Below are 72,089 nucleotides of genomic sequence, written 5' to 3' on the forward strand. Positions count from 1 at the left end.
CACAGTGTGCTGGTATAGATAGTCACAGTGTGCTGGTACAGATTGACACAGCATGCTGGTACAGATAGACACAGTGTGCTGGTACAGATAGTCACATTGTGCAGGTACAGATAGTCACAGTATGCTGGTACAGATAGAAACAGTGTGCTGCTAAAGATTGTCACAGTGTTCTGGTACAGATAGTCACAGTGTGCTGGTACAGTTAGATACAGTGTGCTGGTACAGATAGTCACATTTGCTTGTACAGATAGGCACAGTGTGCTGGTACAAATAGTCACAGTGTGCTGGTACAAATAGTCAAAGTGTGCTGGTACAGAGAGTCACAGTGAGCTGGTACATAAGGTCAAGGTGTGCTGGTACAGATAGTCACAGTTTGCTGGTACAGATGGTCACAGTTTGCTGGTACAGATAGTCACAGTGTGCTGGTACAGATAGTCACAGTGTGCTAGTACAGATAGACACAGTGTGCTGGTACAGATAGACATATGGTGCTGGTACAGATAGTCACAGAGTGCTGGTACCGATAGTCACAGTGCTCTGGTACAGATAGTCACAGTGTGCTGCTACAGATAGTTACAGTGTGCTGGTAAAGATATACACAGTGTGCTGGTACAGATGGTCACAGTGTGCTGGTACAGATAGACACAGTGGGCTGGTACAGATAGTCACTGCGTGCTGGTACAGATAGTCACAGTGTGCTGGTACAGATAGTCAAAGTTTGCTGGTAGAGTAGACACAGTGTGCTTGTACAGATAGACACAGTGTGCTGGTACAGATGGTCACAGTGTGCTGGTACAGATAGACACAGTGTGCTGGTACAGATGGTCACCGTGTGTTGGAACAGATGGTCACAGTGTGCTGGTAAAAATAGTCACAGTGTGCTGGTACGATATTCACAGTGTGCTGGTACAGATAGTCACAGTGTGCTGGTACAGATAGTCACCGTGTGCTGGTACAGATGGTCACAGTGTGCAGGTACTGATGGTCACAGTGTGCTGGTAAAGAAAGCCACAGTGTGCTGGTACAGATATTCACAGTGTACTGGTACAAATAGTCACTGTGTGCAGGTACAGATAGTCACAGTGTGCTGGTACTAATAGTCAAAGTGTGCTGGTACAGATGGTCACAGTGTGCTGGTACAGATAAACACAGTGTGCTGGTACAGATAGACACAGTGTGCTGGTACAGATGGTCACAGTGTGCTGGTACAGATAGTCACATTATGCAGGTACAGATAGAAACAGTGTGCTGCTACAGATAGTCTGATTGTGCTGGTACAGGTAGTCACACTGTGCTGGTACAGATAGACACGATGTGTTGGTACAGATAGTCACAGTGTGCTGGTACAGTTAGACACTGTGTGCTGGTACAGATAGACACAGTGTGCTGGTACAGATTGTCACACTGTGCTGCTACAGAAAGTCACAGTGTGCTGGTACAGATTGTCACAGTGTGCTGGTAAAGATAGACACAGTGTGCTGGTGCAGTTAGTCACAGTGTGCTGGTACAGAATGACACAGTTTTCTGGTACAGATAGTCACAGTGTGCTGGTACTGATAGACACAGTGTGCTGTTACAGATAGACACAGTGTGCTGGTACAGATGGTCACAGTTTGCTTGTACAGATAGACACAGTGTGCTGGTACAGATAGACACTGTGTGCTGGTACAGATGGTCATAGTTTGCGGGTACAGTTAGTCACAGTGCGCTGGTACAGGTAGTTACAGTGTGCTGGTACAGATAGTCACAGTTTGCTGGTACAGATGGTCACAGTGTGCTGGTACAGATAGACACAGTGTGCTGGTACAGAGAGTCACAGTGTGCTAGTACTGATATTCACAGTGTGATGGTACAGATAGTCACAGTGTGCTGGTACATATGGTCACAATGTGCTGGTACAGATAGTCACAGTGTGCTGCTACAGAAGGTCACAGTGTGCTGGTACAGATAGTGACAGCGTGCTGGGACAGATAGTCACAGTGTGCTGGTACAGATAGTCACAGTCTGCTGGTACAGATAGACACAGTGTGCTGGTACAGATAGTCACAGTGTGCTGGTACAGATAGTCACAGTGTGCTCGTACAGATAGACAAAGTGTGGAGGTAAAGATGGTCACAGTGAGCTGGTACATATGGGCGAGGTGTGCTGGTACAGATAGTCACATTGTGCTGTTGCAGGTGGTCACAGTGCGCTGGTTCAGATGGTCACAGTGTACGGGTACAGATAAACGCAGTGTGCTGGTACAGATGTTCACCGTGACCTGGTACATATTGGCAAGGTGTGCTTGTACAGATAGTCACAGTGTGCTGGTACAGATGGTCACAGTGTGCTGGTACACATAGTCACAGTGTGCTGGTACAGATGGTCACAGTGTGCTGGTACAGATAGACACATTGTGCTGGTACAGATAGTCACACTGTGCTGGTACGGATGGTAACAGTGTGCCGATACTGATAGACACCGTGTCCTGGTACAGATAGTCACATTGTGCTGGTAGAGATGGTCACAGTGTGCGGGTAATGATAGTCACAGTGTGCTGGTACAGATAGTCACAGTGTGCTGGTACAGATATTCACAGTTTGCTGGTACAGATAGACACTGTCTGTTGGTACAGATGGTCACAGTGTACTGGTACAGCTACTCACAGTGTGCTGGTGCAGATAGTTACAGTGTGCTGGTACAGATAGACACAGTGTGCTGGTACAAATAGTCACAGTGTGCTGGTACAGATAGAAACATTGTCCTGGTACAGATAGACACAGTGTGCTGGTACAGATGGTCAAAGTGTGCTGGTACAGATAGTCACAGTGTGCCGGTACAGATTGTCACAGTGTGTTGCTACAGATAGTCACAGTGTGCTGGTACAGATAGACACAGTGTGCTGGTACAGATGGTCACAGAGTGCTGGTACAGATGGTCACAGTGTGCTGGTAAAAATAGTCACAGTGTGCTGGTACAGATATTCACAGTGTGCTGGTACAGATAGTCACAGTGTGCTGGTACAGATAGTCACAGAGTGCTGGTACAGATGGTCACAGTGTGCTGGTACAGATGGTCGCAGTATGCTGATAAAGAAAGTCACAGTGTGCTGGTACAGATATTCACAGTGTGCTGGTACAGATAGTCACAGTTTGCTGGTACAGATAGTCACAGTGTGCTGGTACAAATAGTCACAGTGTGCTGGTACAGATGGTCACAGTGTGCTGGTACAGATAAACACAGTGTGCTGGTACATGTAGACACAGTGTGCTGGTACAGATAGTCAATGAGTGCTGGTAGCGATAGTCACAGTGCGCTGGTACAGATAGTCACAGTGCGCTGGCACAGATAGTTACAGTTTGCTGGTACAGATAAAAACAGTGTGCTGGTACAGAGATTCACACTGTTCTGGTACAGATAGTCACAGTGTGCTGGTACAGATAGTCACAGTGTGCTGGTACAGATAGTAACAGTGTGCTGGTACAGATAGACACAGCATGCTGGTACAGATAGATACAGTGTGCTGCTACAGATAGTCACAGTGTGCTGGTACAGATGGTCAAAGTGTGCTGGTACAGATAGACACAGTGTGCTGGTACAGATAGTCACAGTTTGCTGGTACAGACAGTAACAGTGCGCTGGTACAGATAGTCACAGTGCGCTGGTACAGATAGTCAAAGTGTGCTGGTACAGATAGACACAGTGTGCTGGTACAGATAGTCACAGTTTGCTGGTACAGACAGTAACAGTGCGCTGGTACAGATAGTCACAGTGCGCTGGTACAGATAGTCACTGTGCACTGGTACAGATAGACACTGTGTGCTGGTTCAGATGGTCACAGTGTGTTGGTACATATAGTCACAATGTGCTGGTACAGATAGTGACAGTGTGCTGGTACAGATAGACACAATGTGCTGGTACAGATAGACACAGTGTGCTGGTACAGATAGTCACATTGTGCTGGTACAGATAGTCACATTATGCAGGTACAGATAGAAACAGTGTGCTGGTGCAGTTAGTCACAGTGTGCTGGTACAGATTGTCACAGTGTGCTGGTAAAGATAGACACAGTGTGCTGGTGCAGTTAGTCACAGTGTGCTGGTACAGAATGACACAGTTTTCTGGTACAGATAGTCACAGTGTGCTGGTACTGATAGACACAGTGTGCTGTTACAGATAGACACAGTGTGCTGGTACAGATGGTCACAGTTTGCTTGTACAGATAGACACAGTGTGCTGGTACAGACAGTAACAGTGCGCTGGTACAGTTAGACACTGTGTGCTGGTACAGATGGTCATAGTTTGCGGGTACAGTTAGTCACAGTGCGCTGGTACAGGTAGTTACAGTGTGCTGGTACAGATAGTCACAGTTTGCTGGTACAGATGGTCACAGTGTGCTGGTACAGATAGACACAGTGTGCTGGTACAGAGAGTCACAGTGTGCTAGTACTGATATTCACAGTGTGATGGTACAGATAGTCACAGTGTGCTGGTACATATGGTCACAATGTGCTGGTACAGATAGTCACAGTGTGCTGCTACAGAAAGTCACAGTGTGCTGGTACAGATAGTGACAGCGTGCTGGTACAGATAGTCACAGTGTGCTGGTACAGATAGTCACAGTCTGCTGGTACAGATAGACACAGTGTGCTGGTACAGATAGTCACAGTGTGCTGGTACAGATAGTCACAGTGTGCTCGTACAGATAGACAAAGTGTGGAGGTAAAGATGGTCACAGTGAGCTGGTACATATGGGCGAGGTGTGCTGGTACAGATAGTCACATTGTGCTGTTGCAGGTGGTCACAGTGCGCTGGTTCAGATGGTCACAGTGTATGGGTACAGATAAACGCAGTGTGCTGGTACAGATGGTCACCGTGACCTGGTACATATTGGCAAGGTGTGCTTGTACAGATAGTCACAGTGTGCTGGTACAGATGGTCACAGTGTGCTGGTACACATAGTCACAGTGTGCTGGTACAGATGGTCACAGTGTGCTGGTACAGATAGACACATTGTGCTGGTACAGATAGTCACACTGTGCTGGTACGGATGGTAACAGTGTGCCGATACTGATAGACACCGTGTCCTGGTACAGATAGTCACATTGTGCTGGTAGAGATGGTCACAGTGTGCGGGTAATGATAGTCACAGTGTGCTGGTACAGATAGTCACAGTGTGCTGGTACAGATAGACACTGTCTGTTGGTACAGATGGTCACAGTGTACTGGTACAGATACTCACAGTGTGCTGGTGCAGATAGTTACAGTGTGCGGGAACATATAGTGACCGTGTGCTGGTACAAATAGTCACAGTGTGCTGGTACAGATAGTCACAGTGTGCAGGTATTGATGGTCACAGTGTGCTGGTCCAGATGGTCACAGTGTGCTGGTACAGATGGTCACAGACTTCTGGTACAGATAGTCACAGTGCGGTGTTTCAGATAGACACAGTGTGCTGGTACAGAGAGTCACACTGTGCTGTTACAGATAGTCACAGTGTGCTGGTACTGATAGTCACAGAGTGCTGGTACAGATAGACACAGTGTGCTGGTACAGATTGTCACAGTGTGCTGGTACAGATAGACACATTGTGCTGGTACAGATAGTCACTGTGTGCTGGTACAGATAGTCACAGTGTGCTGGTAGAGATAGTCACAGCGTGCTGGTAGAGATAGACCCAGTGTGCTGGTACAGATAGACACAATGTGCTGGTACAGATGTTTACAGTGTGCTGTTACAGATGGACAAAGTGTGCTGGTACAGATAGTCACAATGTGCTGGTACAGAGAAACACTGTGTGCTGGTACAGATAGTCACAGTTTGCTGGTGCAGATAGTCACAGTATGCTGGTACAGATGGTCACAGTGCGCTGGTACAGATATTCACAGTGTGCTGGTACAGATGGTCACAGTGTGCTGGTACAGATATTCACAGTGTGCTGGTACAGATATTCACAGTGTGCTGGTACAGATAGACACAGCGTGCTGGTACAGATAGACACAGTGTGCTGGTACAGATAGTCACAGTATGCTGGAACAGATAGTCAATGAGTGCTGGTACCGATAGTCAAAGTGCGCTGGTACAGATAGTCACACTGCGCTGGTAAAGATAGTTAGAGTGTGCTGGTACAGAGATTCACACTGTGCTTGTACAGATAGTCACAGTGTGCTGGTACTGATAGTCACATTGTGCTGGTACAGAAAGACACAGTGTGCTCGTACAGATAGTCACAGTGTGCTGGTACAGATATTCTCAGCGTGCTGGTACAAATAGTCACAGAGTGCTGGTACAGATAGTCACAGTGTGCTGGTACAGATAGAAACAGTCTGCTGCTAAAGATAGTCACAGTGTGCTGGTACAGATAGACACAGTGTGCTGGTGCATATAGTCACAGTGTGCTGGTACAGATAGACACAGTGTGCTGGTACAGATAGACACAGTGTGCTGGTACAGATGGTCAAAGTGCGCTGGTACAGATAGTCACAGTGTGCCGGTACAGATTGTCACAGTGTGCTGCTACAGATAGTCACAGAGTGCTGGTACAGATAATCACTGTGTGCTGGTACAGATAGACACAGTGTGCTGGTACAGATAGTCACAGTGTGCTGGTACAGATTGTCACAGTGGGCTGGTACAGATATTCACAGTGTGCTGGTACAGATAGTCACAGTGTGCTGGTAAAGATAGACACAGTGTGCTGGTGCAGTTAGTCACAGTATGCTGGTACAGAATGACACAGTGTGCTGGTACAGATAGTCACAGTGTGCTGGTACTGATAGACTCAGTGCGCTGTTACAGATAGACACAGTGTGCTGGTACAGATGGTCACAGTGTGCTGGTACAGATAGACACAGTGTGCTGGTACAGACAGTAACAGTGCGCTGGAACAGAGAGTCACAGTGCGCTGGTACAGATAGTCACTGTGCACTGGAACAGATAGACACTGTGTGCTGGTTCAGATGGTCACAGTGTGCTGGTACATATAGTCACAGTGTGCTTGTACAGATAGTGACAGTGTGCTGGTACAGATAGACACAATGTGCTGGTACAGATAGACACAGTGTGCTGGTACAGATAGTCACATTGTGCTGGTACAGATAGTCACATTATGCAGGTACAGAAAGAAGCAGTTTGCTGCTACAGATAGTCTGATTGTGCTGGTACAGGTAGACACACTGTGCTGGTACAGATATTCACAGTTGCTGGTACAGATAGACACAGTGTATTGGTACAGATAGTCACAGTGTGCTGGTACAGATAGACAGAGTGTGCAGGTACAGATGGTCACAGTGAGCTGGTACATATGGGCAAGGTGTGCTGGTACAGACAGTCACAGTGTGCTGGTACAGATGGTCACAGTGTGCTAGTACAGATAGTCACAGTGTGCTGGTACAAATAGTCACAATCTGCTGGTACTGATAGTCACAGTGTGCTGGTACAGATAGACACAGTGTGCTGGTACAGATAGACACAGTGTGCTGGTACAGATAGAGACAGTGTTCGTTTACAGATAGTCACAGTTTGCTGGTACATATAAACACAGTGTGCTGGTACAGATAGACACTGTGTGCTGGTACAGATGGTCACAGCGTGCTGGTACAGATAGTCACAGAGTGCTGGTACCGATACTCACAGTGCGCTGGTACAGATCGTCTCAGTGTGCTGGTAGAGATTGTTACATTGTGCTGGAACAGATAGACACAGTTTGCTGGTACAGAGAGTCACACTGTGCTGGTACAGATAGTCACAGTGTGCTGGTACTGATAGTCAAAGTGTGCTGGTACACATAGAAAGAGTGTTATGGTACAGACGGTCACAGTGTGCTGGTTCAGATAAACACAGTGGGCTGGTACAGATAGTCACTGTGTGCTGGTACAGATATAACAGTGTGCTGGTACAGATAATCACAGTGTGCTGATACAGATAGACACAGTGTGCTGGTACAGATAGTCACAGTGCGCTGGTACAGATAGCCACAGTGTGCTGGTATAGATAGTCACAGTGTGCTGGTACAGATTGACACAGCATGCTGGTACAGATAGACACAGTGTGCTGGTACAGATAGTCACATTGTGCAGGTACAGATAGTCACAGTATGCTGGTACAGATAGAAACAGTGTGCTGCTAAAGATTGTCACAGTGTTCTGGTACAGATAGTCACAGTGTGCTGGTACAGTTAGATACAGTGTGCTGGTACAGATAGTCACATTTGCTTGTACAGATAGGCACAGTGTGCTGGTACAAATAGTCACAGTGTGCTGGTACAAATAGTCAAAGTGTGCTGGTACAGAGAGTCACAGTGAGCTGGTACATAAGGTCAAGGTGTGCTGGTACAGATAGTCACAGTTTGCTGGTACAGATGGTCACAGTTTGCTGGTACAGATAGTCACAGTGTGCTGGTACAGATAGTCACAGTGTGCTAGTACAGATAGACACAGTGTGCTGGTACAGATAGACATATTGTGCTGGTACAGATAGTCACAGAGTGCTGGTACCGATAGTCACAGTGCTCTGGTACAGATAGTCACAGTGTGCTGCTACAGATAGTTACAGTGTGCTGGTAAAGATATACACAGTGTCCTGGTACAGATGGTCACAGTGTGCTGGTACAGATAGACACAGTGGGCTGGTACAGATAGTCACTGTGTGCTGGTACAGATAGTCACAGTGTGCTGGTACAGATAGTCACAGTTTGCTGGTAGAGTAGACACAGTGTGCTGGTACAGATAGACACAGTGTGCTGGTACAGATGGTCACAGTGTGCTGGTACAGATAGACACAGTGTGCTGGTACAGATGGTCACCGTGTGTTGGAACAGATGGTCACAGTGTGCTGGTAAAAATAGTCACAGTGTGCTGGTACGATATTCACAGTGTGCTGGTACAGATAGTCACAGTGTGCTGGTACAGATAGTCACCGTGTGCTGGTACAGATGGTCACAGTGTGCAGGTACTGATGGTCACAGTGTGCTGGTAAAGAAAGCCACAGTGTGCTGGTACAGATATTCACAGTGTACTGGTACAAATAGTCACTGTGTGCAGGTACAGATAGTCACAGTGTGCTGGTACTAATAGTCAAAGTGTGCTGGTACAGATGGTCACAGTGTGCTGGTACAGATAAACACAGTGTGCTGGTACAGATAGACACAGTGTGCTGGTACAGATGGTCACAGTGTGCTGGTACAGATAGTCAATGAGTGCTGGTGCCGATAGTCACAGTGTGCTGGTACAGATAGTCACAGTGTGCTGGTACAGATAGAAACAGTCTGCTGCTAAAGATAGTCACAGTGTGCTGGTACAGATAGACACAGTGTGCTGGTACATATAGTCACAGTGTGCTGGTACAGATAGACACAGTGTGCTGCTACAGATAGACACAGTGTGCTGGTACAGATAGTCACTGTGTGCTGGTACAGATAGTCACAGTGCTCTGGTACAGATAGTCAAAGTGTGCTGGTACAGATAGACACAGTGTGCTGGTACAGAGTTTCACACTGTTCTGGTACAACTAGTCACAGTGTGCTGGTACTGATAGTCACATTGTGCTTGTACAGAAAGACACAGTGTGCTCGTACAGATAGTCACAGTGCGCTGGTACAGATAGTTACAGTGTGCTGCTACAGATAGACACAGTGTGCTGGTACAGATAGTCACTGTGTGCTGGTACAGATAGTCACAGTGTGTTGGTACAGATAGTCACAGTGTGCTGCTACAGATAGTAACAGTTTGCTGGTACAGATAGACACAGCATGCTGGTACAGATAGACACAGTGTGCTGGTAAAGAAAGTCACAGTGTGCTGGTACAGATAGTCACAGTGTGCTGGTACAGATAGTCACAGTGTGCTGGTACAAAGAGTCACAGTGTGCTGGTACAGATGGTCACAGTGTGCTGGTACAGATAAACACAGTGTGCTGTTACAGATAGACACAGTGTGCTGGTACAGATAGTCAATGAGTGATGGTAGCGATAGTCACAGTGCGCTGGTACAGATAGTCACAGTGCGCTGTTAAAGATAGTTACAGTTTGCTGGTACAGATAAACACAGTGTGCTGGTACAGAGATTCACACTGTGCTGGTACAGATAGTCACAGTGTGCTGGTACTGATAGTCAAATTGTGCTGGTACAGATAGATACAGTGTGCTCGTACAGATAGTCACAGTGCGCTGGTACAGATAGTTACAGTATGCTGGTACAGATGGTCACAGTGTGTTGCTACAGATAGACACAGTGTGCTGGTACAGATAGTCACTGTGTGCTGGTACAGATAGTCACAGTGTGTTGGTACAGATAGTCACAGTGTGCTGGTACAGATAGTAACAGTGTGCTGGTACAGATAGACACAGCATGCTGGTACAGATAGACACAGCGTGCTGGTACAGATAGTCGCATTGTGCTGGTACAGAGAGTCACAGTAAGCTGGTTCAGATAGATACAGTGTGCTGCTACAGATAGTCACAGTGTGCTGGTACAGATGGTCAAAGTGTGCTGGTACAGATAGACACAGTGTGCTGGTACAGATGGTCAAAGTGTGCTGGTACAGATAGACACAGTGTGCTGGTACAGATGGTCAAAGTGTGCTGGTACAGATAGACACAGTGTGCTGGTACAGATAAACACAGTGTGCTGGTACAGATAGACACAGTGTGCTGGTACATATAGTCACAGTGTGCTGGTACAGATAGACACAGTGTGCTGGTACAGATAGACACAGTGTGCTGGTACATATAGTCACAGTGTGCTGGTACAGATAGACACAGTGTGCTGGTACAGATAGACACAGTGTGCTGGTACAGATGGACAAAGTGTGCTGGTAGAGATAGTCACAGTGTGCTGGGACAGATGGTCACAGTGTGCTGCTACAGATAGACACAGTTTGCTGGTACAGATAGTCACTGTGTGCTGGCACATATAGTCACAGTGTGTTGTTAAAGATAGTCACAGTGTGCTGGTAAAGATAGTAACAATTTGCTGGTACAGATAGAGAAACAGCATTCTGGTACAGATAGACACAGATTGCTGGTGCTGATAGTCACATTGTGCTGGTACAGATAGTCACAATAAGCTGGTACAGATAGATACAGTGTGCTGCTACAGATAGACACAGTGTGCTGTTAAAGATAGTCACAGTTGCTGGTACAGATAGTCACAGTGTATTGGTACAGATAGTCACAGTGTGCTGGTACAGGTAGACACAGTGTGCAGGTACTGATGGTCACAGTGAGCTAGTACATATGGGCAAGGTGTGCTGGTACAGACATTCACAGTGTGCTGGTACAGATGGTCACAGTGTGCTGGTACAGATAGTCACAGTGTGCTGGTACAGATAGTCACAATGTGCTGGTACTGATAGTCACAGTGTGCTGGTACAGATAGACACAGTGCGCTGGTACAGATAGACACAGTGTGCGGGTACAGATAGTCACAGTGTGCTGGTACAGATAGTCACAGTGTGCTGTTACAGATAGTCACAGTTGCTGGTACAGATAGTCACAGTGTATTGGTACAGATAGACACAGTGTGCAGGTACAGATGGTCACAGTGAGCTGGTACATATGGGCAAGGTGTGCTGGTACAGACAGTCACAGTGTGCTGGTACAGATGGTCACAGTGTGCTGGTACAGATAGTCACAGTGTGCTGGTACAAATAGTCACAATGTGCTGGTACTGATAGTCACAGTGTGCTGGTACAGATAGACACAGTGCGCTTGTACAGATAGACACAGTGTGCTGCTACAGATAGAGACAGTGTTCTGATACAGATAGTCACAGTTTGCTGGTACATATAAACACAGTGTGCTGGTACAGATAGACACTGTGTGCTGGTACAGATGGTCACAGCGTGCTGGGACAGATAGTCACAGAGTGCTGGTACCAATAGTCACAGTGCGCTCGTGCAGATAGTCTCAGTGTGCTGGTAGAGATTGTTACATTGTGCTGGTACAGATAGACACAGTTTGCTGGTACAGAGAGTCACACTGTGCTGGTACAGATAGTCACATTGTGCTGGTACTGATAGTCAAAGTGTGCTGGTACACATAGAAAGAGTGTTATGGTACAGACGGTCACAGTGTGCTGGTTCAGATAGACACAGTGGGCTGGTACAGATAGTCACTGTGTGCTGGTACAGATATAACAGTGTGCTGGTACAGATAATCACAGTGTGCTGATACAGATAGACACAGTGTGCTGGTACAGATAGTCACAGTGCGCTGGTACAGATAGCCACAGTGTGCTGGTATAGATAGTCACAGTGTGCTGGTACAGATTGACACAGCATGCTGGTACAGATAGACACAGTGTGCTGGTACAGATAGTCACATTGTGCAGGTACAGATAGTCACAGTATGCTGGTACAGATAGAAACAGTGTGCTGCTAAAGATTGTCACAGTGTTCTGGTACAGATAGTCACAGTGTGCTGGTACAGTTAGATACAGTGTGCTGGTACAGATAGTCACATTTGCTTGTACAGATAGGCACAGTGTGCTGGTACAAATAGTCACAGTGTGCTGGTACAAATAGTCACAGTGTGCTGGTACAGAGAGTCACAGTGAGCTGGTACATAAGGTCAAGGTGTGCTGGTACAGATAGTCACAGTTTGCTGGTACAGATGGTCACAGTTTGCTGGTACAGATAGTCACAGTGTGCTGGTACAGATAGTCACAGTGTGCTAGTACAGATAGACACAGTGTGCTGGTACAGATAGACATAGTGTGCTGGTACAGATAGTCACAGAGTGCTGGTACCGATAGTCACAGTGCTCTGGTACAGATAGTCACAGTGTGCTGCTACAGATAGTTACAGTGTGCTGGTAAAGATTTACACAGTGTGCTGGTACAGATGGTCACAGTGTGCTGGTACAGATAGACACAGTGGGCTGGTACAGATAGTCACTGTGTGCTGGTACAGATAGTCACAGTGTGCTGGTACAGATAGTCACAGTTTGCTGGTAGAGTAGACACAGTGTGCTGGTACAGATAGACACAGTGTGCTGGTACAGATGGTCACAGTGTGCTGGTACAGATAGACACAGTGTGCTGGTACAGATGGTCACCGTGTGTTGGAACAGATGGTCACAGTGTGCTGGTAAAAATAGTCACAGTGTGCTGGTACGATATTCACAGTGTGCTGGTACAGATAGTCACAGTGTGCTGGTACAGATAGTCACCGTGTGCTGGTACAGATGGTCACAGTGTGCAGGTACTGATGGTCACAGTGTGCTGGTAAAGAAAGCCACAGTGTGCTGGTACAGATATTCACAGTGTACTGGTACAAATAGTCACTGTGTGCAGGAACCGATAGTCACAGTGTGCTGGTACTAATAGTCACAGTGTGCTGGTACAGATGGTCACAGTGTGCTGGTACAGATAAACACAGTGTGCTGGTACAGATAGACACAGTGTGCTGGTACAAATGGTCACAGTGTGCTGGTACAGATAGTCAATGAGTGCTGCTACCGATAGTCACAGTGCGCTGGTACAGATCGTCACAGTGCGCTGGTACAGATAGTTAGAGTGTGCTGGTACAGATAGACACAGTGTGCTGGTACAGAGATTCACACTGTGCTGGTACAGATAGTCACAGTGTGCTGGTACTGATAGTCAAATTGTGCTGGTACAGATAGATACAGTGTGCTCGTACAGATAGTCACAGTGCGCTGGTACAGATAGTTACAGTATGCTGGTACAGATGGTCACAGTGTGTTGCTACAGATAGACACAGTGTGCTGGTACAGATAGTCACTGTGTGCTGGTACAGATAGTCACAGTGTGTTGGTACAGATAGTCACAGTGTGCTGGTACAGATAGTAACAGTGTGCTGGTACAGACAGACACAGCATGCTGGTACAGATAGACACAGCGTGCTGGTACAGATAGTCGCATTGTGCTGGTACAGAGAGTCACAGTAAGCTGGTTCAGATAGATACAGTGTGCTGCTACAGATAGTCACAGTGTCCTGGTACAGATGGTCAAAGTGTGCTGGTACAGATAGACACAGTGTGCTGGTACAGATGGTCAAAGTGTGCTGGTACAGATAGACACAGTGTGCTGGTACAGATGGTCAAAGTGTGCTGGTACAGATAGACACAGTGTGCTGGTACAGATAGACACAGTGTGCTGGTACAGATAGACACAGTGTGCTGGTACATATAGTCACAGTGTGCTGGTACAGATAGACACAGTGTGCTGGTACAGATAGACACAGTGTGCTGGTACATATAGTCACAGTCTGCTGGTACAGATAGACACAGTGTGCTGGTACAGATAGACACAGTGTGCTGGTACAGATGGACAAAGTGTGCTGGTACAGATAGTCACAGTGTGCTGGGACAGATGGTCACAGTGTGCTGCTACAGATAGACACAGTTTGCTGGTACAGATAGTCACTGTGTGCTGGCACATATAGTCACAGTGTGTTGTTAAAGATAGTCACAGTGTGCTGGTAAAGATAGTAACAGTTTGCTGGTACAGATAGAGAAACAGCATTCTGGTACAGATAGACACAGATTGCTGGTGCTGATAGTCACATTGTGCTGGTACAGATAGTCACAATAAGCTGGTACAGATAGATACAGTGTGCTGCTACAGATAGACACAGTGTGCTGTTAAAGATAGTCACAGTTGCTGGTACAGATAGTCACAGTGTATTGGTACAGATAGTCACAGTGTGCTGGTACAGGTAGACACAGTGTGCAGGTACTGATGGTCACAGTGAGCTAGTACATATGGGCAAGGTGTGCTGGTACAGACATTCACAGTGTGCTGGTACAGATGGTCACAGTGTGCTGGTACAGATAGTCACAGTGTGCTGGTACAGATAGTCACAATGTGCTGGTACTGATAGTCACAGTGTGCTGGTACAGATAGACACAGTGCGCTGGTACAGATAGACACAGTGTGCGGGTACAGATAGTCACAGTGTGCTGGTACAGATAGTCACAGTGTGCTGTTACAGATAGTCACAGTTGCTGGTACAGATAGTCACAGTGTATTGGTACAGATAGACACAGTGTGCAGGTACAGATGGTCACAGTGAGCTGGTACATATGGGCAAGGTGTGCTGGTACAGACAGTCACAGTGTGCTGGTACAGATGGTCACAGTGTGCTGGTACAGATAGTCACAGTGTGCTGGTACAAATAGTCACAATGTGCTGGTACTGATAGTCACAGTGTGCTGGTACAGATAGACACAGTGCGCTTGTACAGATAGACACAGTGTGCTGCTACAGATAGAGACAGTGTTCTGATACAGATAGTCACAGTTTGCTGGTACATATAAACACAGTGTGCTGGTACAGATAGACACTGTGTGCTGGTACAGATGGTCACAGCGTGCTGGGACAGATAGTCACAGAGTGCTGGTACCAATAGTCACAGTGCGCTCGTGCAGATAGTCTCAGTGTGCTGGTAGAGATTGTTACATTGTGCTGGTACAGATAGACACAGTTTGCTGGTACAGAGAGTCACACTGTGCTGGTACAGATAGTCACATTGTGCTGGTACTGATAGTCAAAGTGTGCTGGTACACATAGAAAGAGTGTTATGGTACAGACGGTCACAGTGTGCTGGTTCAGATAGACACAGTGGGCTGGTACAGATAGTCACTGTGTGCTGGTACAGATATAACAGTGTGTTGGTACAGATAATCACAGTGTGCTGATACAGATAGACACAGTGTGCTGGTACAGATAGTCACAGTGCGCTGGTACAGATAGCCACAGTGTGCTGGTATAGATAGTCACAGTGTGCTGGTACAGATTGACACAGCATGCTGGTACAGATAGACACAGTGTGCTGGTACAGATAGTCACATTGTGCAGGTACAGATAGTCACAGTATGCTGGTACAGATAGAAACAGTGTGCTGCTAAAGATTGTCACAATGTTCTGGTACAGATAGTCACAGTGTGCTGGTACAGTTAGATACAGTGTGCTGGTACAGATAGTCACATTTGCTTGTACAGATAGGCACAGTGTGCTGGTACAAATAGTCACAGTGTGCTGGTACAAATAGTCACAGTGTGCTGGTACAGAGAGTCACAGTGAGCTGGTACATAAGGTCAAGGTGTGCTGGTACAGATAGTCACAGTTTGCTGGTACAGATGGTCACAGTTTGCTGGTACAGATAGTCACAGTGTGCTGGTACAGATAGTCACAGTGTGCTAGTACAGATAGACACAGTGTGCTGGTACAGATAGACATAGTGTGCTGGTACAGATAGTCACAGAGTGCTGGTACCGATAGTCACAGTGCTCTGGTACAGATAGTCACAGTGTGCTGCTACAGATAGTTACAGTGTGCTGGTAAAGATTTACACAGTGTGCTGGTACAGATGGTCACAGTGTGCTGGTACAGATAGACACAGTGGGCTGGTACAGATAGTCACTGTGTGCTGGTACAGATAGTCACAGTGTGCTGGTACAGATAGTCACAGTTTGCTGGTAGAGTAGACACAGTGTGCTGGTACAGATAGACACAGTGTGCTGGTACAGATGGTCACAGTGTGCTGGTACAGATAGACACAGTGTGCTGGTACAGATGGTCACCGTGTGTTGGAACAGATGGTCACAGTGTGCTGGTAAAAATAGTCACAGTGTGCTGGTACGATATTCACAGTGTGCTGGTACAGATAGTCACAGTGTGCTGGTACAGATAGTCACCGTGTGCTGGTACAGATGGTCACAGTGTGCAGGTACTGATGGTCACAGTGTGCTGGTAAAGAAAGCCACAGTGTGCTGGTACAGATATTCACAGTGTACTGGTACAAATAGTCACTGTGTGCAGGAACCGATAGTCACAGTGTGCTGGTACTAATAGTCACAGTGTGCTGGTACAGATGGTCACAGTGTGCTGGTACAGATAAACACAGTGTGCTGGTACAGATAGACACAGTGTGCTGGTACAAATGGTCACAGTGTGCTGGTACAGATAGTCAATGAGTGCTGCTACCGATAGTCACAGTGCGCTGGTACAGATAGTCACAGTGCGCTGGTACAGATAGTTAGAGTGTGCTGGTACAGATAGACACAGTGTGCTGGTACAGAGATTCACACTGTGCTGGTACAGAAAGTCACCGTGTGCTGGTACAGATAGTTACAGTGTGCTGGTACAGATAGACAAAATGTGCTGGTACAGATAGTCACTGTGTTCTGGTACAGACAGTTACAGTGTGTTGGTACAGATAGTCACAGTGTGCTGGTACAGATTGTAACAGTTTGCTGGTACAGATAGACACAGCATGCTGGTACAGATAGACACAGCGTGCTGCTGCAAATAGTCACATTGTGCTGGTACAGATAGTCACAGTAAGCTGGTACAGATAGATACAGTGTGCTGCTACAGATAGTCACAGTTGCTGGTACAGATAGACACAGTGTGCTGGTACAGAGAGTCACAGTGTGCTGTTACAGAGAGTCACAGTTGCTGGTACCGATAGACACAGTGTGCGGGTACAGATAGTCACAGTGTGCTGGTACAGATAGACACAGTGTGCTGTTACAGATAGTCACAGTTGCTGGTACAGATAGTCACAGTGTATTGGTACAGATAGTCACAGTGTTCTGATACAGATAGACACAGTGTGCAGGTACAGATGGTCACAGTGAGCTTGTACATATGGGCAGCGTGTGCTGGTACAGACAGTCACAGTGTGCTGGTACAGATGGTCACAGTGTGCTGGTACAGATAGTCACAGTGTGCTGGTACAAATAGTCACAATGTGCTGGTACTGATAGTCACAGTGTGCTGGTACAGATAGACACAGTGTGCTGGTACAGATTGACACAGTGTGCTGGTACAGATAGACACAGTGTTCTAGTACAGATAGTAACAGTGTGCAGGTACATATAAACACAGTGTGCTGGTACAGATAGACACTTTGTGCTGGTACAGATAGACACAGTTTGCTGGTACAGAGAGTCACACTGTGCTGGTACAGATAGACACAGTGTGCTGGTACTGATAGTCAAAGTGTGCTGGTACAGATAGACACAGTGTGCTGGTACAGATGGTCACAGTGTGCTGGTACAGAAAGACACAGTGGGCTGGTAGAGATAGTCACTGTGTGCTGGTAAAGATATTCACAGTGTGCTGGTACAGATAGTCACAGTGTGCTGGTACAGATAGTCACAGTGTGCTGGTACAGATAGTCACAATGTGCTGGTACTGATAGTCACAGTGTGCTGGTACAGATAGACACAGTGCGCTGGTACAGATAGACACAGTGTGCGGGTACAGATAGTCACAGTGTGCTGGTACAGATAGTCACAGTGTGCTGTTACAGATAGTCACAGTTGCTGGTACAGATAGTCACAGTGTATTGGTACAGATAGACACAGTGTGCAGGTACAGATGGTCACAGTGAGCTGGTACATATGGGCAAGGTGTGCTGGTACAGACAGTCACAGTGTGCTGGTACAGATGGTCACAGTGTGCTGGTACAGATAGTCACAGTGTGCTGGTACAAATAGTCACAATGTGCTGGTACTGATAGTCACAGTGTGCTGGTACAGATAGACACAGTGCGCTTGTACAGATAGACACAGTGTGCTGCTACAGATAGAGACAGTGTTCTGATACAGATAGTCACAGTTTGCTGGTACATATAAACACAGTGTGCTGGTACAGATAGACACTGTGTGCTGGTACAGATGGTCACAGCGTGCTGGGACAGATAGTCACAGAGTGCTGGTACCAATAGTCACAGTGCGCTCGTGCAGATAGTCTCAGTGTGCTGGTAGAGATTGTTACATTGTGCTGGTACAGATAGACACAGTTTGCTGGTACAGAGAGTCACACTGTGCTGGTACAGATAGTCACATTGTGCTGGTACTGATAGTCAAAGTGTGCTGGTACACATAGAAAGAGTGTTATGGTACAGACGGTCACAGTGTGCTGGTTCAGATAGACACAGTGGGCTGGTACAGATAGTCACTGTGTGCTGGTACAGATATAACAGTGTGTTGGTACAGATAATCACAGTGTGCTGATACAGATAGACACAGTGTGCTGGTACAGATAGTCACAGTGCGCTGGTACAGATAGCCACAGTGTGCTGGTATAGATAGTCACAGTGTGCTGGTACAGATTGACACAGCATGCTGGTACAGATAGACACAGTGTGCTGGTACAGATAGTCACATTGTGCAGGTACAGATAGTCACAGTATGCTGGTACAGATAGAAACAGTGTGCTGCTAAAGATTGTCACAATGTTCTGGTACAGATAGTCACAGTGTGCTGGTACAGTTAGATACAGTGTGCTGGTACAGATAGTCACATTTGCTTGTACAGATAGGCACAGTGTGCTGGTACAAATAGTCACAGTGTGCTGGTACAAATAGTCACAGTGTGCTGGTACAGAGAGTCACAGTGAGCTGGTACATAAGGTCAAGGTGTGCTGGTACAGATAGTCACAGTTTGCTGGTACAGATGGTCACAGTTTGCTGGTACAGATAGTCACAGTGTGCTGGTACAGATAGTCACAGTGTGCTAGTACAGATAGACACAGTGTGCTGGTACAGATAGACATAGTGTGCTGGTACAGATAGTCACAGAGTGCTGGTACCGATAGTCACAGTGCTCTGGTACAGATAGTCACAGTGTGCTGCTACAGATAGTTACAGTGTGCTGGTAAAGATTTACACAGTGTGCTGGTACAGATGGTCACAGTGTGCTGGTACAGATAGACACAGTGGGCTGGTACAGATAGTCACTGTGTGCTGGTACAGATAGTCACAGTGTGCTGGTACAGATAGTCACAGTTTGCTGGTAGAGTAGACACAGTGTGCTGGTACAGATAGACACAGTGTGCTGGTACAGATGGTCACAGTGTGCTGGTACAGATAGACACAGTGTGCTGGTACAGATGGTCACCGTGTGTTGGAACAGATGGTCACAGTGTGCTGGTAAAAATAGTCACAGTGTGCTGGTACGATATTCACAGTGTGCTGGTACAGATAGTCACAGTGTGCTGGTACAGATAGTCACCGTGTGCTGGTACAGATGGTCACAGTGTGCAGGTACTGATGGTCACAGTGTGCTGGTAAAGAAAGCCACAGTGTGCTGGTACAGATATTCACAGTGTACTGGTACAAATAGTCACTGTGTGCAGGAACCGATAGTCACAGTGTGCTGGTACTAATAGTCACAGTGTGCTGGTACAGATGGTCACAGTGTGCTGGTACAGATAAACACAGTGTGCTGGTACAGATAGACACAGTGTGCTGGTACAAATGGTCACAGTGTGCTGGTACAGATAGTCAATGAGTGCTGCTACCGATAGTCACAGTGCGCTGGTACAGATAGTCACAGTGCGCTGGTACAGATAGTTAGAGTGTGCTGGTACAGATAGACACAGTGTGCTGGTACAGAGATTCACACTGTGCTGGTACAGAAAGTCACCGTGTGCTGGTACAGATAGTTACAGTGTGCTGGTACAGATAGACAAAATGTGCTGGTACAGATAGTCACTGTGTTCTGGTACAGACAGTTACAGTGTGTTGGTACAGATAGTCACAGTGTGCTGGTACAGATTGTAACAGTTTGCTGGTACAGATAGACACAGCATGCTGGTACAGATAGACACAGCGTGCTGCTGCAAATAGTCACATTGTGCTGGTACAGATAGTCACAGTAAGCTGGTACAGATAGATACAGTGTGCTGCTACAGATAGTCACAGTTGCTGGTACAGATAGACACAGTGTGCTGGTACAGAGAGTCACAGTGTGCTGTTACAGATAGTCACAGTTGCTGGTACCGATAGACACAGTGTGCGGGTACAGATAGTCACAGTGTGCTGGTACAGATAGACACAGTGTGCTGTTACAGATAGTCACAGTTGCTGGTACAGATAGTCACAGTGTATTGGTACAGATAGTCACAGTGTTCTGATACAGATAGACACAGTGTGCAGGTACAGATGGTCACAGTGAGCTTGTACATATGGGCAGCGTGTGCTGGTACAGACAGTCACAGTGTGCTGGTACAGATGGTCACAGTGTGCTGGTACAGATAGTCACAGTGTGCTGGTACAAATAGTCACAATGTGCTGGTACTGATAGTCACAGTGTGCTGGTACAGATAGACACAGTGTGCTGGTACAGATTGACACAGTGTGCTGGTACAGATAGACACAGTGTTCTAGTACAGATAGTAACAGTGTGCAGGTACATATAAACACAGTGTGCTGGTACAGATAGACACTTTGTGCTGGTACAGATAGACACAGTTTGCTGGTACAGAGAGTCACACTGTGCTGGTACAGATAGACACAGTGTGCTGGTACTGATAGTCAAAGTGTGCTGGTACAGATAGACACAGTGTGCTGGTACAGATGGTCACAGTGTGCTGGTACAGAAAGACACAGTGGGCTGGTAGAGATAGTCACTGTGTGCTGGTAAAGATATTCACAGTGTGCTGGTACAGATAGTCACAGTGTGCTGGTAGAGATAGACACAGTGTGCTGGTACAGATAGACACAGTGTGCTGGTACAGATGGTCACAGTGTGCAGGTACAGATAGACAAAGTGTGCTGGTACAGATAATCACAGTGTGCTGATACAGATAGACACAGTGTGCTGGTACAGATAGTCACAGTGCGCTGGTACAGAGATACACTGTGTGCTGGTACAGATGGTCACAGTTTCCAGGTACAGATAGTCACAGTGTGCTGGTATAGATAGTCACAGTGTGCTGGTACAGATAGACACAGCGTGCTGGTACAGATAGACAGAGTGTGCTGGTACAGATAGTCACATTGTGCTGGTACAGATAGTCACAGTATGTTGGTAGAGATAGATACAGTGTTCTTTTAAAGATAGTCACAGTGTTCTGGTACAGATTGTCACAGTGTGCTGGTACAGTTAGACACAGTGTGCTGGTACAGATAGTCACATTTGCTGGTACAAATAGTCACTGTGTGATTGTACAAATAGTCAGAGTGTGCTGGTATAGATAGTCACAGTGAGCGGGGACATAAGGGCAAGGTGTGCTGGTACAGATAGTCACAGTTTGCTGGTACAGATGGTCACAGTTTGCTGGTACAGATAGTCACATTGTGCTGGTACAGATAGTCACAGTGTGCTAGTACAGATAGACACAGTGTGCTCGTACAGATAGACATAGTGTGCTGGTACAGATAGTCACAGTGTGCTGGTACAGATAAACACAGTGTGCTGGTACAGATGGACACAGTGTGCTGGTACAGATGGTCACAGCGTGCTGGTACAGATAGTCACAGAGTGCTGGTCCGATAGTCACAGTGCTCTGGTACAGATAGTCACAGTGTGCTGGTACAGATAGTTACAGTGTGCTGGTACAGATATAAACAGTGTGCTGGTACAGATGGTCACAGTGTGCTGGTACAGATAGACACAGTGGGCTGGTACAGATAGTTACTGTGTGCTGGTACAGATAGTCACAGTGTGCTGGTACAGATAGTCACAGTGTGCTGGTACAGCTAGACACTGTGTGCTGGTACAGATGGTCACAGTGTTCAGGTACAGATAGTCACAGTGTGCTGGTATAGATAGTCACAGTGTGCTGGTACAGATAGACACAGCGTGAGGGTACAGATAGTCACATTGTGCTGGTACAGATAGTCACATTGTGCTGGTACAGATAGTCACAGTATGCTGGTACAGATAGAAACAATGTGTTGCTAAAGATAGTCACAGTGTTCTGGTACAGATAGTAACAGTCTGCTGGTACAGTTAGACACAGTGTGCTGGTACAGATAGTCACAGTTGCAGGTACAGATAATCACAGTGTGCTGGTACAAATAGTCACAGTGTGCTGGTACAGATAGTCACAGTGAGCTGGTACATATGGGCATGGTGTGCTGGTACAGATAGTCACAGTTTGCTGGTACAGATGGTCACAGTTTGCTGGTACAGATAGTCACAGTGTGCTGGTACAGATAGTCACAGTGTGCTTGTACAGATAGTCACAGTGTGCTAGCACAGATAGACACAGTGTGCTGGTACAGATAGACATAGTGTGCTGGTACAGATAGTCACAGTGTGCTGGTACAGATAAACACAGTGTGCTGGCACAGATAGACACAGTGTGCTGGTACATATGGTCACAGCGTCATGGTACAGATAGTCACAGAGTGCTGGTACCGATAGTGACAGTGCTCTGGTACAGTTAGTCACAGTGAGCTGGAACAGATAGTTACAGTGTGCTGGTACAGATAGACACAGTGTGCTGGTACAGTGAGTCGCACTGTGCTGGTAAGATAGTCACAGTGTGATTGTACTGAAAGTCACAGTGTGCTGGTACAGATAGACGCAGTGTGCTGGAACAGATGGTCACAGTGTGCTGGTACAGATAGACACAGTGCGCTGGTACAGATAGTCACTGTGTGCTGGTACACATAGTTACAGTGTGCTGGTACAGATAGTCACATTGTGCTGGTAGAAATAGACACAGTGTGCTGGTACAGATAGACACAGTGTGCTGGTACATATGGTTACAGTGTGCTGGAACAGATAGACAAAGTGTGCTGGTACAGATAGACACAGTGTGCTGGTAGAGTAAGACATATTGTGCTGGTACAGGTAGTCACAGTGTGCTCGTACAGATAGACACTGAGTGCTGGTTCAGATGGTCACAGTGTGCAGGTACAGATGTCACAGAGTGCTGGTACAGATAGTCACAGTGTGCTGGTACAGATAGTCACAGTGTGCTGGTACAGATAGACACAGTGTGCTGGTGCAGATAGACACAGTGGGCTGGTTCAGATAGTCACTGTGTGCTGGTTGAGATAGACACAGTGTGCTGGTACAGATAGACACAGTGTGCTGGTACAGATGGTCACAGTGTGCTGGTACTGATAGACAAAGTGTGCTGGTACAGATAATCACAGTGTGCTGATACAGATAGACACAGTGTGCTGGTACAGATAGTCACAGTGCGCTGGTACAGATAGACACTGTGTGCTGGTACATATGGTCACAGTTTTCAGTTACAGATAGTCAAAGTGTGCTGGTATAGATAGTCACAGTGTGCTGGTACAGATAGACACAGCGTGCTGGTACAGATAGACACAGTGTGCTGGTACAGATAGTCACATTGTGCTGGTACAGATAGTCACAGTATGCTGGTTCAGATAGAAACAGTGTGCTGCTAAAGATAGTCGCAGTGTTCTGGTAGAGATTGTCACAGTGTGCTGGTACAGTTAGACACAGTGTGCTGGTACAGATAGTCACAGTTGCTGGTACAGATAGTCACAGTGTGCTGGTACAAATAGTCACAGTGTGCTGGTACAAATAGTCACAGTGTGCTGGTACAGATAGTCACAGTAAGCTGGTACATAAGGGCAAGGTGTGCTGGTACAGATAGTCACAGTTTGCTGGAACAGATGGTCACAGTTTGCTGGTACAGATAGTCACAGTGTGCTGGTACAGATAGTCACAGTGTGCTAGTACAGATAGACACAGTGTGCTGGTAAACATAGACATAGTGTGCTGGTACAGATAGTCACAGAGTGCTGGTACCGATAGTCACAGTGTTCTGGTACAGATAGTCTCAGTGTGCTGCTACAGATAGTTACAGTGTGCTGGTAAAGATATACACAGTGTGCTGGTACAGATGGTCACAGTCTGCTGGTACAGATAGACACAGTGGGCTGGTACAGATAGTCACTGTGTGCTGGTACAGATAGTCACAGTGTGCTGGTACAGAGAGTCACAGTTTGCTGGTAGAGATAGACACAGTGTGCTGGTACAGATAGACACAGTGTGCTGGTACAGATGGTCACAGTGTGCTGGTACAGATAGACACAGTGTGCTGGTACATATAGTCACAGTGTGCTGGTACAGATAGACACAGTGTGCTGCTACAGATAGACACAGTGTGCTGGTACAGGTAGTCACTGTGTGCTGGTACAGATAGTCACAGTGCTCTGGTACAGATAGTCAAAGTGTGCTGGTACAGATAGACACAGTGTGCTGGTACAGAGTTTCACACTGTGCTGGTAAAAATAGTCACAGTGTGCTGGTACTGATAGTCACATTGTGCTGGTTCAGAAAGACACAGTGTGCTCGTACAGATAGTCACAGTGCGCTGGTACAGATAGTTACAGTGTGCTGCTACAGATAGACACAGTGTGCTGGTACAGATAGTCACAGTGTGCTGATACAGATAGTCACAGTGTGTTGGTACAGATAGTCACAGTGTGCTGCTACAGATAGTAACAGTTTGCTGGTACAGATAGACACAGCATGCTGTTACAGATAGACACAGTGTGCTGGTAAAGAAAGTCACAGTGTGCTGGTACAGATAGTCACAGTGTGCTGGTACAGATAGTCACAGTGTGCTGGGACAAATAGTCACAGTGTGCTGGTACAGATGGTCACAGTGTGCTGGTAAAGATAAACACAGTATGCTGGTACAGATAGACACAGTGTGCTGGTACAGATAGTCACAGTGCGCTGGTACAGATAGTTACAGTTTGCTGTTACAGATAGTTACAGTGTGCTGGTACAGGGATTCACACTGTGCTGGTTCAGATAGTCACAGTGTGCTGGTACTGATAGTCAAATTGTGCTGGTACAGATAGATACAGTGTCCTCGTACAGATAGTCACAGTGCGCTGGTACAGATAGTTACAGTATGCTGGTACAGATGGTCACAGTGTGCTGCTACAGATAGACACAGTGTGCTGGTACAGATATTCACTGTGTGCTGGTACAGATAGTCACAGTGTGTTGGTACAGATAGTCACAGTGTGCTGGTACAGATAGTAACAGTGTGCTGGTACAGATAGACAAAGCATGCTGGTACAGATAGACACAGCGTGCTGGTACAGATAGTCACATTGTGCTGGTACAGAGAGTCAAAGTAAGCTGGTTCAGATAGATACAGTGTGCTGCTACAGATAGTCACAGTGTGCTGGTACAGATGGTCAAAGTGTGCTGGTACAGATAGACACAGTGTGCTGGTATAGATAGTCACAGTGTGCAGGTACAGATAGACACAGTGTGCTGGTACAGATGGTCAAAGTGTGCTGGTACAGATAGACACAGTGTGCTGGTACAGATAGACACAGTGTGCTGGTACATATAGTCACAGTGTGCTGGTACAGATAGACACAGTGTGCTGGTACAGATAGACACAGTGTGCTGGTACATATAGTCACAGTGTGCTGGTACAGATAGACACAGTGTGCTGGTACAGAAAGACACAGTGTGCTGTTACAGATGGACAAAGTGCGCTGGTACAGACAGTCACAGTGTGCTGGGACAGTTGGTCACAGTGTGCTGCTACAGATAGACACAGTTTGCTGGTACAGATAGTCACTGTGTGCTGGTATATATAGTCACAGTGTGTTGTTAAAGATAGTCACAGTGTGCTGGTACAGATAGTAACAGTTTGCTGGTACAGATAGATAAACAGCATTCTGGTACAGATAGACACAGAGTGCTGGTGCTGATAGTCACATTGTGCTGGTACAGATCGTCACAATAAGCTGGTACAGATAGATACAGTGTGCTGCTACAGATAGACACAGTGTGCTGTTAAAGATAGTCACAGTTGCTGGTACAGATAGTCACAGTGTATTGGTACAGATAGTCACAGTGTGCTAGTACAGATAGACACAGTGTGCAGGTACAGATGGTCACAGTGAGCAAGTACATATGGGCAAGGTGTGCTGGTACAGACATTCACAGTGTGCTGGTACAGATGGTCACAGTGTGCTGGTACAGATAGTCACAGTGTGCTGGTACAGATAGTCACAATGTGCTGGTACTGATAGTCACAGTGTGCTGGTACAGATAGACACAGTGCGCTGGTACAGATAGACACAGTGTGCGGGTACAGATAGTCACAGTGTGCTGGTACAGATAGACACAGTGTGCTGTTACAGATAGTCACAGTAGCTGGTACAGATAGTCACAGTGTATTGGAACAGATAGTCACAGTGTGCTGGTACAGAGAGACACAGTGTGCAGGTACAGATGGTCACAGTGAGCTGGACATATGGGCAAGGTGTGCTGGTACAGACAGTCACAGTGTGCTGGTACAGATGGTCACAGTGTGCTGGTACAGATAGTCACAGCGTGCTGGTACAAATAGTCACAATGTGCTGGTACTGATAGTCACAGTGTGCTGGTACCGATAGTCACAGTGCGCTCGTGCAGATAGTATCAGTGTGCTGGTAGAGATTGTTACATTGTGCTGGTACAGATAGAGACAGTGTTCTGATACAGATAGTCACAGTTTGCTGCTACATATAAACACAGTGTGCTGGTACAGATAGACACTGTGTGCTGGTACAGATGGTCACAGCGTGCTGGGACAGATAGTCACAGAGTGCTGGTACCGATAGTCACAGTGCGCTCGTGCAGATAGTATCAGTGTGCTGGTAGAGATTGTTACATTGTGCTGGTACAGATAGACACAGTTTGCTGGTACAGAGAGTCACACTGTGCTGGTACAGATAGTCACAGTGTGCTGGTACTGATAGTCCAAGTGTGCTGGTACACATAGAAAGAGTGTTATGGTACAGACGGTCACAGTGTGCTGGTACAGATAGACACAGTGGGCTGGTACAGATTGTCACTGTGTGCTGGTACAGATATAACAGTGTGCTGGTACAGATAATCACAGTGTGCTGATACAGATAGTCACAGTGTGCTGGTACAGCTAGACACTGTGTGCTGGTACAGATGGTCACACTGTTCAGGTACAGATAGTCACAGTGTGCTGGTATAGATAGTCACAGTGTGCTGGTACAGATAGACACAGCGTGAGGGTACAGATAGTCACATTGTGCTGGTACAGATAGTCACATTGTGCTGGTACAGATAGTCACAGTATGCTGGTACAGATAGAAACAATGTGTTGCTAAAGATAGTCACAGTGTTCTGGTACAGATAGTAACAGTCTGCTGGTACAGTTAGACACAGTGTGCTGGTACAGATAGTCACAGTTGCAGGTACAGATAATCACAGTGTGCTGGTACAAATAGTCACAGTGTGCTGGTACAGATAGTCACAGTGAGCTGGTACATATGGGCATGGTGTGCTGGTACAGATAGTCACAGTTTGCTGGTACAGATGGTCACAGTTTGCTGGTACAGATAGTCACAGTGTGCTGGTACAGATAGTCACAGTGTGCTTGTACAGATAGTCACAGTGTGCTAGCACAGATAGACACAGTGTGCTGGTACAGATAGACATAGTGTGCTGGTACAGATAGTCACAGTGTGCTGGTACAGATAAACACAGTGTGCTGGCACAGATAGACACAGTGTGCTGGTACATATGGTCACAGCGTCATGGTACAGATAGTCACAGAGTGCTGGTACCGATAGTGACAGTGCTCTGGTACAGTTAGTCACAGTGAGCTGGAACAGATAGTTACAGTGTGCTGGTACAGATAGACACAGTGTGCTGGTACAGTGAGTCGCACTGTGCTGGTAAGATAGTCACAGTGTGATTGTACTGAAAGTCACAGTGTGCTGGTACAGATAGACGCAGTGTGCTGGAACAGATGGTCACAGTGTGCTGGTACAGATAGACACAGTGCGCTGGTACAGATAGTCACTGTGTGCTGGTACACATAGTTACAGTGTGCTGGTACAGATAGTCACATTGTGCTGGTAGAAATAGACACAGTGTGCTGGTACAGATAGACACAGTGTGCTGGTACATATGGTTACAGTGTGCTGGAACAGATAGACAAAGTGTGCTGGTACAGATAGACACAGTGTGCTGGTAGAGTAAGACATATTGTGCTGGTACAGGTAGTCACAGTGTGCTCGTACAGATAGGCACTGAGTGCTGGTTCAGATGGTCACAGTGTGCAGGTACAGATGTCACAGAGTGCTGGTACAGATAGTCACAGTGTGCTGGTACAGATAGTCACAGTGTGCTGGTACAGATAGACACAGTGTGCTGGTGCAGATAGACACAGTGGGCTGATTCAGATAGTCACTGTGTGCTGGTTGAGATAGACACAGTGTGCTGGTACAGATAGACACAGTGTGCTGGTACAGATGGTCACAGTGTGCTGGTACTGATAGACAAAGTGTGCTGGTACAGATAATCACAGTGTGCTGATACAGATAGACACAGTGTGCTGTTACAGATGGACAAAGTGCGCTGGTACAGACAGTCACAGTGTGCTGGGACAGTTGGTCACAGTGTGCTGCTACAGATAGACACAGTTTGCTGGTACAGATAGTCACTGTGTGCTGGTATATATAGTCACAGTGTGTTGTTAAAGATAGTCACAGTGTGCTGGTACAGATAGTAACAGTTTGCTGGTACAGATAGATAAACAGCATTCTGGTACAGATAGACACAGAGTGCTGGTGCTGATAGTCACATTGTGCTGGTACAGATAGTCACAATAAGCTGGTACAGATAGATACAGTGTGCTGCTACAGATAGACACAGTGTGCTGTTAAAGATAGTCACAGTTGCTGGTACAGATAGTCACAGTGTATTGGTACAGATAGTCACAGTGTGCTAGTACAGATAGACACAGTGTGCAGGTACAGATGGTCACAGTGAGCAAGTACATATGGGCAAGGTGTGCTGGTACAGACATTCACAGTGTGCTGGTACAGATGGTCACAGTGTGCTGGTACAGATAGTCACAGTGTGCTGGTACAGATAGTCACAATGTGCTGGTACTGATAGTCACAGTGTGCTGGTACAGATAGACACAGTGCGCTGGTACAGATAGACACAGTGTGCGGGTACAGATAGTCACAGTGTGCTGGTACAGATAGACACAGTGTGCTGTTACAGATAGTCACAGTAGCTGGTACAGATAGTCACAGTGTATTGGAACAGATAGTCACAGTGTGCTGGTACAGAGAGACACAGTGTGCAGGTACAGATGGTCACAGTGAGCTGGACATATGGGCAAGGTGTGCTGGTACAGACAGTCACAGTGTGCTGGTACAGATGGTCACAGTGTGCTGGTACAGATAGTCACAGCGTGCTGGTACAAATAGTCACAATGTGCTGGTACTGATAGTCACAGTGTGCTGGTACCGATAGTCACAGTGCGCTCGTGCAGATAGTATCAGTGTGCTGGTAGAGATTGTTACATTGTGCTGGTACAGATAGAGACAGTGTTCTGATACAGATAGTCACAGTTTGCTGCTACATATAAACACAGTGTGCTGGTACAGATAGACACTGTGTGCTGGTACAGATGGTCACAGCGTGCTGGGACAGATAGTCACAGAGTGCTGGTACCGATAGTCACAGTGCGCTCGTGCAGATAGTATCAGTGTGCTGGTAGAGATTGTTACATTGTGCTGGTACAGATAGACACAGTTTGCTGGTACAGAGAGTCACACTGTGCTGGTACAGATAGTCACAGTGTGCTGGTACTGATAGTCCAAGTGTGCTGGTACACATAGAAAGAGTGTTATGGTACAGACGGTCACAGTGTGCTGGTACAGATAGACACAGTGGGCTGGTACAGATTGTCACTGTGTGCTGGTACAGATATAACAGTGTGCTGGTACAGATAATCACAGTGTGCTGATACAGATAGTCACAGTGTGCTGGTACAGCTAGACACTGTGTGCTGGTACAGATGGTCACACTGTTCAGGTACAGATAGTCACAGTGTGCTGGTATAGATAGTCACAGTGTGCTGGTACAGATAGACACAGCGTGAGGGTACAGATAGTCACATTGTGCTGGTACAGATAGTCACATTGTGCTGGTACAGATAGTCACAGTATGCTGGTACAGATAGAAACAATGTGTTGCTAAAGATAGTCACAGTGTTCTGGTACAGATAGTAACAGTCTGCTGGTACAGTTAGACACAGTGTGCTGGTACAGATAGTCACAGTTGCAGGTACAGATAATCACAGTGTGCTGGTACAAATAGTCACAGTGTGCTGGTACAGATAGTCACAGTGAGCTGGTACATATGGGCATGGTGTGCTGGTACAGATAGTCACAGTTTGCTGGTACAGATGGTCACAGTTTGCTGGTACAGATAGTCACAGTGTGCTGGTACAGATAGTCACAGTGTGCTTGTACAGATAGTCACAGTGTGCTAGCACAGATAGACACAGTGTGCTGGTACAGATAGACATAGTGTGCTGGTACAGATAGTCACAGTGTGCTGGTACAGATAAACACAGTGTGCTGGCACAGATAGACACAGTGTGCTGGTACATATGGTCACAGCGTCATGGTACAGATAGTCACAGAGTGCTGGTACCGATAGTGACAGTGCTCTGGTACAGTTAGTCACAGTGAGCTGGAACAGATAGTTACAGTGTGCTGGTACAGATAGACACAGTGTGCTGGTACAGTGAGTCGCACTGTGCTGGTAAGATAGTCACAGTGTGATTGTACTGAAAGTCACAGTGTGCTGGTACAGATAGACGCAGTGTGCTGGAACAGATGGTCACAGTGTGCTGGTACAGATAGACACAGTGCGCTGGTACAGATAGTCACTGTGTGCTGGTACACATAGTTACAGTGTGCTGGTACAGATAGTCACATTGTGCTGGTAGAAATAGACACAGTGTGCTGGTACAGATAGACACAGTGTGCTGGTACATATGGTTACAGTGTGCTGGAACAGATAGACAAAGTGTGCTGGTACAGATAGACACAGTGTGCTGGTAGAGTAAGACATATTGTGCTGGTACAGGTAGTCACAGTGTGCTCGTACAGATAGGCACTGAGTGCTGGTTCAGATGGTCACAGTGTGCAGGTACAGATGTCACAGAGTGCTGGTACAGATAGTCACAGTGTGCTGGTACAGATAGTCACAGTGTGCTGGTACAGATAGACACAGTGTGCTGGTGCAGATAGACACAGTGGGCTGATTCAGATAGTCACTGTGTGCTGGTTGAGATAGACACAGTGTGCTGGTACAGATAGACACAGTGTGCTGGTACAGATGGTCACAGTGTGCTGGTACTGATAGACAAAGTGTGCTGGTACAGATAATCACAGTGTGCTGATACAGATAGACACAGTGTGCTGGTACAGATAGTCACAGTGCGCTGGTACAGATAGACACTGTGTGCTGGTACATATGGTCACAGTTTTCAGTTACAGATAGTCACAGTGTGCTGGTATAGATAGTCACAGTGTGCTGGTACAGATAGACACAGCGTGCTGGTACAGATAGACACAGTGTGCTGGTACAGATAGTCACATTGTGCTGGTACAGATAGTCACAGTATGCTGGTTCAGATAGAAACAGTGTGCTGCAAAAGATAGTCGCAGTGTTCTGGTACAGATAGTCACAGTGTGCTGGTACAGTTAGACACAGTGTGCTGGTACAGATAGTCACAGTTGCTGGTACAGATAGTCACAGTGTGCTGGTACAAATAGTCACAGTGTGCTGGTACAAATAGTCACAGTGTGCTGGTACAGATAGTCACAGTAAGCTGGTACATAAGGGCAAGGTGTGCTGGGACAGATAGTCACAGTTTGCTGGAACAGATGGTCACAGTTTGCTGGTACAGATAGTCACAGTGTGCTGGTAAATATAGACATAGTGTGCTGGTACAGATAGTCACAGAGTGCTGGTAACGATAGTCACAGTGTTCTGGTACAGATAGTCTCAGTGTGCTGCTACAGATAGTTACAGTGTGCTGGTAAAGATATACACAGTGTGCTGGTACAGATGGTCACAGTCTGCTGGTACAGATAGACACAGTGGGCTGGTACAGATAGTCACTGTGTGCTGGTACAGATAGTCACAGTGTGCTGGTACAGAGAGTCACAGTTTGCTGGTAGAGATAGACACAGTGTGCTGGTACAGATAGACACAGTGTGCTGGTACAGATGGTCACAGTGTGCTGGTACAGATAGACACAGTGTGCTGGTACATATAGTCACAGTGTGCTGGTACAGATAGACACAGTGTGCTGCTACAGATAGACACAGTGTGCTGGTACAGGTAGTCACTGTGTGCTGGTACAGATAGTCACAGTGCTCTGGTACAGATAGTCAAAGTGTGCTGGTACAGATAGACACAGTGTGCTGGTACAGAGTTTCACACTGTGCTGGTAAAAATAGTCACAGTGTGCTGGAACTGATAGTCACATTGTGCTGGTTCAGAAAGACACAGTGTGCTCGTACAGATAGTCACAGTGCGCTGGTACAGATAGTTACAGTGTGCTGCTACAGATAGACACAGTGTGCTGGTACAGATAGTCACAGCGTGCTGATACAGATAGTCACAGTGTGTTGGTACAGATAGTCACAGTGTGCTGCTACAGATAGTAACAGTTTGCTGGTACAGATAGACACAGCATGCTGTTACAGATAGACACAGTGTGCTGGTAAAGAAAGTCACAGTGTGCTGGTACAGATAGTCACAGTGTGCTGGTACAGATAGTCACAGTGTGCTGGGACAAATAGTCACAGTGTGCTGGTACAGATGGTCACAGTGTGCTGGTAAAGATAAACACAGTATGCTGGTACAGATAGACACAGTGTGCTGGTACAGATAGTCACGGTGCGCTGGTACAGATAGTTACAGTTTGCTGTTACAGATAGTTACAGTGTGCTGGTACAGGGATTCACACTGTGCTGGTACAGATAGTAACAGTGTGCTGGTACTGATAGTCAAATTGTGCTGGTACAGATAGATACAGTGTCCTCGTACAGATAGTCACAGTGCGCTGGTACAGATAGTTACAGTATGCTGGTACAGATGGTCACAGTGTGCTGCTACAGATAGACACAGTGTGCTGGTACAGATATTCACTGTGTGCTGGTACAGATAGTCACAGTGTGTTGGTACAGATAGTCACAGTGTGCTGGTACAGATAGTAACAGTGTGCTGGTACAGATAGACAAAGCATGCTGGTACAGATAGACACAGCGTGCTGGTACAGATAGTCGCATTGTGCTGGTACAGAGAGTCACAGTAAGCTGGTTCAGATAGATACAGTGTGCTGCTACAGATAGTCACAGTGTGCTGGTACAGATGGTCAAAGAGTGCTGGTACAGATAGACACAGTGTGCTGGTATAGATAGTCACAGTGTGCTGGTACAGATAGACACAGTGTGCTGGTACAGATGGTCAAAGTGTGCTGGTACAGATAGACACAGTGTGCTGGTACAGATAGACACAGTGTGCTGGTACATATAGTCACAGTGTGCTGGTACAGATAGACACAGTGTGCTGGTACAGATAGACACAGTGTGCTGGTACATATAGTCACAGTGTGCTGGTACAGATAGACACAGTGTGCTGGTACAGAAAGACACAGTGTGCTGTTACAGATGGACAAAGTGCGCTGGTACAGACAGTCACAGTGTGCTGGGACAGTTGGTCACAGTGTGCTGCTACAGATAGACACAGTTTGCTGGTACAGATAGTCACTGTGTGCTGGTATATATAGTCACAGTGTGTTGTTAAAGATAGTCACAGTGTGCTGGTACAGATAGTAACAGTTTGCTGGTACAGATAGATAAACAGCATTCTGGTACAGATAGACACAGAGTGCTGGTGCTGATAGTCACATTGTGCTGGTACAGATAGTCACAATAAGCTGGTACAGATAGATACAGTGTGCTGCTACAGATAGACACAGTGTGCTGTTAAAGATAGTCACAGTTGCTGGTACAGATAGTCACAGTGTATTGGTACAGATAGTCACAGTGTGCTAGTACAGATAGACACAGTGTGCAGGTACAGATGGTCACAGTGAGCAAGTACATATGGGCAAGGTGTGCTGGTACAGACATTCACAGTGTGCTGGTACAGATGGTCACAGTGTGCTGGTACAGATAGTCACAGTGTGCTGGTACAGATAGTCACAATGTGCTGGTACTGATAGTCACAGTGTGCTGGTACAGATAGACACAGTGCGCTGGTACAGATAGACACAGTGTGCGGGTACAGATAGTCACAGTGTGCTGGTACAGATAGACACAGTGTGCTGTTACAGATAGTCACAGTTGCTGGTACAGATAGTCACAGTGTATTGGTACAGATAGTCACAGTGTGCTGGTACAGATAGACACAGTGTGCAGGTACAGATGGTCACAGTGAGCTGGACATATGGGCAAGGTGTGCTGGTACAGACAGTCACAGTGTGCTGGTACAGATGGTCACAGTGTGCTGGTACAGATAGTCACAGCGTGCTGGTACAAATGGTCACAATGTGCTGGTACTGATAGTCACAGTGTGCTGGTACCGATAGTCACAGTGCGCTCGTGCAGATAGTATCAGTGTGCTGGTAGAGATTGTTACATTGTGCTGGTACAGATAGAGACAGTGTTCTGATACAGATAGTCACAGTTTGCTGCTACATATAAACACAGTGTGCTGGTACAGATAGACACTGTGTGCTGGTACAGATGGTCACAGCGTGCTGGGACAGATAGTCACAGAGTGCTGGTACCGATAGTCACAGTGCGCTCGTGCAGATAGTATCAGTGTGCTGGTAGAGATTGTTACATTGTGCTGGTACAGATAGACACAGTTTGCTGGTACAGAGAGTCACACTGTGCTGGTACAGATAGTCACAGTGTGCTGGTACTGATAGTCCAAGTGTGCTGGTACACATAGAAAGAGTGTTATGGTACAGACGGTCACAGTGTGCTTGTACAGATAGACACAGTGCGCTGGTACAGATTGTCACTGTGTGCTGGTACAGATATAACAGTGTGCTGGTACAGATAATCACAGTGTGCTGATACAGATAGACACAGTGTGCTGGTACAGATAGTCACAGTGCGCTGGTACAGATAGACACTGTGTGCTGGTACAGATGGTCACAGTTTTCAGTTACAGATAGCCACAGTGTGCTGGTATAGATAGTCACAGTGTGCTGGTACAGATTGACACAGCATGCTGGTACAGATAGACACAGTGTGCTGGTGCAGATAGTCACATTGTGCAGGTACAGATAGTCACAGTATGCTGGTACAGATAGAAACAGTGTGCTGCTAAAGATTGTCACAGTGTTCTGGTACAGATAGTCACAGTGTGCTGGTACAGTTAGATACAGTGTGCTGGTACAGATAGTCACATTTGCTGGTACAGATAGTCACAGTGTGCTGGTACAAATAGTCACAGTGTGCTGGTACAAATAGTCACACTGTGCTGGTACAGATAGTCACAGTGAGCTGGTACATAAGGTCAAGGTGTGCTGGTACAGATAGTCACAGTTTGCTAGTACAGGTGGTCACAGTTTGCTGGTACAGATAGTCACAGTGTGCTGGTACAGATAGTCACAGTGTGCTAGTACAGATAGACACAGTGTGCTGGTACAGATAGACATAGTGTGCTGGTACAGATAGTCACAGAGTGCTGGTACCGATAGTCACAGTGCTCTGGTACAGATAGTCACAGTGTGCTGGTACAGATAGTTACAGTGTGCTGGTAAAGATATACACAGTGTGCTGGTACAGATGGTCACAGTGTGCTGGTACAGATAGACACAGTGGGCTGGTACAGATAGTCACTGTGTGCTGGTACAGATAGTCACAGTGTGCTGGTACAGATAGTCACAGTTTGCTGGTAGAGTAGACACAGTGTGCTGGTACAGATAGACACAGTGTGCTGGTACTGATGGTCACAGTGTGCTGGTACAGATAGACACAGTGTGCTGGTACAGATGGTCACCGTGTGTTGGTACAGATGGTCACAGTGTGCTGGTAAAAATAGTCACAGTGTGCTGGTACGATATTCACAGTGTGCTGGTACAGATAGTCACAGTGTGCTGGTACAGATAGTCACCGTGTGCTGGTACAGATGGTCACAGTGTGCAGGTACTGATGGTCACAGTGTGCTGGTAATGAAAGCCACAGTGTGCTGGTACAGATCTTCACAGTGTACTGGTACAAATAGTCACTGTGTTCAGGTACCGATAGTCACAGTGTGCTGGTACTAATAGTCACAGTGTGCTGGTACAGATAAACACAGTGTGCTGGTACAGATAGACACATTGTGCTGGTACAAATGGTCACAGTGTGCTGGTACAGATAGTCAATGAGTGCTGGTACCGATAGTCACAGTGCGCTGGTACAGATAGTCACAGTGCGCTGGTACAGATAGTTAGAGTGTGCTGGTACAGATAGACACAGTGTGCTGGTACAGAGATTCACACTGTGCTGGTACAGTTAGTCACCGTGTGCTGGTACAGATAGTTACAGTGTGCTGGTACAGATAGACACAGTGTGCTGGTACAGAAAGTCACTTTGTGCTGGTACAGATAGTTACAGTGTGTTGGTACAGATAGACACAGTGTGCTGGTACAGATTGTAACAGTTTGCTGGTACAGATAGACACAGCATGCTGGTACGGATAGACACAGCGTGCTGGTGCAAATAGTCACATTGTGCTGGTACAGATACTCACAGTAAGCTGGTCCAGATAGATACAGTGTGCTGCTACAGATAGTCACAGTTGCTGGTACAGATAGACACAGTGTGCTGGTACAGAGAGTCACAGTGTGCTGTTACAGATAGTCACAGTTGCTGGTACCGATAGACACAGTGTGCGGGTACAGATAGTCACAGTGTGCTGGTACAGATAGACACAGTGTGCTGATACAGATAGTCACATTTGCTGGTACAGATAGTCACAGTGTATTGGTACAGATAGTCACAGTGTGCTGGTACAGATAGACACAGTGTGCAGGTACAGATGGTCACAGTGAGCTGGTCCAAATAGTCACAATGTGCTGGTACTGATAGTCACAGTGTGCTGGTACAGATAGACACAGTGTGCTGGTACAGATTGACACAGTGTTCTAGTACAGATAGTAACAGTGTGCTGGTACATATAAACACAGTGTGCTGGTACAGATAGACACATTGTGCTGGTACAGATAGACACAGTTTGCTGGTACTGATAGTCAAAGTGTGCTGGTACAGATAGACACAGTGTGCTGGTACAGATGGTCACAGTGTGCTGGTACAGAAAGACACAGTGGGCTGGTAGAGATAGTCACTGTGTGCTGGTAAAGATATTCACAGTGTACTGGTACAGATAGTCACAGTGTGCTGGTAGAGATAGACACAGTGTGCTGGTACAGATAGACACAGTGTGCTGGTACAGATGGTCACAGTGTGCAGGTACAGATAGACAAAGTGTGCTGGTACAGATAATCACAGTGTTCTGATACAGATAGACACAGTGTGCTGGTACAGATAGTCACAGTGCGCTGGTACAGATATACACTGTGTGCTGGTACAGATGGTCACAGTTTTCAGGTACAGATAGTCACAGTGTGCTGGTATAGATAGTCACAGTGTGCTGGTACAGATAGACACAGCGTGCTGGTACAGATAGACAGAGTGTGCTGGTACAGATAGTCACATTGTGCTGGTACAGATAGTCACAGTATGTTGGTAGAGATAGAAACAGTGTTCTTTTAAAGATAGTCACAGTGTTCTGGAACAGATTGTCACAGTGTGCTGGTACAGTTAGACACAGTGTGCTGGTACCGATAGTCACATTTGCTGGTACAGATAGTCACAGTGTGCTGGTACAAATAGTCACTGTGTGATTGTACAAATAGTCACAGTGTGCTGGTACAGATAGTCACAGTGAGCTGGTACATAAGGGCAAGGTGTGCTGGTACAGATAGTCACAGTTTGCTGGTACAGATGGTCACAGTTTGCTGGTACAGATATTCACATTGTGCTGGTACAGATAGTCACAGTGTGCTAGTACAGATAGACACAGTGTGCTGGTACAGATAGACATAGTGTGCTGGTACAGATAGTCACAGTGTGCTGGTACAGATAAACACAGTGTGCTGGTACAGATGGACACAGTGTGCTGGTACAGATGGTCACAGCGTGCTGGTACAGATAGTCACAGAGTGCTGGTCCGATAGTCACAGTGCTCTGGTACAGATAGTCACAGTGTGCTGGTACAGATAGTTACAGTGTGCTGGTACAGATATACACAGTGTGCTGGTACAGATGGTCACAGTGTGCTGGTACAGATAGACACAGTGGGCTGGTACAGATAGTTACTGTGTGCAGGTACAGATAGTCACAGTGTGCTGGTACAGATAGTCACAGTGTGCTGGTACAGCTAGACACTGTGTGCTGGTACAGATGGTCACAGTGTTCAGGTACAGATAGTCATAGTGTGCTGGTATAGATAGTCACAGTGTGCTGGTACAGATAGACACAGCGTGAGTGTACAGATAGTCACATTGTGCTGGTACAGATAGTCACATTGTGCTGGTACAGATAGTCACAGTATGCTGGTACAGATAGAAACAATGTGTTGCTAAAGATAGTCACAGTGTTCTGGTACAGATAGTAACAGTCTGCTGGTACAGTTAGACACAGTGTGCTGGTACAGATAGTCACAGTTGCAGGTACAGATAATCACAGTGTGCTGGTACAAATAGTCACAGTGTGCTGGTACAGATAGTCACAGAGTGCTGGTACCGATAGTCACAGTGCTCTGGTACAGATAGTCACAGTGTGCTGCTACAGATAGTTACAGTGTGCTGGTAAAGATATACACAGTGTGCTGGTACAGATGGTCACAGTGTGCTGGTACAGATAGACACAGTGGGCTGGTACAGATAGTCACTGTGTGCTGGTACAGATAGTCACAGTGTGCTGGTACAGATAGTCACAGTTTGCTAATAGAGTAGACACAGTGTGCTGGTACAGATAGACACAGTGTGCTGGTACAGATGGTCACAGTGTGCTGGTACAGATAGACACAGTGTGCTGGTACAGATGGTCACCGTGTGTTGGTACAGATGGTCACAGTGTGCTGGTAAAAATAGTCACAGTGTGCTGGTACGATATTCACAGTGTGCTGGTACAGATAGTCACAGTGTGCTGGTACAGATAGTCACCGTGTGCTGGTACAGATGGTCACAGTGTGCAGGTACTGATGGTCACAGTGTGCTGGTAAAGAAAGCCACAGTGTGCTGGTACAGATATTCACAGTGCACTGGTACAAATAGTCACTGTGTTCAGGAACCGATAGTCACAGTGTGCTGGTACTAATAGTCACAGTGTGCTGGTACAGATGGTCACAGTGTGCTGGTACAGATAAACACAGTGTGCTGGTACAGATAGACACATTGTGCTGGTACAAATGGTCACAGTGTGCTGGTACAGATAGTCAATGAGTGCTGGTACCGATAGTCACAGTGCGCTGGTACAGATAGTCACAGTGCGCTGGTACAGATAGTTAGAGTGTGCTGGTACAGATAGACACAGTGTGCTGGTACAGAGATTCACACTGTGCTGGTACAGATAGTCACCGTGTGCTGGTACAGATAGTTACAGTGTGCTGGTACAGATAGACACAGTGTGCTGGTACAGAAAGTCACTTTGTGCTGGTACAGATAGTTACAGTGTGTTGGTACAGATAGACACAGTGTGCTGGTACAGATTGTAACAGTTTGCTGGTACAGTTAGACACAGCATGCTGGTACGGATAGACACAGCGTGCTGGTGCAAATAGTCACATTGTGCTGGTACAGATAGTCACAGTAAGCTGGTACAGATAGATACAGTGTGCTGCTACAGATAGTCACAGTTGCTGGTACAGATAGACACAGTGTGCTGGTACAGAGAGTCACAGTGTGCTGTTACAGATAGTCACAGTGTGCTGGTGCAGATAGACACAGTGTGCTGATACAGATAGTCACAGTTGCTGGTACAGATAGTCACAGTGTATTGGTACAGATAGTCACAGTGTGCTGGTACAGATAGACACAGTGTGCAGGTACAGATGGTCACAGTGAGCTGGTCCAAATAGTCACAATGTGCTGGTACTGATAGTCACAGTGTGCTGGTACAGATAGACACAGTGTGCTGGTACAGATTGACACAGTGTGCTGGTACAGATAGACACAGTATTCTAGTACAGATAGTAACAGTGTGCTGGTACATATAAACACAGTGTGCTGGTACAGATAGACACATTGTGCTGGTACAGATAGACACAGTTTGATGGTACAGAGAGTCACACTGTGCTGGTACAGATAGTCACAGTGTGCTGGTACTGATAGTCAAAGTGTGCTGGTACAGATAGACACAGTGTGCTGGTACAGATGGTCACAGTGTGCTGGTACAGAAAGACACAGTGGGCTGGTAGAGATAGTCACTGTGTGCTGGTAAAGATATTCACAGTGTGCTGGTACAGATAGTCACAGTGCGCTGGTAGAGATAGACACAGTGTGCTGGTACAGATAGACACAGTGTGCTGGTACAGATGGTCACAGTGTGCAGGTACAGATAGACAAAGTGTGCTGGTACAGATAATCACAGTGTTCTGATTCAGATAGACACAGTGTGCTGGTACAGATAGTCACAGTGCGCTGGTACAGATATACACTGTGTGCTGGTACAGATGGTCACAGTTTTCAGGTACAGATAGTCACAGTGTGCTGGTATAGATAGTCACAGTGTGCTGGTACAGATAGACACAGCGTGCTGGTACAGATAGACAGAGTGTGCTGGTACAGATAGTCACATTGTGCTGGTACAGATAGTCACAGTATGTTGGTAGAGATAGAAACAGTGTTCTTTTAAAGATAGTCACAGTGTTCTGGAACAGATTGTCACAGTGTGCTGGTACAGTTAGACACAGTGTGCTGGTACCGATAGTCACATTTGCTGGTACAGATAATCACAGTGTGGTGGTACAAATAGTCACTGTGTGATTGTACAAATAGTCACAGTGTGCTGGTACAGATAGTCACAGTGAGCTGGTACATAAGGGCAAGGTGTGCTGGTACAGATAGTCACAGTTTGCTGGTACAGATGGTCACAGTTTGCTGGTACAGATAGTCACATTGTGCTGGTACAGATAGTCACAGTGTGCTAGTACAGATAGACACAGTGTGCTGGTACAGATAGACATAGTGTGCTGGTACAGTTAGTCACAGTGTGCTGGTACAGATAAACACAGTGTGCTGGTACAGATGGACACAGTGTGCTGGTACAGATGGTCACAGCGTGCTGGTACAGATAGTCACAGAGTGCTGGTCCGATAGTCACAGTGCTCTGGTACAGATAGTCACAGTGTGCTGGTACAGATAGTTACAGTGTGCTGGTACAGATATACACAGTGTGCTGGTACAGATGGTCACAGTGTGCTGGTACAGATAGACACAGTGGGCTGGTACAGATAGTTACTGTGTGCTGGTACAGATAGTCACAGTGTGCTGGTACAGATAGTCACAGTGTGCTGGTACAGCTAGACACTGTGTGCTGGTACATATGGTCACAGTGTTCAGGTACAGATAGTCACAGTGTGCTGGTATAGATAGTCACAGTGTGCTGGTACAGATAGACACAGCGTGAGTGTACAGATAGTCACATTGTGCTGGTACACATAGTCACATTGTGCTGGTACAGATAGTCACAGTATGTTGGTACAGATAGAAACAATGGGTTGCTAAAGATAGTCACAGTGTTCTGGTACAGATAGTAACAGTCTGCTGGTACAGTTAGACACAGTGTGCTGGTACAGATAGTCACAGTTGCAGGTACAGATAATCACAGTGTGCTGGTACAAATAGTCACAGTGTGCTGGTACAGATAGTCACAGTGAGCTGGTACATATGGGCAAGGTGTGCTGGTACAGATAGTCACAGTTTGCTGGTACAGATGGTCACAGTTTGCTGGTACAGATAGTCACAGTGTGCTGGTACAGATAGTCACAGTGTGCTGGTACAGATAGTCAATGAGTGCTGGTACCGATAGTCACAGTGCGCTGGTACAGATAGTCACAGTGCGCTGGTACAGATAGTTAGAGTGTGCTGGTACAGATAGACACAGTGTGCTGGTACAGAGATAACACTGTGCTGGTACAGATAGTCACCGTGTGCTGGTACAGATAGTTACAGTGTGCTGGTACAGATAGACACAGTGTGCTGGTACAGAAAGTCACTTTGTGCTGGTACAGATAGTTACAGTGTGTTGGTACAGATAGACACAGTGTGCTGGTACAGATTGTAACAGTTTGCTGGTACAGATAGACACAGCATGCTGGTACGGATAGACACAGCGTGCTGGTGCAAATAGTCACATTGTGCTGGTACAGATAGTCACAGTAAGCTGGTACAGATAGATACAGTGTGCTGCTACAGATAGTCACAGTTGCTGGTACAGATAGACACAGTGTGCTGGTACAGAGAGTCACAGTGTGCTGTTACAGATAGTCACAGTTGCTGGTACCGATAGACACAGTGTGCGGGTACAGATAGTCACAGTGTGCTGGTGCAGATAGACACAGTGTGCTGATACAGATAGTCACAGTTGCTGGTACAGATAGTCACCGTGTATTGGTACAGATAGTCACAGTGTGCTGGTACAGATAGACACAGTGTGCAGGTACAGATGGTCACAGTGAGCTGGTCCAAATAGTCACAATGTGCTGGTACTGATAGTCACAGTGTGCTGGTACAGATAGACACAGTGTGCTGGTACATTTTGACACAGTGTGCTGGTACAGATAGACACAGTATTCTAGTACAGATAGTAACAGTGTGCTGGTACATATAAACACAGTGTGCTGGTACAGATAGACACATTGTGCTGGTACAGATAGACACAGTTTGATGGTACAGAGAGTCACACTGTGCTGGTACAGATAGTCACAGTGTGCTGGTACTGATAGTCAAAGTGTGCTGGTACAGATAGACACAGTGTGCTGGTACAGATGGTCACAGTGTGCTGGTACAGAAAGACACAGTGGGCTGGTAGAGATAGTCACTGTGTGCTGGTAAAGATATTCACAGTGTGCTGGTACTGGTAATCAAAGTGTGCTGGTACAAATAGACACAGTGTGCTGGTACAGATGGTCACAGTGTGCTGGTACAGATAGACACAGTGTGCTGGTACAGATAGTCAATGTGTGCGGTACAGATATTCACAGTGTGCTGGTACAGATAGTCACAGTGTGCTGGTAGAGATAGACACAATGTGCTGGTACAGATAGGCACAGTGTGCTGGTACAGATTGTCACAGTTTTCAGGTACAGATAGTCACAGTGTGCTGGTATAGATAGTGACAGTGTGCTGGTACATTAAGAAACAGCGTGCTGGTACAGAGAGACACAGTGTGCTGGTACAGATAGTCACATTGTGCTGGTGCAGATAGTCACAGTATGCTGGTACAGATAGAAACAGTGTGCTGCTAAAGATAGTCACAGTGTTCTGGTACAGATAGTCACAGTGTGCTGGTACAGTTAGACACATTGTGCTGGTACAGATAGACAAAGTTTGCTGGTACAAATGGTCACAGTGCGCTGGTACAGATGGTCACAGTGTGCTGGTACAGATAGTCACATTGAGCTGGTACATTTGGGCAAGCTGTGCTGGTACAGATAGTCACAGTTTGCTGGTACAGATGGTCACAGTTTGCTGGTACAGATAGTCACAGTGTGCTGGTACAGATAGACATAGTGTGCTGGTACAGATAGTCACAGTGTGCTGGTACAGATAAACAAAGTGTGCTGGTACAGATGGACACAGTGTGCTGGTACAGATGGTCACAGCATGCTGGTACAGATAGTCACAGAGTGCTTGTACCGATAGTCACAGTGCTCTGGTACAGATAGTCACTGTGTGCTGGTACAGATAGTTACAGTGTGCTGGTACAGATATACACAGTGTGCTGGTACAGATGGTCACAGTGTGCTGGTGCAGATAGACACAGTGTGCTGGTACAGATAGTCACAGTGTTCTGGTAGAGATAGACACAGTCTGCTGGTACAGATAGACACAGTGTGCTGGTACAGATGGTCACAGTTTGCTGGTACAGATAGACAAAGTGTGCTGGTACAGATAATCACAGTGTGCTGATACAGATAGACATAGTGTGCTGGTACAGATAGTCACAGTGCGCTGGTACAGCTAGACATTGTGTGCTGGTACAGATGGTCACAGTGTTCAGGTACAGATAGTCACAGTGTGCTGGTATAGATAGTCACAGTGTGCTGGTACAGATAGGCACAGCGTGCTGGTACAGAGAGTCACAGTGTGCTGGTACAGATAGTCACACTGTGCTGGTACAGATGGTCACAGTGTGCTGGTACAGATAGACACAGTGTGCTGGTACAGATAGTCACTGTGTGCTGGTACACATAGTCACAGTGTGCTGGTACAGATAGACACATTGTGCTGGTAGAAATAGACACAGTGTGCTGGTCCAGATAGACACAGTGTGCTGGTACATATGGATACAGTGTGCTGGTACAGATAGACAAAGTGCGCTGGTACAGATAGACACAGTGTGCTGGTAGAGTTAGACATAGTGTGCTGGTACAGGTAGTCACAGTGTGCTCGTACAGATAGACACTGTGTGCTGGTTCAGATGGTCACAGTGTGCTGGTACAGATGTCACAGAGTGCTGGTACAGATAGTCACAGTGTGCTGGTACAGATAGTCACAGTGTGCTGGTACAGATAGACACAGTGTGCTGATGCAGATAGACACAGTGGGCTGGTACAGATAGTCATTGTGTGCTGGTACAGATATTCACAGTGTGCTGGTACATATAGTCACAGTGTGCTGGTAGAGATAGACACAGTGTGCTGGTAGAGATAGACACAGTGTGCTGGTACAGATAGACACAGTGCGCTGGTACAGATGGTAACAGTGTGCTGGTACAGATAGACAAAGTGTGCTGGTACAGAGAATCACAGTGTGCTGATACGGATAGACACAGTGTGCTGGTACAGATTGTCACAGTGCGCTGGTACAGATAGACACTGTGTGCTGGTACAGATGGTCACAGTTTTCAGTTACTGATAGTCAAAGTGCGCTGGTATAGATAGTCACAGTGTGCTGGTACAGATTGACACATCGTGCTGGTACAGATAGACACAGTGTGCTGGTACAGATAGTCATATTGTGCTGGTACTGATAGTCACAGTATGCTGGTACAGATAGAAACAGTGTGCTGCTAAAGATAGTCACAGTGTTCTGGTACAGATAGTCACAGTGTGCTGGTACAGTTAGACACAGTGTGCTGGTACAGATAGTCACAGTTGCTGGTACAGATAGTCACAGTGTGCTGGTACAAATAGTCACAGTGTGCTGGTACAAATAGTCACAGTGTGCTGGTACAAATAGTCACAGTGTGCTGGTACAGATAGTCACAGTGAGCTGGTACAAAAGGGCAAGGTGTGCTGGTACAGATAGTCACAGTTTGCTGGTACAGATGGTCACAGTTTGCTGGTACAGATAGTCACAGTGTGCTGGTACAGATAGTCACAGTGTGCTAGTACAGATAGACACAGTGTGCTGCTACAGATAGACATAGTGTGCTTGTGCAGATAGTCACAGAGTGCTGGTACCGATAGTCACAGTGCTCTTGTACAGATAGTCACAGTCTGCTGCTACAGATAGTTACGGTGTGCTGGTAAAGATATACACAGTGTGCTGGTACAGATAGTCACAATGTGCTGGTACAGATAGACACAGTGGGCTGGTACAGATAGTCACTGTGTGCTGGTACAGATAATCACAGTGTGCTGGTACAGATAGTCACAGTATGCTGGTAGAGATAGACACAGTGTGCTGGTACAGATAGACACATTGTGCTGGTACAGATGGTCACAGTGTGCTGGTACAGATAGACACAGTGTGCTGGTACAGATGGTCACAGTGTGTTGGTACAGATGGTCACAGTGTGCTGTTACAAATAGTCACAGTGTGCTGGTACAGATATTCACAGTGTGCTGGTACAGATAGTCACAGTGTGCTGGTACAGATAGTCACCGTGTGCTGGTACAGATGGTCACAGTGTGCTGGTACTGATGGTCACAGTGTGCTGTTACAGATAGTCACAGTTGCTGGTACAGATAGTCACAGTGTATTGGTACAGATAGTCACAGTGTGCTGGTACAAATAGTCACAATGTGCTGGTACTGATAGTCACAGTGTGCTGGTACAGATAGACACAGTGTGCTGGTACAGATAGACACAGTGTGATGGTAAAGATAGACACAGTGTTCTGGTACAGATAGTCACAGTGTGCTGGTACATATAAACACAGTGTGCTGGTACAGATAGACACTGTGTGCTGGTACAGATAGACACAGTGTGCTGGTAGAGTTAGACATAGTGTGCTGGTACAGGTAGTCACAGTGTGCTCGTACAGATAGACACTGTGTGCTGGTTCAGATGGTCACAGTGTGCTGGTACAGATGTCACAGAGTGCTGGTACAGATAGTCACAGTGTGCTGGTACAGATAGTCACAGTGTGCTGGTACAGATAGACACAGTGTGCTGGTACAGATATTCACAGTGTGCTGGTACAAATAGTCACAGTGTGCTGGTACAGATATTCACAGTGTGCTGGTACAGATAGTCACAGTGTGCTGGTACAGATAGTCACCGTGTGCTGGTACAGATGGTCACAGTGTGCTGGTACTGATGGTCACAGTGTGCTGTTACAGATAGTCACAGTTGCTGGTACAGATAGTCACAGTGTATTGGTACAGATAGTCACAGTGTGCTGGTACAAATAGTCACAATGTGCTGGTACTGATAGTCACAGTGTGCTGTTACAGATAGACACAGTGTGCTGGTACAGATAGACACAGTGAGATGGTAAAGATAGACACAGTGTTCTGGTACAGATTGTCACAGTGTGCTGGTACATATAAACAAAGTGTGCTGGTACAGATAGACACTGTGTGCTGGTACAGATGGTAACAGCGTGGTGGTACAGAGAGTCACAGAGTGCTGGTACTGATAGTCACAGTGCGCTGGTACAGATAGTCACAGTGTGCTGGTACTGGTAATCAAAGTGTGCTGGTACAAATAGACACAGTGTGCTGGTACAGATGGTCACAGTGTGCTGGTACAGATAGACACAGTGTGCTGGTACAGATAGTCAATGTGTGCGGTACAGATATTCACAGTGTGCTGGTACAGATAGTCACAGTGTGCTGGTAGAGATAGACACAGTGTGCTGGTACAGATAGGCACAGTGTGCTGGTACAGATAGACACAGTGCGCTGGTACAGATGGTAACAGTGTGCTGGTACAGATAGACAAAGTGTGCTGGTACAGAGAATCACAGTGTGCTGATACGGATAGACACAGTGTGCTGGTACAGATTGTCACAGTGCGCTGGTACAGATAGACACTGTGTGCTGGTACAGATGGTCACAGTTTTCAGTTACTGATAGTCAAAGTGTGCTGGTATAGATAGTCACAGTGTGCTGGTACAGATTGACACATCGTGCTGGTACAGATAGACACAGTGTGCTGGTACAGATAGTCATATTGTGCTGGTACTGATAGTCACAGTATGCTGGTACAGATAGAAACAGTGTGCTGCTAAAGATAGTCACAGTGTTCTGGTACAGATAGTCACAGTGTGCTGGTACAGTTAGACACAGTGTGCTGGTACAGATAGTCACAGTTGCTGGTACAGATAGTCACAGTGTGCTGGTACAAATAGTCACAGTGTGCTGGTACAAATAGTCACAGTGTGCTGGTACAAATAGTCACAGTGTGCTGGTACAGATAGTCACAGTGAGCTGGTACAAAAGGGCAAGGTGTGCTGGTACAGATAGTCACAGTTTGCTGGTACAGATGGTCACAGTTTGCTGGTACAGATAGTCACAGTGTGCTGGTACAGATAGTCACAGTGTGCTAGTACAGATAGACACAGTGTGCTGCTACAGATAGACATAGTGTGCTTGTGCAGATAGTCACAGAGTGCTGGTACCGATAGTCACAGTGCTCTTGTACAGATAGTCACAGTCTGCTGCTACAGATAGTTACGGTGTGCTGGTAAAGATATACACAGTGTGCTGGTACAGATAGTCACAATGTGCTGGTACAGATAGACACAGTGGGCTGGTACAGATAGTCACTGTGTGCTGGTACAGATAATCACAGTGTGCTGGTACAGATAGTCACAGTATGCTGGTAGAGATAGACACAGTGTGCTGGTACAGATAGACACATTGTGCTGGTACAGATGGTCACAGTGTGCTGGTACAGATAGACACAGTGTGCTGGTACAGATGGTCACAGTGTGTTGGTACAGATGGTCACAGTGTGCTGGTACAAATAGTCACAGTGTGCTGGTACAGATATTCACAGTGTGCTGGTACAGATAGTCACAGTGTGCTGGTACAGATAGTCACCGTGTGCTGGTACAGATGGTCACAGTGTGCTGGTACTGATGGTCACAGTGTGCTGTTACAGATAGTCACAGTTGCTGGTACAGATAGTCACAGTGTATTGGTACAGATAGTCACAGTGTGCTGGTACAAATAGTCACAATGTGCTGGTACTGATAGTCACAGTGTGCTGGTACAGATAGACACAGTGTGCTGGTACAGATAGACACAGTGTGATGGTAAAGATAGACACAGTGTTCTGGTACAGATAGTCACAGTGTGCTGGTACATATAAACACAGTGTGCTGGTACAGATAGACACTGTGTGCTGGTACAGATAGACACAGTGTGCTGGTAGAGTTAGACATAGTGTGCTGGTACAGGTAGTCACAGTGTGCTCGTACAGATAGACACTGTGTGCTGGTTCAGATGGTCACAGTGTGCTGGTACAGATGTCACAGAGTGCTGGTACAGATAGTCACAGTGTGCTGGTACAGATAGTCACAGTGTGCTGGTACAGATAGACACAGTGTGCTGGTACAGATATTCACAGTGTGCTGGTACAAATAGTCACAGTGTGCTGGTACAGATATTCACAGTGTGCTGGTACAGATAGTCACAGTGTGCTGGTACAGATAGTCACCGTGTGCTGGTACAGATGGTCACAGTGTGCTGGTACTGATGGTCACAGTGTGCTGTTACAGATAGTCACAGTTGCTGGTACAGATAGTCACAGTGTATTGGTACAGATAGTCACAGTGTGCTGGTACAAATAGTCACAATGTGCTGGTACTGATAGTCACAGTGTGCTGTTACAGATAGACACAGTGTGCTGGTACAGATAGACACAGTGAGATGGTAAAGATAGACACAGTGTTCTGGTACAGATTGTCACAGTGTGCTGGTACATATAAACAAAGTGTGCTGGTACAGATAGACACTGTGTGCTGGTACAGATGGTAACAGCGTGGTGGTACAGAGAGTCACAGAGTGCTGGTACTGATAGTCACAGTGCGCTGGTACAGATAGTCACAGTGTGCTGGTACTGGTAATCAAAGTGTGCTGGTACAAATAGACACAGTGTGCTGGTACAGATGGTCACAGTGTGCTGGTACAGATAGACACAGTGTGCTGGTACAGATAGTCAATGTGTGCGGTACAGATATTCACAGTGTGCTGGTACAGATAGTCACAGTGTGCTGGTAGAGATAGACACAGTGTGCTGGTACAGATAGGCACAGTGTGCTGGTACAGATAGTCACAGTGTGTTGGTACAGATAGTCACAGTGTGCTGGTATAGATAGTGACAGTGTGCTGGTACATTAAGAAACAGCGTGCTGGTACAGAGAGACACAGTGTGCTGGTACAGATAGTCACATTGTGCTGGTGCAGATAGTCACAGTATGCTGGTACAGATAGAAACAGTGTGCTGCTAAAGATAGTCACAGTGTTCTGGTACAGATAGTCACAGTGTGCTGGTACAGTTAGACACATTGTGCTGGTACAGATAGACAAAGTTTGCTGGTACAAATGGTCACAGTGCGCTGGTACAGATGGTCACAGTGTGCTGGTACAGATAGTCACATTGAGCTGGTACATTTGGGCAAGCTGTGCTGGTACAGATAGTCACAGTTTGCTGGTACAGATGGTCACAGTTTGCTGGTACAGATAGTCACAGTGTGCTGGTACAGATAGACATAGTGTGCTGGAACAGATAGTCACAGTGTGCTGGTACAGATAAATAAAGTGTGCTGGTACAGATGGACACAGTGTGCTGGTACAGATGGTCACAGCATGCTGGTACAGATAGTCACAGAGTGCTTGTACCGATAGTCACAGTGCTCTGGTACAGATAGTCACTGTGTGCTGGTACAGATAGTTACAGTGTGCTGGTACAGATATACACAGTGTGCTGGTACAGATGGTCACAGTGTGCTGGTGCAGATAGACACAGTGTGCTGGTACAGATAGTCACAGTGTTCTGGTAGAGATAGACACAGTCTGCTGGTACAGATAGACACAGTGTGCTGGTACAGATGGTCACAGTTTGCTGGTACAGATAGACAAAGTGTGCTGGTACAGATAATCACAGTGTGCTGATACAGATAGACATAGTGTGCTGGTACAGATAGTCACAGTGCGCTGGTACAGCTAGACACTGTGTGCTGGTACAGATGGTCACAGTGTTCAGGTACAGATAGTCACAGTGTGCTGGTATAGATAGTCACAGTGTGCTGGTACAGATAGGCACAGCGTGCTGGTACAGAGAGTCACAGTGTGCTGGTACAGATAGTCACACTGTGCTGGTACAGATAGTCACAGTATGCTGGTACAGATAGAAACAATGTGTTGCTAAAGATAGTCACAGTGTTCTGGTACAGATAGTAACAGTCTGCTGGTACAGTTAGACACATTGTGCTGGTACAGATAGTCACAGTTGCAGGTACAGATAATCAAAGTGTGCTGGTAGAAATAGTCACAGTGTGCTGGTACAGATAGTCACATTGAGCTGGTACATTTGGGCAAGCTGTGCTGGTACAGATAGTCACAGTTTGCTGGTACAGATGGTCACAGTTTGCTGGTACAGATAGTCACAGTGTGCTGGTACAGATAGTCACAGTGTGCTGGTACAGATAGTCACAGTGTGCTGGTACAGATAGTCACCGTGTGCTGGTACAGATGGTCACAGTGTGCTGGTACTGATGGTCACAGTGTGCTGTTACAGATAGTCACAGTTGCTGGTACAGATAGTCACAGTGTATTGGTACAGATAGTCACAGTGTGCTGGTACAAATAGTCACAATGTGCTGGTACTGATAGTCACAGTGTGCTGGTACAGATAGACACAGTGTGCTGGTACAGATAGACACAGTGTGATGGTAAAGATAGACACAGTGTTCTGGTACAGATAGTCACAGTGTGCTGGTACATATAAACAAAGTGTGCTGGTACAGATAGACACTGTGTGCTGGTACAGATGGTAACAGCGTGCTGGTACAGAGAGTCACAGAGTGCTGGTACTGATAGTCACAGTGCGCTGGTACAGATAGTCACAGTGTGCTGGTACTGGTAATCAAAGTGTGCTGGTACAAATAGACACAGTGTGCTGGTACAGATGGTCACAGTGTGCTGGTACAGATAGACACAGTGTGCTGGTACAGATAGTCAATGTGTGCGGTACAGATATTCACAGTGTGCTGGTACAGATAGTCACAGTGTGCTGGTAGAGATAGACACAGTGTGCTGGTACAGATAGACACAGTGTGCTGGTACAGATAGACACAGTGTGCTGGTACAGATTGTCACAGTTTTCAGGTACAGATAGTCACAGTGTGCTGGTAGAGATAGTGACAGTGTGCTGGTACATTAAGAAACAGCGTGCTGGTACAGAGAGACACAGTGTGCTGGTACAGATAGTCACATTGTGCTGGTGCAGATAGTCACAGTATGCTGGTACAGATAGAAACAGTGTGCTGCTAAAGATAGTCACAGTGTTCTGGTACAGATAGTCACAGTGTGCTGGTACAGTTAGACACATTGTGCTGGTACAGATAGACAAAGTTTGCTGGTACAAATGGTCACAGTGCGCTGGTACAGATGGTCACAGTGTGCTGGTACAGATAGTCACATTGAGCTGGTACATTTGGGCAAGCTGTGCTGGTACAGATAGTCACAGTTTGCTGGTACAGATAGTCACAGTGTGCTGGTACAGATAGACATAGTGTGCTGGTACAGATAGTCACAGTGTGCTGGTACAGATAAACAAAGTGTGCTGGTACAGATGGACACAGTGTGCTGGTACAGATGGTCACAGCATGCTGGTACAGATAGTCACAGAGTGCTTGTACCGATAGTCACAGTGCTCTGGTACAGATAGTCACTGTGTGCTGGTACAGATAGTTACAGTGTGCTGGTACAGATATACACAGTGTGCTGGTACAGATGGTCACAGTGTGCTGGTGCAGATAGACACAGTCTGCTGGTACAGATAGACACAGTGTGCTGGTACAGATGGTTACAGTTTGCTGGTACAGATAGACAAAGTGTGCTGGTACAGATAATCACAGTGTGCTGATACAGATAGACATAGTGTGCTGGTACAGATAGTCACAGTGCGCTGGTACAGCTAGACACTGTGTGCTGGTACAGATGGTCACAGTGTTCAGGTACAGATAGTCACAGTGTGCTGGTATAGATAGTCACAGTGTGCTGGTACAGATAGTCACAGTGTGCTGGTACAGAGAGTCACAGTGTGCTGGTACAGATAGTCACACTGTGCTGGTACAGATAGTCACAGTATGCTGGTACAGATAGAAACAATGTGTTGCTAAAGATAGTCACAGTGTTCTGGTACAGATAGTAACAGTCTGCTTGTACAGTTAGACACATTGTGCTGGTACAGATAGTCACAGTTGCAGGTACAGATAATCAAAGTGTGCTGGTACAAATAGTCACAGTGTGCTGGTACAGATAGTCACATTGAGCTGGTACATTTGGGCAAGCTGTGCTGGTACAGATAGTCACAGTTTGCTGGTACAGATGGTCACAGTTTGCTGGTACAGATAGTCACAGTGTGCTGGTACAGATAGTCACAGTGTGCTGGTACAGATAGTCACAGTGTGCTTGTACAGATAGTCACAGTGTGCTAGTACAGATAGACACAGTTTGCTGGTACAGATAGACATAGTGTGCTGGTACAGATATTCACAGTGTGCTGATACAGATAAACACAGTGTGCTGGTACAGATAGACACAGTGTGCTGGTACATATGGTCACAGCGTCATGGATCAGATAGTCACAGAGTGCTGGTACCGATAGTCACAGTGCGCTGGTACAGATAGTCACAGTGTGCTGGTACAGATAGTCACAGTGTGCTGGTACAGATAGACACAGTGTGCTGGTACAGATAGACACAGTGTGCTGGTACAGATAGACACAGTGTGCTGGTACATATAGTCACAGTGTGCTGGTACAGATAGACACAGTGTGCTGGTACAGATAGTCACAGCGTGCTGGTACAAATAGTCACAGTGTGCTGGTACAGATAGACACAGTGTGCTGGTACAAATAGTCACAGTGTGCTGGTACAGATAGAAACATTGTCCTGGTACAGATAGACACAGTGTGCTGGTACAGATGGTCAAAGTGTGCTGGTACAGATAGTCACAGTGTGCCGGTACAGATTGTCACAGTGTGTTGCTACAGATAGTCACAGTGTGCTGGTACAGATAGTCACTGTGTGCTGGTACAGATGGTCTCAGAGTGCTGGTACAGATGGTCACAGTGTCCTGGTACAGATAGTCACAGTGTGCTGGTACAGATAGCCACAGTGTGCTGGTACAGATAGTCACAATGTGCTTGCACAAATAGTCACAGTTTGCTGGTGCAGATAGTCACAGTGCGCTGGTACAGATAGACAAAGTGTGCTGGTACATATAGCCACAGTGTGCTGGTACAGATTGTCACAGTGTGCTGGTACTGATAGTCACAGTTTGCTAGTACAGATAGACACAGTGTGCTGGTACAGATGGTCACAGTGTGCTGGTACAGATGGTCACAGTGTGCTGGTAAAAATAGTCAAAGTGTGCTGGTACAGATATTCACAGTGTGCTGGTACAGATAGTCACAGTGTGCTGGTACAGTTAGTCACAGTGTGCTGGTACAGATGGTCACAGTGTGCTGGTACAGATGGTCGCAGTATGCTGATAAAGAAAGTCACAGTGTGCTGGTACAGATAGACACTTTGTGCTGGTACAGATAGACACAGTGTGCTGGTACAGATTGTCACACTGTGCTGCTACAGAAAGTCACAGTGTGCTGGTACAGATTGTCACAGTGTGCTGGTAAAGATAGACACAGTGTGCTGGTGCAGTTAGTCACAGTGTGCTGGTACAGAATGACACAGTTTTCTGGTACAGATAGTCACAGTGTGCTGGTACTGATAGACACAGTGTGCTGTTACAGATAGACACAGTGTGCTGGTACAGATAGTCACAGTTTGCTTGTACAGATAGACACAGTGTGCTGGTACAGATAGACACTGTGTGCTGGTACAGATGGTCATAGTTTGCGGGTACAGTTAGTCACAGTGCGCTGGTACAGGTAGTTACAGTGTGCTGGTACAGATAGTCACAGTTTGCTGGTACAGATGGTCACAGTGTGCTGGTACAGATAGACACAGTGTGCTGGTACAGAGAGTCACAGTGTGCTAGTACTGATATTCACAGTGTGATGGTACAGATAGTCACAGTGTGCTGGTACATATGGTCACAATGTGCTGGTACAGATAGTCACAGTGTGCTGCTACAGAAAGTCACAGTGTGCTGGTACAGATAGTGACAGCGTGCTGGGACAGATGGTCACAGTGTGCTGGTACAGATAGTCACAGTCTGCTGGTACAGATAGACACAGTGTGCTGGTACAGATAGTCACAGTGTGCTGGTACAGATAGTCACAGTGGGCTCGTACAGATAGACAAAGTGTGGAGGTAAAGATGGTCACATTGAGCTGGTACATATGGGCGAGGTGTGCTGGTACAGATAGTCACAGTGTGCTGGTACAGATAGTCACAGTGTGCTGGTACAGATGGTCACAGTGTGCTGGTACAGATGGTCGTAGTATGCTGATAAAGAAAGTCACAGTGTGCTGGTACAGATATTCACAGTGTGCTGGTACAGAAAGTCACAGTTTGCTGGTACAGATAGTCACAGTGTGCTGGTACAAATAGTCACAGTGTGCTGGTACAGATGGTCACAGTGTGCTGGTACAGATAAACACAGTGGGCTGGAACATATAGACACAGTGTGCTGGTACAGATAGTCAATGAGTGCTGGTCGCGATAGTCACAGTGCGCTGGTACAGATAGTCACAGTGCGCTGGTACAGATAGTTACAGTTTGCTGGTACAGATAAAAACAGTGTGCTGGTACAGAGATTCACACTGTTCTGGTACAGATAGTCACAGTGTGCTGGTACAGATAGTCACAGTGTGCTGGTACAGATAGCAACAGTGTGCTGGTACAGATAGACACAGCATGCTGGTACAGATAGATACAGTGTGCTGCTACAGATAGTCACAGTGTGCTGGTACAGATGGTCAAAGTGTGCTGGTACAGATAGACACAGTGTGCTGGTACAGATAGTCACAGTTTGCTGGTACAGACAGTAACAGTGCGCTGGTACAGATAGTCACAGTGCGCTGGTACAGATAGTCACAGTGCGCTGGTACAGATAGTCACTGTGCACTGGTACAGATAGAAACTGTGTGCTGGTTCAGATGGTCACAGTTTTCTGGTACATATAGTCACAGTGTGCTGGTACAGATAGTGACAGTGTGCTGGTACAGATAGACACAATGTGCTGGTACAGATAGACACAGTGTGCTGGTACAGATAGTCACATTGTGCTGGTACAGATACTCACATTATGCAGGTACAGATAGAAACAGTGTGCTGCTACAGATAGTCTGATTGTGCTGGTACAGGTAGTCACACTGTGCTGGTACAGATAGACACTGTGTGCTGGTACAGATAGACACAGTGTGCTGGTACAGATTGTCACACTGTGCTGCTACAGAAAGTCACAGTGTGCTGGTACAGATTGTCACAGTGTGCTGGTAAAGATAGACACAGTGTGCTGGTGCAGTTAGTCACAGTGTGCTGGTACAGAATGACACAGTTTTCTGGTACAGATAGTCACAGTGTGCTGGTACAGATAGACACTGTGTGCTGGGACAGATGGTCATAGTTTGCGGGTACAGTTAGTCACAGTGCGCTGGTACAGGTAGTTACAGTGTGCTGGTACAGATAGTCACAGTTTGCTGGTACAGATGGTCACAGTGTGCTGGTACAGATAGACACAGTGTGCTGGTACAGAGAGTCACAGTGTGCTAGTACTGATATTCACAGTGTGATGGTACAGATAGTCACAGTGTGCTGGTACATATGGTCACAATGTGCTGGTACAGATAGTCACAGTGTGCTGCTACAGAAGGTCACAGTGTGCTGGTACAGATAGTGACAGCGTGCTGGGACAGATAGTCACAGTGTGCTGGTACAGATAGTCACAGTCTGCTGGTACAGATAGACACAGTGTGCTGGTACAGATAGTCACAGTGTGCTGGTACAGATAGTCACAGTGTGCTCGTACAGATAGACAAAGTGTGGAGGTAAAGATGGTCACAGTGAGCTGGTACATATGGGCGAGGTGTGCTGGTACAGATAGTCACATTGTGCTGTTGCAGGTGGTCACAGTGCGCTGGTTCAGATGGTCACAGTGTACGGGTACAGATAAACGCAGTGTGCTGGTACAGATGTTCACCGTGACCTGGTACATATTGGCAAGGTGTGCTTGTACAGATAGTCACAGTGTGCTGGTACAGATGGTCACAGTGTGCTGGTACACATAGTCACAGTGTGCTGGTACAGATGGTCACAGTGTGCTGGTACAGATAGACACATTGTGCTGGTACAGATAGTCACACTGTGCTGGTACGGATGGTAACAGTGTGCCGATACTGATAGACACCGTGTCCTGGTACAGATAGTCACATTGTGCTGGTAGAGATGGTCACAGTGTGCGGGTAATGATAGTCACAGTGTGCTGGTACAGATAGTCACAGTGTGCTGGTACAGATATTCACAGTTTGCTGGTACAGATAGACACTGTCTGTTGGTACAGATGGTCACAGTGTACTGGTACAGCTACTCACAGTGTGCTGGTGCAGATAGTTACAGTGTGCTGGTACAGATAGACACAGTGTGCTGGTACAAATAGTCACAGTGTGCTGGTACAGATAGAAACATTGTCCTGGTACAGATAGACACAGTGTGCTGGTACAGATGGTCAAAGTGTGCTGGTACAGATAGTCACAGTGTGCCGGTACAGATTGTCACAGTGTGTTGCTACAGATAGTCACAGTGTGCTGGTACAAATAGTCACTGTGTGCTGGTACAGATGGTCTCAGAGTGCTGGTACAGTTGGTCACAGTGTCCTGGTACAGATAGTCACTGTGTGCTGGTACAGATAGCCACAGTGTGCTGGTACAGATAGTCACAGTGTGCTTGTACAAATAGTCACAGTTTGCTGGTGCAGATAGTCACAGTGCGCTGGTACAGATAGACAAAGTGTGCTGGTACATATAGTCACAGTGTGCTGGTACAGATTGTCACAGTGTGCTGGTACTGATAGTCACAGATTGCTAGTACAGATAGACACAGTGTGCTGGTACAGATGGTCACAGAGTGCTGGTACAGATGGTCACAGTGTGCTGGTAAAAATAGTCACAGTGTGCTGGTACAGATATTCACAGTGTGCTGGTACAGATAGTCACAGTGTGCTGGTACAGATAGTCACAGAGTGCTGGTACAGATGGTCACAGTGTGCTGGTACAGATGGTCGCAGTATGCTGATAAAGAAAGTCACAGTGTGCTGGTACAGATATTCACAGTGTGCTGGTACAGATAGTCACAGTTTGCTGGTACAGATAGTCACAGTGTGCTGGTACAAATAGTCACAGTGTGCTGGTACAGATGGTCACAGTGTGCTGGTACAGATAAACACAGTGTGCTGGTACATATAGACACAGTGTGCTGGTACAGATAGTCAATGAGTGCCGGTAGCGATAGTCACAGTGCGCTGGTACAGATAGTCACAGTGCGCTGGCACAGATAGTTACAGTTTGCTGGTACAGATAAAAACAGTGTGCTGGTAGAGAGATTCACACTGTTCTGGTACAGATAGTCACAGTGTGCTGGTACAGATAGTCACAGTGTGCTGGTACAGATAGTAACAGTGTGCTGGTACAGATAGACACAGCATGCTGGTACAGATAGATACAGTGTGCTGCTACAGATAGTCACAGTGTGCTGGTACAGATGGTCAAAGTGTGCTGGTTCAGATAGACACAGTGTGCTGGTACAGATAGTCACAGTTTGCTGGTACAGACAGTAACAGTGCGCTGGTACAGATAGTCACAGTGCGCTGGTACAGATAGTCAAAGTGTGCTGGTACAGATAGACACAGTGTGCTGGTACAGATAGTCACAGTTTGCTGGTACAGACAGTAACAGTGCGCTGGTACAGATAGTCACAGTGCGCTGGTACAGATAGTCACTGTGCACTGGTACAGATAGACACTGTGTGCTGGTTCAGATGGTCACAGTGTGCTGGTACATATAGTCACAATGTGCTGGTACAGATAGTGACAGTGTGCTGGTACAGATAGACACAATGTGCTGGTACAGATAGACACAGTGTGCTGGTACAGATAGTCACATTGTGCTGGTACAGATAGTCACATTATGCAGGTACAGATAGAAACAGTGTGCTGCTACAGATAGTCTGATTGTGCTGGTACAGGTAGTCACACTGTGCTGGTACAGATAGACACAATGTGTTGGTACAGATAGTCACAGTGTGCTGGTACAGATAGACACTGTGTGCTGGTACAGATAGACACAGTGTGCTGGTACAGATTGTCACACTGTGCTGCTACAGAAAGTCACAGTGTGCTGGTACAGATTGTCACAGTGTGCTGGTAAAGATAGACACAGTGTGCTGGTGCAGTTAGTCACAGTGTGCTGGTACAGAATGACACAGTTTTCTGGTACAGATAGTCACAGTGTGCTGGTACTGATAGACACAGTGTGCTGTTACAGATAGACACAGTGTGCTGGTACAGATGGTCACAGTTTGCTTGTACAGATAGACACAGTGTGCTGGTACAGACAGTAACAGTGCGCTGGTACAGTTAGACACTGTGTGCTGGTACAGATGGTCATAGTTTGCGGGTACAGTTAGTCACAGTGCGCTGGTACAGGTAGTTACAGTGTGCTGGTACAGATAGTCACAGTTTGCTGGTACAGATGGTCACAGTGTGCTGGTACAGATAGACACAGTGTGCTGGTACAGAGAGTCACAGTGTGCTAGTACTGATATTCACAGTGTGATGGTACAGATAGTCACAGTGTGCTGGTACATATGGTCACAATGTGCTGGTACAGATAGTCACAGTGTGCTGGTACAGAAAGTCACAGTGTGCTGGTACAGATAGTGACAGCGTGCTGGTACAGATAGTCACAGTGTGCTGGTACAGATAGTCACAGTCTGCTGGTACAGATAGACACAGTGTGCTGGTACAGATAGTCACAGTGTGCTGGTACAGATAGTCACAGTGTGCTGGTACAGATAGTCACAGTGTGCTCGTACAGATAGACAAAGTGTGGAGGTAAAGATGGTCACAGTGAGCTGGTACATATGGGCGAGGTGTGCTGGTACAGATAGTCACATTGTGCTGTTGCAGGTGGTCACAGTGCGCTGGTTCAGATGGTCACAGTGTACGGGAACAGATAAACGCAGTGTGCTTGTACAGATGGTCACCGTGACCTGGTACATATTGGCAAGGTGTGCTTGTACAGATAGTCACAGTGTGCTGGTACAGATGGTCACAGTGTGCTGGTACACATAGTCACAGTGTGCTGGTACAGATGGTCACAGTGTGCTGGTACAGATAGACACATTGTGCTGGTACAGATAGTCACACTGTGCTGGTACGGATGGTAACAGTGTGCCGGTACTGATAGACACCGTGTCCTGGTACAGATAGTCACATTGTGCTGGTAGAGATGGTCACAGTGTGCGGGTAATGATAGTCACAGTGTGCTGGTACAGATAGTCACAGTGTGCTGGTACAGATAGACACTGTCTGTTGGTACAGATGGTCACAGTGTACTGGTACAGATACTCACAGTGTGCTGGTGCAGATAGTTACAGTGTGCGGGAACATATAGTGACCGTGTGCTGGTACAAATAGTCACAGTGTGCTGGTACAGATAGTCACAGTGTGCAGGTATTGATGGTCACAGTGTGCTGGTCCAGATGGTCACAGTGTGCTGGTACAGATGGTCACAGACTGCTGGTACCGATAGTCACAGTGCGGTGTTTCAGATAGACACAGTGTGCTGGTACAGAGAGTCACACTGTGCTGTTACAGATAGTCACAGTGTGCTGGTACTGATAGTCACAGAGTGCTGGTACAGATAGACACAGTGTGCTGGTACAGATTGTCACAGTGTGCTGGTACAGATAGACACATTGTGCTGGTACAGATAGTCACTGTGTGCTGGTACAGATAGTCACAGTGTGCTGGTAGAGATAGTCACAGCGTGCTGGTAGAGATAGACCCAGTGTGCTGGTACAGATAGACACAATGTGCTGGTACAGATGTTTACAGTGTGCTGGTACAGATGGACAAAGTGTGCTGGTACAGATAGTCACAATGTGCTGGTACAGATAAACACTGTGTGCTGGTACAGATAGTCACAGTGTGCTGGTGCAGATAGTCACAGTATGCTGGTACAGATGGTCACAGTGCGCTGGTACAGATATTCACAGTGTGCTGGTACAGATGGTCACAGTGTGCTGGTACAGATATTCACAGTGTGCTGGTACAGATATTCACAGTGTGCTGGTACAGATAGACTCAGCGTGCTGGTACAGATAGACACAGTGTGCTGGTACAGATAGTCACAGTATGCTGGAACAGATAGTCAATGAGTGCTGGTACCGATAGTCAAAGTGCGCTGGTACAGATAGTCACACTGTGCTGGTAAAGATAGTTAGAGTGTGCTGGTACAGAGATTCACACTGTGCTTGTACAGATAGTCACAGTGTGCTGGTACTGATAGTCACATTGTGCTGGTACAGAAAGACACAGTGTGCTCGTACAGATAGTCACAGTGTGCTGGTACAGATAGTCTCAGCGTGCTGGTACAAATAGTCACAGAGTGCTGGTACAGATAGTCACAGTGTGCTGGTACAGATAGAAACAGTCTGCTGCTAAAGATAGTCACAGTGTGCTGGTACAGATAGACACAGTGTGCTGGTGCATATAGTCACAGTGTGCTGGTACAGATAGACACAGTGTGCTGATACAGATAGACACAGTGTGCTGGTACAGATAGTCACAGTGCGCTGGTACAGAGATACACTGTGTGCTGGTACAGAAGGTCACAGTTTTCAGGTACAGATAGTCACAGTGTGCTGGTATAGATAGTCACAGTGTGCTGGTACAGATAGACACAGCGTGCTGGTACAGATAGACAGAGTGTGCTGGTACAGATAGTCACATTGTGCTGGTACAGATAGTCACAGTATGTTGGTAGAGATAGAAACAGTGTTCTTTTAAAGATAGTCACAGTGTTCTGGTACAGATTGTCACAGTGTGCTGGTACAGTTAGACACAGTGTGCTGGTACAGATAGTCACATTTGCTGGTACAAATAGTCACTGTGTGATTGTACAAATAGTCAGAGTGTGCTGGTATAGATAGTCACAGTGAGCGGGGACATAAGGGCAAGGTGTGCTGGTACAGATAGTCACAGTTTGCTGGTACAGATGGTCACAGTTTGCTGGTACAGATAGTCACATTGTGCTGGTACAGATAGTCACAGTGTGCTAGTACAGATAGACACAGTGTGCTGGTACAGATAGACATAGTGTGCTGGTACAGATAGTCACAGTGTGCTGGTACAGATAAACACAGTGTGCTGGTACAGATGGACACAGTGTGCTGGTACAGATGGTCACAGCGTGCTGGTACAGATAGTCACAGAGTGCTGGTCCGATAGTCACAGTGCTCTGGTACAGATAGTCACAGTGTGCTGGTACAGATAGTTACAGTGTGCTGGTACAGATATAAACAGTGTGCTGGTACAGATGGTCACAGTGTGCTGGTACAGATAGACACAGTGGGCTGGTACAGATAGTTACTGTGTGCTGGTACAGATAGTCACAGTGTGCTGGTACAGATAGTCACAGTGTGCTGGTACAGCTAGACACTGTGTGCTGGTACAGATGGTCACAGTGTTCAGGTACAGATAGTCACAGTGTGCTGGTATAGATAGTCACAGTGTGCTGGTACAGATAGACACAGCGTGAGGGTACAGTTAGTCACATTGTGCTGGTACAGATAGTCACATTGTGCTGGTACAGATAGTCACAGTATGCTGGTACAGATAGACACAATGTGTTGCTAAAGATAGTCACAGTGTTCTGGTACAGATAGTAACAGTCTGCTGGTACAGTTAGACACAGTGTGCTGGTACAGATAGTCACAGTTGCAGGTACAGATAATCACAGTGTGCTGGTACAAATAGTCACAGTGTGCTGGTAAAGATAGTCACAGTGAGCTGGTACATATGGGCATGGTGTGCTGGTACAGATAGTCACAGTTTGCTGGTACAGATGGTCACAGTTTGCTGGTACAGATAGTCACAGTGTGCTGGTACAGATAGTCACAGTGTGCTTGTACAGATAGTCACAGTGTGCTAGCACAGATAGACACAGTGTGCTGGTACAGATAGACATAGTGTGCTGGTACAGATAGTCACAGTGTGCTGGTACAGATAAACACAGTGTGCTGGCACAGATAGACACAGTGTGCTGGTACATATGGTCACAGCGTCATGGTACAGATAGTCACAGAGTGCTGGTACCGATAGTGACAGTGCTCTGGTACAGGTAGTCACAGTGAGCTGGAACAGATAGTTACAGTGTGCTGGTACAGATAGACACAGTGTGCTGGTACAGTGAGTCGCACTGTGCTGGTAAGATAGTCACAGTGTGATTGTACTGAAAGTCACAGTGTGCTGGTACAGATAGACGCAGTGTGCTGGAACAGATGGTCACAGTGTGCTGGTACAGATAGACACAGTGCGCTGGTACAGATAGTCACTGTGTGCTGGTACACATAGTTACAGTGTGCTGGTACAGATAGTCACATTGTGCTGGTAGAAATAGACACAGTGTGCTGGTACAGATAGACACAGTGTGCTGGTACATATGGTTACAGTGTGCTGGAACAGATAGACAAAGTGTGCTGGTACAGATAGACACAGTGTGCTGGTAGAGTAAGACATATTGTGCAGGTACAGGTAGTCACAGTGTGCTCGTACAGATAGACACTGAGTGCTGGTTCAGATGGTCACAGTGTGCAGGTACAGATGTCACAGAGTGCTGGTACAGATAGTCACAGTGTGCTGGTACAGATAGTCACAGTGTGCTGGTACAGATAGACACAGTGTGCTGGTGCAGATAGACACAGTGGGCTGGTTCAGATATTCACTGTGTGCTGGTTGAGATAGACACAGTGTGCTGGTACAGATAGACACAGTGTGCTGGTACAGATGGTCACAGTGTGCTGGTACTGATAGACAAAGTGTGCTGGTACAGATAATCACAGTGTGCTGATACAGATAGACACAGTGTGCTGGTACAGATAGTCACAGTGCGCTGGTACAGATAGACACTGTGTGCTGGTACATATGGTCACAGTTTTCAGTTACAGATAGTCACAGTGTGCTGGTATAGATAGTCACAGTGTGCTGGTACAGATAGACACAGCGTGCTGGTACAGATAGACACAGTGTGCTGGTACAGATAGTCACATTGTGCTGGTACAGATAGTCACAGTATGCTGGTTCAGATAGAAACAGTGTGCTGCTAAAGATAGTCGCAGTGTTCTGGTACAGATAGTCACAGTGTGCTGGTACAGTTAGACACAGTGTGCTGGTACAGATAGTCACAGTTGCTCGTACAGATAGTCACAGTGTGCTGGTACAAATAGTCACAGTGTGCTGGTACAAATAGTCACAGTGTGCTGGTACAGATAGTCACAGTAAGCTGGTACATAAGGGCAAGGTGTGCTGGGACAGATAGTCACAGTTTGCTGGAACAGATGGTCACAGTTTGCTGGTACAGATAGTCACAGTGTGCTGGTACAGATAGTCACAGTGTGCTAGTACAGATAGACACAGTGTGCTGGTAAATATAGACATAGTGTGCTGGTACAGATAGTCACAGTGTATTGGTACAGATAGTCACAGTGTTCTGATACAGATAGACACAGTGTGCAGGTACAGATGGTCACAGTGAGCTTGTACATATGGGCAGCGTGTGCTGGTACAGACAGTCACAGTGTGCTGGTACAGATGGTCACAGTGTGCTGGTACAGATAGTCACAGTGTGCTGGTACAAATAGTCACAATGTGCTGGTACTGATAGTCACAGTGTGCTGGTACAGATAGACACAGTGTGCTGGTACAGATTGACACAGTGTGCTGGTACAGATAGACACAGTGTTCTAGTACAGATAGTAACAGTGTGCAGGTACATATAAACACAGTGTGCTGGTACAGATAGACACTTTGTGCTGGTACAGATAGACACAGTTTGCTGGTACAGAGAGTCACACTGTGCTGGTACAGATAGACACAGTGTGCTGGTACTGATAGTCAAAGTGTGCTGGGACAGATAGACACAGTGTGCTGGTACAGATGGTCACAGTGTGCTGGTACAGAAAGACACAGTGGGCTGGTAGAGATAGTCACTGTGTGCTGGTAAAGATATTCACAGTGTGCTGGTACAGATAGTCACAGTGTTCTGGTAGAGATAGACACAGTGTGCTGGTACAGATAGACACAGTGTGCTGGTACAGATGGTCACAGTGTGCAGGTACAGATAGACAAAGTGTGCTGGTACAGATAATCACAGTGTGCTGATACAGATAGACACAGTGTGCTGGTACAGATAGTCACAGTGCGCTGGTACAGAGATACACTGTGTGCTGGTACAGATGGTCACAGTTTTCAGGTACAGATAGTCACAGTGTGCTGGTATAGATAGTCACAGTGTGCTGGTACAGATAGACACAGCGTGCTGGTACAGATAGACAGAGTGTGCTGGTACAGATAGTCACATTGTGCTGGTACAGATAGTCACAGTATGTTGGTAGAGATAGAAACAGTGTTCTTTTAAAGATAGTCACAGTGTTCTGGTACAGATTGTCACAGTGTGCTGGTACAGTTAGACACAGTGTGCTGGTACAGATAGTCACATTTGCTGGTACAAATAGTCACTGTGTGATTGTACAAATAGTCAGAGTGTGCTGGTATAGATAGTCACAGTGAGCGGGGACATAAGGGCAAGGTGTGCTGGTACAGATAGTCACAGTTTGCTGGTACAGATGGTCACAGTTTGCTGGTACAGATAGTCACATTGTGCTGGTACAGATAGTCACAGTGTGCTAGTACAGATAGACACAGTGTGCTGGTACAGATAGACATAGTGTGCTGGTACAGATAGTCACAGTGTGCTGGTACAGATAAACACAGTGTGCTGGTACAGATGGACACAGTGTGCTGGTACAGATGGTCACAGCGTGCTGGTACAGATAGTCACAGAGTGCTGGTCCGATAGTCACAGTGCTCTGGTACAGATAGTCACAGTGTGCTGGTACAGATAGTTACAGTGTGCTGGTACAGATATAAACAGTGTGCTGGTACAGATGGTCACAGTGTGCTGGTACAGATAGACACAGTGGGCTGGTACAGATAGTTACTGTGTGCTGGTACAGATAGTCACAGTGTGCTGGTACAGATAGTCACAGTGTGCTGGTACAGCTAGACACTGTGTGCTGGTACAGATGGTCACAGTGTTCAGGTACAGATAGTCACAGTGTGCTGGTATAGATAGTCACAGTGTGCTGGTACAGATAGACACAGCGTGAGGGTACAGATAGTCACATTGTGCTGGTACAGATAGTCACATTGTGCTGGTACAGATAGTCACAGTATGCTGGTACAGATAGAAACAATGTGTTGCTAAAGATAGTCACAGTGTTCTGGTACAGATAGTAACAGTCTGCTGGTACAGTTAGACACAGTGTGCTGGTACAGATAGTCACAGTTGCAGGTACAGATAATCACAGTGTGCTGGTACAAATAGTCACAGTGTGCTGGTACAGATAGTCACAGTGAGCTGGTACATATGGGCATGGTGTGCTGGTACAGATAGTCACAGTTTGCTGGTACAGATGGTCACAGTTTGCTGGTACAGATAGTCACAGTGTGCTGGTACAGATAGTCACAGTGTGCTTGTACAGATAGTCACAGTGTGCTAGCACAGATAGACACAGTGTGCTGGTACAGATAGACATAGTGTGCTGGTACAGATAGTCACAGTGTGCTGGTACAGATAAACACAGTGTGCTGGCACAGATAGACACAGTGTGCTGGTACATATGGTCACAGCGTCATGGTACAGATAGTCACAGAGTGCTGGTACCGATAGTGACAGTGCTCTGGTACAGTTAGTCACAGTGAGCTGGAACAGATAGTTACAGTGTGCTGGTACAGATAGACACAGTGTGCTGGTACAGTGAGTCGCACTGTGCTGGTAAGATAGTCACAGTGTGATTGTACTGAAAGTCACAGTGTGCTGGTACAGATAGACGCAGTGTGCTGGAACAGATGGTCACAGTGTGCTGGTACAGATAGACACAGTGCGCTGGTACAGATAGTCACTGTGTGCTGGTACACATAGTTACAGTGTGCTGGTACAGATAGTCACATTGTGCTGGTAGAAATAGACACAGTGTGCTGGTACAGATAGACACAGTGTGCTGGTACATATGGTTACAGTGTGCTGGAACAGATAGACAAAGTGTGCTGGTACAGATAGACACAGTGTGCTGGTAGAGTAAGACATATTGTGCTGGTACAGGTAGTCACAGTGTGCTCGTACAGATAGACACTGAGTGCTGGTTCAGATGGTCACAGTGTGCAGGTACAGATGTCACAGAGTGCTGGTACAGATAGTCACAGTGTGCTGGTACAGATAGTCACAGTGTGCTGGTACAGATAGACACAGTGTGCTGGTGCAGATAGACACAGTGGGCTGGTTCAGATATTCACTGTGTGCTGGTTGAGATAGACACAGTGTGCTGGTACAGATAGACACAGTGTGCTGGTACAGATGGTCACAGTGTGCTGGTACTGATAGACAAAGTGTGCTGGTACAGATAATCACAGTGTGCTGATACAGATAGACACAGTGTGCTGGTACAGATAGTCACAGTGCGCTGGTACAGATAGACACTGTGTGCTGGTACATATGGTCACAGTTTTCAGTTACAGATAGTCACAGTGTGCTGGTATAGATAGTCACAGTGTGCTGGTACAGATAGACACAGCGTGCTGGTACAGATAGACACAGTGTGCTGGTACAGATAGTCACATTGTGCTGGTACAGATAGTCACAGTATGCTGGTTCAGATAGAAACAGTGTGCTGCTAAAGATAGTCGCAGTGTTCTGGTACAGATAGTCACAGTGTGCTGGTACAAATAGTCACAGTGTGCTGGTACAGATAGTCACAGTAAGCTGGTACATAAGGGCAAGGTGTGCTGGGACAGATAGTCACAGTTTGCTGGAACAGATGGTCACAGTTTGCTGGTACAGATAGTCACAGTGTGCTGGTACAGATAGTCACAGTGTGCTAGTACAGATAGACACAGTGTGCTGGTAAATATAGACATAGTGTGCTGGTACAGATAGTCACAGAGTGCTGGTACCGATAGTCACAGTGTTCTGGTACAGATAGTCTCAGTGTGCTGCTACAGATAGTTACAGTGTGCTGGTAAAGATATACACAGTGTGCTGGTACAGATGGTCACAGTCTGCTGGTACAGATAGACACAGTGGGCTGGTACAGATAGTCACTGTGTGCTGGTACAGATAGTCACAGTGTGCTGGTACAGAGAGTCACAGTTTGCTGGTAGAGATAGACACAGTGTGCTGGTACAGATAGACACAGTGTGCTGGTACAGATGGTCACAGTGTGCTGGTACAGATAGACACAGTGTGCTGGTACATATAGTCACAGTGTGCTGGTACAGATAGACACAGTGTGCTGCTACAGATAGACACAGTGTGCTGCTACAGATAGACACAGTGTGCTGGTACAGGTAGTCACTGTGTGCTGGTACAGATAGTCACAGTGCTCTGGTACAGATAGTCAAAGTGTGCTGGTACAGATAGACACAGTGTGCTGGTACAGAGTTTCACACTGTGCTGTTAAAAATAGTCACAGTGTGCTGGTACTGATAGTCACATTGTGCTGGTTCAGAAAGACACAGTGTGCTCGTACAGATAGTCACAGTGCGCTGGTACAGATAGTTACAGTGTGCTGCTACAGATAGACACAGTGTGCTGGTACAGATAGTCACAGTGTGCTGATACAGATAGTCACAGTGTGTTGGTACAGATAGTCACAGTGTGCTGCTACAGATAGTAACAGTTTGCTGGTACAGATAGACACAGCATGCTGTTACAGATAGACACAGTGTGCTGGTAAAGAAAGTCACAGTGTGCTGGTACAGATAGTCACAGTGTGCTGGTACAGATAGTCACAGTGTGCTGGGACAAATAGTCACAGTGTGCTGGTACAGATGGTCACAGTGTGCTGGTAAAGATAAACACAGTATGCTGGTACAGATAGACACAGTGTGCTGGTACAGATAGTCACAGTGCGCTGGTACAGATAGTTACAGTTTGCTGTTACAGATAGTTACAGTGTGCTGGTACAGGGATTCACACTGTGCTGGTACAGGTAGTCACAGTGTGCTGGTACTGATAGTCAAATTGTGCTGGTACAGATAGATACAGTGTGCTCGTACAGATAGTCACAGTGCGCTGGTACAGATAGTTACAGTATGCTGGTACAGATGGTCACAGTGTGCTGCTACAGATAGACACAGTGTGCTGGTACAGATATTCACTGTGTGCTGGTACAGATAGTCACAGTGTGTTGGTACAGATAGTCACAGTGTGCTGGTACAGATAGTAACAGTGTGCTGGTACAGATAGACAAAGCATGCTGGTACAGATAGACACAGCGTGCTGGTACAGATAGTCGCATTGTGCTGGTACAGAGAGTCACAGTAAGCTGGTTCAGATAGATACGGTGTGCTGCTACAGATAGTCACAGTGTGCTGGTACAGATGGTCAAAGTGTGCTGTACAGATAGACACAGTGTGCTGGTATAGATAGTCACAGTGTGCTGGTACAGATAGACACAGTGTGCTGGTACAGATGGTCAAAGTGTGCTGGTACAGATAGACACAGTGTGCTGGTACAGATAGACACAGTGTGCTGGTACATATAGTCACACTGTGCTGGTACAGATAGACACAGTGTGCTGGTACAGATAGACACAGTGTGCTGGTACATATAGTCACAGTGTGCTGGTACAGATAGACACAGTGTGCTGGTACAGAAAGACACAGTTTGCTGTTACAGATGGACAAAGTGCGCTGGTACAGACAGTCACAGTGTGCTGGGACAGTTGGTCACAGTGTGCTGCTACAGATAGACACAGTTTGCTGGTACAGATAGTCACTGTGTGCTGGTACATATAGTCACAGTGTGTTGTTAAAGATAGTCACAGTGTGCTGGTACAGATAGTAACAGTTTGCTGGTACAGATAGATAAACAGCATATTGGTACAGATAGACACAGAGTGCTGGTGCTGATAGTCACATTGTGCTGGTACAGATAGTCACAATAAGCTGGTACAGATAGATACAGTGTGCTGCTACAGATAGACACAGTGTGCTGTTAAAGATAGTCACAGTTTTTGGTACAGATAGTCACAGTGTATTGGTACAGATAGTCACAGTGTGCTAGCACAGATAGACACAGTGTGCAGGTACAGATGGTCACAGTGAGCAAGTACATATGGGCAAGGTGTGCTGGTACAGACATTCACAGTGTGCTGGTACAGATGGTCACAGTGTGCTGGTACACATAGTCACAGTGTGCTGGTACAGATAGTCACAATGTGCTGGTACTGATAGTCACAGTGTGCTGGTACAGATAGACACAGTGCGCTGGTACAGATAGACACAGTGTGCGGGTACAGATAGTCACAGTGTGCTGGTACAGATCGAAACAGTGTGCTGTTACAGATAGTCACAGTTGCTGGTACAGATAGTCACAGTGTATTGGTACAGATAGTCACAGTGTGCTGGTACAGATAGACACAGTGTGCAGGTACAGATGGTCACAGTGAGCTGGACATATGGGCAAGGTGTGCTGGTACAGACAGTCACAGTGTGCTGGTACAGATGGTCACAGTGTGCTGGTACAGATAGTCACAGCGTGCTGGTACAAATAGTCACAATGTGCTGGTACTGATAGTCACAGTGTGCTGGTACCGATAGTCACAGTGCGCTCGTGCAGATAGTATCAGTGTGCTGGTAGAGATTGTTACATTGTGCTGGTACAGATAGAGACAGTGTTCTGATACAGATAGTCACAGTTTGCTGCTACATATAAACACAGTGTGCTGGTACAGATAGACACTGTGTGCTGGTACAGATGGTCACAGCGTGCTGGGACAGATAGTCACAGAGTGCTGGTACCGATAGTCACAGTGCGCTCGTGCAGATAGTATCAGTGTGCTGGTAGAGATTGTTACATTGTGCTGGTACAGATAGACACAGTTTGCTGGTACAGAGAGTCACACTGTGCTGGTACAGATAGTCACAGTGTGCTGGTACTGATAGTCCAAGTGTGCTGGTACACATAGAAAGAGTGTTATGGTACAGACGGTCACAGTGTGCTGGTACAGATAGACACAGTGGGCTGGTACAGATTGTCACTGTGTGCTGGTACAGATATAACAGTGTGCTGGTACAGATAATCACAGTGTGCTGATACAGATAGAAACAGTGTGCTGGTACAGATAGTCACAGTGCGCTGGTACAGATAGACACTGTGTGCTGGTACTGATGGTCACAGTTTTCAGTTACAGATAGCCACAGTGTGCTGGTCTAGATAGTCACAGTGTGCTGGTGCAGATTGACACAGCATGCTGGTACAGATAGACACAGTGTGCTGGTGCAGATAGTCACATTGTGCAGGTACAGATAGTCACAGTATGCTGGTACAGATAGAAACAGTGTGCTGCTAAAGATTGTCACAGTGTTCTGGTACAGATAGTCACAGTGTGCTGGTACAGTTAGATACAGTGTGCTGGTACAGATAGTCACATTTGCTGGTACAGATAGTCACAGTGTGCTGGTACAAATAGTCACAGTGTGCTGGTACAAATAGTCACACTGTGCTGGTACAGATAGTCACAGTGAGCTGGTACATAAGGTCAAGGTGTGCTGGTACAGATAGTCACAGTTTGCTAGTACAGATGGTCACAGTTTGCTG

The sequence above is a fragment of the Cetorhinus maximus genome, chromosome 9 (assembly GCF_964194155.1).
Source record: "Cetorhinus maximus chromosome 9, sCetMax3.hap1.1, whole genome shotgun sequence".
Classification (NCBI taxonomy): domain Eukaryota; kingdom Metazoa; phylum Chordata; class Chondrichthyes; order Lamniformes; family Cetorhinidae; genus Cetorhinus; species Cetorhinus maximus.